This window comes from Ochotona princeps, chromosome 6, assembly GCF_030435755.1.
Source record: "Ochotona princeps isolate mOchPri1 chromosome 6, mOchPri1.hap1, whole genome shotgun sequence".
Classification (NCBI taxonomy): Eukaryota; Metazoa; Chordata; class Mammalia; order Lagomorpha; family Ochotonidae; genus Ochotona; species Ochotona princeps.
The window spans coordinates 18444141-18514535 of NC_080837.1; the positions used below are offsets into that span (position 1 = coordinate 18444141).

A 70395-nucleotide genomic window follows, 5' to 3' on the forward strand; every position below is an offset into this window, starting at 1 on the left:
GTTATATAGAGGGTTGCCAGTTGAGTCAATGCCCCAGCCCCTCACTTTATCTTCTTGTAACTTTTAAAATGGGCATGAATATTCCTCTTTTATAGAAGGAAGAAAAACTTAGGGAGGTTAAATGACTGTTAAAAGTTTCTGTGCTCCACCTAAGAAGCCGTTGAACTTGACTGGACAATAAGATGCTGGACTCTATGTTTGGTATATGCTTGCAATGAGGGAATCTCAATGGAACTTGAACTGTGGTTATGCAACAAGGTGGAGGAATCCACCATGGTGGGAGGGTTTGGGGAGGGGTGGGGAGAACCCAAGTACCTATGAAACTGTGTCACATAATACAATGTAATTAATGAATTAAAAAAAAAGTTTCTGTGCTCCGGCAAAGAGGGTTTACAATGCCCAAAGCTGTGTATACAGGAGACATTCCTTTCAGTGTTTCTCGGTGTGAGTAAGCAGGGCACCATTCTTCCCAAGGCTTTGTGCCCTTCTACCCCTTGGCCTCGCACCAGCTTCTGTCTAAGGGAGAAGATGCGATGTGTTCAGTCGTGTTGCCTCTACGCATGTGCTGCGGCAGGAGAAAGCAGCACTCACTAGTTTCTCAACACCCGATCAAGACTTCAGCTGATCTTCCCAGCTTTAGGAGCGAGTTAACAGAGACATAGGCAGCATCCTGCAGTCTTTTTCATTTTATCATATCAAACTAAAGTAACAGGGCTGATGGAAGAAGCTAGAATGGTGAGTATCGTGGCACAGCAAGTCAAGGCGCTATTTGGGTCACCCACATCCCAGGAGAGAGTGCCAATTCCAATGCTAGCCACTCCCTTTTTGATCCAGCATTCCTGCTAATGTACTTGGGAAGGCAGTGGATGAGATGGATTTGGGTCCCTGCCATCCACTGGGGAGAGGATGGAGTTCCTGGTTCTTGGCTTGGCCTGGCCCAGTCCTGGCTGTCAAAAGCATCTGTGGAGTCAATCTTGCTCCGTCTCTGTCACTCTGCCTTTACAATAAATAAATAAATAAATCTTAGGAAACATACACACGAGCCTGGCACAATACCCTAGTGACTAAATCCTCACCTTGCATGTACCAGGATTCCATATGAACACCGGTTCATGTCCCGGCTGCTCCACTTCCCTTCCAGCTCCGTTTGTGGCCTGGGAAAGCAGTCGAGGACGGCCCAAAGCCTTGGGACCCTGAACCCGCGTGGGAGACCTAGAGGGGCTCCGGGCTCCTGGCTTTGGATCAGATTGGCTCAATTCCAGCCATATGGCCACTTGGGGGGTGAATTAGCAGATGGAAGATCTTTCTCTGTCTCTCCTTCTCTCTGAAAAAGACTTTCCAATAAAAACAAGTAAATCTAAAACACACACAGACACACACATAACAAGGCCTAGTAAAGGTGTAACTGGAAGATAAGATATTTGGATGAACCCAATGGATGTTCCAGGCATGACCACTGAGTCAGGTACGTAGAGTGCGGCACCCAGCTGACACACTCTAAAATGCCTCTTATGCCCTTTACCAAGTATTCGGGAGAAGAGATCAAATCCCAGTCATCAAGAAGACTAGAGGAGTTTAGGGAGAAGGCGACATATACAGGGGAAAGTGACACAGCACACAGGAGCATAGAACAGTAAGTCCACGGGCAACAGCAGGGTTCTCCAGAAGTAGTGAATACAGGCACCTGTGCTGACCTGAGCTGCTTCATAAAACACTTGACGTGAGGCACAGACAGGCATGTGAGGGCTAAGAGAACGTCTTGCCTCTAAGGAGGTCTTTAAAAAAATTTTTTTAATTAAAAAAATTAAATTTTAAATTAAATCTTTAAGATTTTTTTTAAAATTTTTGTTGTGAAAGTCAGGTATGCAGAGAGGAGAGACAGGGAGGAAGGTCTTCTGTCTGATGAGTCACTCTCCAAGTGGCCCAATGGCCAGAGCTAAGCTGATCCAAAGCCAGGAGCCAGGAGCTTCTTTTGGGTTTCCCACATGGGTACAGGGTCCCAAGGCCTTGGGCCACCCTTGATTGTCTTCCCAGACCACGAGCAGGGAGCTGGATGGGAAGTGAGGCTGCTGGGATTAGAACCAGCACCCATATAGGATCCTGGCAAGTGCAAGGTGAGGATTTTAGCCGCTAGGCTACTGTGCCAGGCCCACAAATTAAAAAAAATTTTTTTTTAATTATTTGTAAAAGAGAGAGAGAAATCTTCCATCTGCTGGTTTACTCTCCAAATGCCTGGAACAGGCAGGGCTGGGCCAGGCAGAAGCCAGGAGCCAGTGACTCCATCTGGGATGCCCACGTGGGTGAGGGACTCAAGTAGTGAAGCGGTCACCTGCTGCCTCCCATAATGGACACTAGGAGACTCAAACCCTGACATCAGCTTAACCGACTCTGCATAGTGGGGCTTGAACCCAGGCATCTCAAGTGGCAGCTTCATGCACTGTGAAACAGTGCCCCCACATGCTTTTATAAATCTTAAGACCTTCAGAGAACTGTAGCAGAGGTTCTCAACCCTGCTTACAGGATCACCAAAAGTATTAAAAATTACTGTGACATGCATCCCTTCCCCAAGTTTTCCTCTTCTCTCCCCCTCCTCCCTGCCTTCCCCCTCCCCTCCCTTGCTCAGCAGTGGGAAGGAGCCTGTAGATGGAAGATTCTCACGCTCTCTGCATTTCAGATAAAATAAAAATTCATAAGTAAAGCAAAAGAGGAAGTTCTGGCAGATGACATTTCATTTTGAAAGGGGTTTTCTGAAGAAAATTTCAAGAAAGGACTATTTTCAATGTCAAGACATGCAGAGAAGAACTCAGTAAAGGAAGCCGAGTCCCAGGTCCCATCAGCCCGCGGGGCCAAAAGGGGAGGACAGGCTTCAGTGAAGCCTTTAAGAGCCACCAGAAGGGGACGTTTGATGCCGGGAGAGAGAGCGGCCTGTCCAGCCTAGGCTCTGGGCAGCCGGCGGCCCAAGGCGGCTCTGCTCCCCTCTCTGCCTGCACACTGCTGCCTCCTAGTGGTCAGTGCAGCTAGAGGCTGGAGAGTAAGGCAGTGAGTGCAGCCCATCTGAATTCAGTCTTGTAATAAAGAAATACACATCCATATTTACTTATTTATAGTGGCTGGCTCAAGTCCCAGCTACTCCACTTTCAATCCTATTTCCTGCCAATGGGCATCCTTGGGGCATCCCATAATAGCCCAAGTATTTGGGTCTCAACTACCTTCTTGGGAGACCTGGATGAGTTCCTGACTCCTGGCTTCTACCTGGTCTAGCCCTAGTTGTGGTGGGCATTTGGGGATGAACCACTAGATGGAAGATCTCAGAGCTCTCCCAATCTGTGTCTCCATTTTTCTCTTTTCTTAAAAACTTTCTTTTTGGGGGAGGGCCCAGCAAGATGGCCTAGCGTCTAAAATCCTTGCCTTGAATATGCTGGGGTCCCATATGGATGCCAGTTCTAATCCCAGTGGCCCTGCTTCCCATCCAGCTCCCTGCTTGTGACCTGGGAAAGCAGTTGAGGATGGCTCAAAGCCTTGGTAACCTGTACCTGTGTGGGAGACCTGGAGGAAGTTCCTGGATCCTGGCTTCGGATCGGCGCAGCACTGGCTGTTGCGGTCACTTTGGGAGTGAATCATTGGATGGATTTTCCTCTCTGTCTCTTCTCCTCTCCATATGTCTGACTTTGCATTAAAATAAATACTTTTTTAAAGTTTCTTTTCTTTTCTTTCTTTTTTTTTTTTTTTTTAACAAAGTTAGCCTCCTGGCTGGCAAGGGGAAGGGTGTGGAGGGGAAGGAGAAAATCTAGCACAATCCCCAACAATTGGTTTAATGTTCCTGCCAGCCCAAGGGGGCCCAGACTGTGTGTGAGAGTCTTGCCCCTTATCAAGTGGCGCTCGCCTGAGCTGCCTCAGCGTTCTTGTGAACGACAGACAGACAGCAGCTGCTACAGTTGAGGCCGGGACAGTGACCCTGTTGGAGAGCCAGTGTTCCCAGAGAGGTGGCCTCCCAGACAGGGTGGATGATTTCCGGAATGTGCTGAGCACAAGCCACCAGGACTTTGAAAATTGCCAACAGGTGGGTGATAGCAGGAAGGGGAAAGAATACAGTCTTGTTAGAGTTTACATTTGAAACAGACTTCTCAGGGCAGTGCTGTGGTGCAGTGGTCTGAAATGCCAGCATCCCATACTGGCCACAGCTGCATTTATACAAGAATGCAATTGTATTGTATAAATGCAGCTGTATGAAAATATTTAATATGTATTAGTTACTAGTTTTACACATTATTTAAAAACCCAATTCTAATTCCAATTTAGTGTGCAGACGAAATGAGTTTCCATGTTCACAGGATGGATCCTACAAGCTCATCAGTAGTAACTGTAGTAATCTGCAGTAATCCGTAGTAACAAGGAGCCAGGTTTATGATTAAGGGGGAGGAACTCAGCCTACATAAGACCATACACAAGGGCTTGGCGGCGTGGCCCAATGGCTAAGGTCCTCGCCTTGATCCCATGTGGCCGCTGGTTCTAATCCCGGCAGCTCCACTTCCTCTCTATCTCTCCTCTTGTCAGTATGTCTGACTTTGTAATAAAAATAAAATAAATCTTAAAAAAAAAAAAAAAAAAAAGACCATACACAAGATGATTCCAACCACAGAAAACCCAAATCCCAGGGGCAGGTGTCGTGGGGCAGTGAGTTAAGCTAATACCTGCTGGGCACTGGTTCTAGTCCCGGCTGCTCCTCTTCAGATGCAGCTCCCAGGTAAAGGCCTGGGAAAGCAGTGGAGGATGGCCCAAGTTCTTGGGTCCCTGTCACCGCTTGGGAGACTAGGAAGAAGTTTCTCCCAGCTCTAGCCATTCTGGACATTTGGGAGGTGAACCAGCAGATGTAATATCTCTCTCTTCCTTTCTCTATATAAATTTCTTTCAAAACAAACAAATAAAACTAGAAATTTCAAAGAAATCTGTATGCCAAATGAATAAAAAGCACGTGTAAGGATATGCCTGAAAAAGTAATCTATCTCTGGGTACGGTTTTTTCACTTTTCTGTTTCCCAAAAAATGTGTAGTACACACACACCTTTTCGGTGAAGTGATTAAGAACAATTTCCTGGCCCGGAGTCTCCCTAGTTCTCACCCTTTGAACTTCCTAGCGCACACACCCATCCTGCAAGCCAGTCCTCCACAGCAAAACCTTGTCCTGCCTCTCAGGAATGCTAGCCACTAATCCACGCTCCAGCAGAGCTGAGCGCTTCGTCCTGGACGAACCCCGAATCCCCCGAATCCGAGCCCCGCATCCTGCGGGGAGGGGGGGGGATGCACGACGTATTAGGAGTTAACAATGGGAAACAACAACAATAATAAACACAGAGAACAGTCGCGTCGCCCAGCGACCCCAGGGCACAGTTGGCCCTGTTCTGGGTGCCCTCTCTCCGCGACCTCAGCTTGACCCGGTCCCCTAGCCCCGCACACCAGCGCCCCCAGTCCGGCTTGGGGTGTCACGGGTCCAGGTCAGAGCCCGAGCCCTCAGCCCGAGCCCCGCAGGAGGGTCCAGGCCTGAGCCCCGCCGGTCACCCCCGAGCCCGAGCCCTCAGCCCGAGCCCCGCCGGTCACCCCCGAGCCCGAGCCCTCAGCCCGAGCCCCGCCGGTCACCCCCGAGCCCTCAGCCCCGCCGGTCACCCCCGAGCCCGAGCCCTCAGCCCGAGCCCCGCCGGCCACCCTCGCCCCGGTCACCCCCGAGCTCGCAGCCCTCAGCCCGAGCCCCGCAGGAGGGTCCAGGCCTGAGCCCTCAGCCCGAGCCCCGCCGGTCACCCCCGAGCCCTCAGCCCCGCCGGTCACCCCCGAGCCCGAGCCCTCAGCCCGAGCCCCGCCGGCCACCCTCGCCCCGGTCACCCCCGAGCTCGCAGCCCTCAGCCCGAGCCCCGCCAGTCACCCCCGAGCCCTGAGCCCGAGCCCCGCCGGTCACCCCCGAGCCCTGAGCCCGAGCCCTGAGCCCGAGCCCCGCCGGTCACCCCCGAGCCCGAGCCCTCAGCCCGAGCCCCGCCGCCAGTCACCCCCGAGCCCGAGCCCCGCCGGTCACCCCCGAGCCCTCAGCCCGAGCCCCGCTGGTCACCCCCGAGCCCTCAGCCCGAGCCCCGCCAGTCACCCCCGAGCCCCGGTCACCCCCGAGCCCTCAGCCCTCAGCCCCGCCGGTCACACCCGAGCCCTCAGCCCGAGCCCCGCCGGTCACCCCCGAGCCCTGAGCCCGAGCCCCGCCGGTCACCCCCGAGCCCGAGCCCCGCCGGTCACCCCCGAGCCCCGGTCACCCCCCAGCCCTCAGCCCGAGCCCCGCCAGTCACCCCCTAGCCCCGGTCACCCCCGAGCCCTCAGCCCGAGCCCCGCCAGTCACCCCCGAGCCCCGGTCACCCCCGAGCCCTCAGCCCTCAGCCCTCAGCCCCGCCGGTCACACCCGAGCCCTCAGCCCTCAGCCCGAGCCCCGCCAGTCACCCCCGAGCCCCGGTCACCCCCGAGCCCTCAGCCCTCAGCCCTCAGCCCCGCCGGTCACACCCGAGCCCCAGCCCTCAGCCCGAGCCCCGCCGGCCACCCGAGCCCCGGTCACCCCCGAGCTCGCAGCCCTCAGTCCGAGCCCCGCCGCCAGTCACCCCTGAACCGCCCACGCCGCGGGAGTGCCCGCCCCGACTACCGAGAGAAGCGCCTAGAGCGGCCACTCGCCCCGCCCCTGGCCGCCGCCTCGTCCTCCCGGAAGTTACTGCCGAGCGGCCGTTAGCGTGTTATCGCTGAGGAGAACCGCGGGAGCCAGTCGTCCGCGCCGGGCTCGCGGGCCGCCGACATGCCTGTGAGTGCCGGAGTGTCCGCCCGGGGCTGGGCCGGGGAGGCCCGTGGGGTCCGCCGGGGCCGGTCGCGCGACCCCGCGGGCTTGTCGGGACTTGCCCGGGCGGCGCGGCATGGCGGGGCCTGTGCCCGGGCGGCCGTCGGCCGGGGTCCTTCCCCTCCTCGCCGCGGGGCCGGGTGGTAGCGGGCATCTTGGACGCGGCGCCCTGCGGACTTTCCGGAGGTGCTTCACTCACCGCCTCGGTCCAGGGCGGCCTCGGGGCACGGGCTGGACGCTCAGAGGCTTTCGGGGACGCCGTGTGCGCTCCACGTCCGCTTCCGTCTGCCGGCGTGCTGGACTGTGACACTGGCAGTAATCCTGGGCTTGTTTTGCTTTTCTTGTTTTAACTTTTTAACAGCTGGCCAGAGATTTACTACACCCCTCCTTGGAGGAGGAAAAGAAGAAGCATAAAAAGAAACGGCTGGTTCAGAGTCCAAACTCTTACTTTATGGATGTAAAATGTCCAGGTAAAAAAAAAAGTCACGTCTTCATTCTTGTCCGAAGGGCAATTTCTCTAGGAATTTGTTTCGGCGGGCGTGGGTTTTTACACTGTAACTGTTGAGTACTAGTTAGGTGACAGAATTGGGAATGTTACAAGGGCCGGGTTCCCAGTAGACGGTGGGAGAAACTTTGCAGGATTTGTTCGGCAGTCTTGAGGCTGTGAGGCGGCTGACGTTTCTTTTTTCCCTAGTGGAATGACGAGGCTGCTGAGTCTGCAGTCTCAGGTTGCACTGCCCAGTCCTGGTGGCCGTTAGCCGTCTGTGACCACGGAGCGCTTGCCCGGTCACAGTGGAGATGGGCTTGAGGTTCAAACCCTGGCTTTTGAAGAAGTCATAGGAGATAATCGGTTTTATATTGAAATGGTAATGCTTTGGAAATACAAAGTCCAGTGGAATATTTTCCCTTAAATACGTGGCTCCTGGAAAACTTTGTCACGTATGTAACATATGTCACACAGTGCTTTCAGTTCTTCCTCCTTGAGGAAGTGTGTAAGTAATAGCTGTGTATTACCAGCAGTTGGTTGGACAAGGCCGTGCTGTCTTTGCTTTTTAGGTTGCTACAAGATCACCACGGTGTTCAGCCATGCCCAGACGGTGGTTCTCTGTGTGGGCTGCTCCACTGTGCTGTGCCAGCCCACGGGAGGGAAGGCCCGGCTCACAGAAGGTAGGAGTCTCTATAACACTAAATGAATAACAACCACCATAGTTCCTTAAAAGATGTATTAGAAAAGCAGAGCGACAGGGAGAGAGATCCTCCATGCACTGGCTTACTCCTCATACGGCCACAACAGCCACTTGGAGAAACGTGTATTCTTTTGCTAAGTTGCGGATACTGATTCTTTTGTGTTTATTCACTTAGCTTGCTTGAAATAAATTCACCAAAATGAAAAGAGTTAGGACACAGGGATTTCTAAAACCATAGAATTTTGAATTTTGTAAATAATTTTTCCTTTGCATTTGGTATGTAAGAGTTTTTTTTAAACATCCTTGCCAGTTAAGCAACAGTTAACTAATGTATACATTGAAGCGTCAGAAGTTCTATTTTTATGAGCAGCTACTTAATGGTAAATATGTATATATTCTTCTGTGATCATACTGGCACATTTACAGTTTGTTAATGGTGTTTGCAATTTGCTTACGATATTATGGGGAGCTGGGAATTGGATGTTCTCACTGGGGAAGTTAGAACTGGAATAGCAGTGAAGCCAAGATCCACTTGGTGTGGCTTGGTGAGATGTGAATACAAAATCAGTAATACTTCTTACACTTGGCAGATTTTTGACACATGTTGTGCTTGGTCTTTGAATTTCTATGCCTGTCTGCTGACAGATGGTACAGAGTATATTTGTACCAGGGTTTCCCTAACAGATCTGAAAAGAACTGTAATCCAGATTACTTTCTTGAGAAAGTTATTCAGAAGGGTTCCAAAAATTAATAGTTCTTTAACAGCTTGTATAAAATAGTTTTTAACTGTTAAATTAAAAAATGGCAGCTACAGTTATAATCCTATCAGAAGACACTCAGGGGGTGAGCCAGCACTGCCATGGTAAACTGCCTGGGACAGTCTGTTCTCTGCTTCTGATGCAGCTTCTTGCTAAAGCACCGGGGGTGGGGGTGGCAGAGGGGCACTGTGGGGCACTGTGGCCTGGGAGACCCGGCTAGAGCTCGTGGCCTTCGTCTGGCCCAGCCCCTGCTGTTGGCATTTCAGAGTGAACCAGTGGATGAAAGATCAGATTTCTCTCTTTCAAATACATAAAATTTACAAGACCCTCAGATGTATAATAGCAGAAATTGCTGTAAGAGGATAAGTCTGGATCTGACAATTAATTGAGTGAAGGTGTCGTATTCACTGAATTACACCAAGGGCAGAGGGGACTTGAGTCTAATTTCTGCTTGTGATTCCTTTGCAGGCTGTTCCTTTAGAAGAAAGCAGCACTAGTGACCCATGCAAATTCCTGGGTTTGTGTTTTCTCACGGAAAGCCTTATCATAAGTTCAGATATTCTGGTGAATCTACTAAGATAATGTAATTTTGTTTGACTTTATAAGGTATTCAAGTTATCCCCTATTTTGATGTCAGTTTTTCAATAAAGTTTTGATTATGGGCAAACCGGCTTGCTTTTAAAAAGTATGTGTGCTGCTAGGTCAAACATTTAGAGCTGTTCTGATAACAGTTTGCCTACTTAGGAGAGAGAGGAACCTCTGACTATTGGTAGGTCTTCTCCGGGCTGCTGTGGATGGACTGAATGTTTCCTTTTCAGTGTTCACATCTGCACTCCACAACAGAGGGTAGAAGCTGTTAGTAGTAGGCAGTGTTCAACAGATTTGCGCTTAAATTCCATTTGAGTCTTCAGTTGATGCCACAATAGCAAAATGTTCTGAGTTTATTTCTCTCTCTCTTCCTCTTATTTTCTTGCCTCATAATACCTCACCTTAGAAATTAAGAATAGTTTTGTCACATTTAATTACAAGCTTAACATTTAAAGTGTTCTTAGGCAGAGTTTTAGTCTCAGTTACTGTACAGTCACAGACAACCCTCAGCCTCATCCTGCTCAGTGTTTGGTATCCATGAGTGTCTAATTTTCTCACTTTACATTTTATATGTCATGCTGTGCATGTAGACGTGGGACCTGACTGTTGGCTCATCTTTGGCTTTTTTTCCCCATTTTCACTAAAACTATATTGGTAAAATTCCATGCCAAACTTTTATGAACTGGTACATTTTCACACAAGTTTTTTTGATGGGAAAACAGTAGCTGAACAAATTTTCTAGCAGTTTACAGTTTGTGATCTTTGGGAACAGGGTAATTTCTACCTCACAGTTGTTTCAAAGGTAAAATGAGAGGGCCCGGCGCATGGCCTAGCAGCTAAAGTCCTCGCCTTGAACGCCCGGGATCCCATATGGGTGCCGGTTCTAATCCCGGCAGCTCCACTTCCCATCCAGCTCCTTGCTTGTGGCCTGGGAAAGCAGTTGAGGATGGCCCAGAGCCTTGGGACCCTGCACTCGCATGGGAGACCTGGAGGAGGTTCCTGGCTCCTGGCTCAGGATCTGCACAGCACCGGCCATTACGCTCACTTGGGGAGTGAATCATCGAGAAGATCTCGCTCTCTGTCTCTCCTCTTTCTATATCTGACTTTGTAAAAATAAATAAATAAATCTTTAAAAAAAAAAGACCTTGGAAACCATCAGCCATGCACTTTACACCACAGGCAGAGCCAGTCATGCCCCCAGAAACATATATCATGCAGGGGTGTCCTTGGGCCCCTGCACCCACATGAGACCCAGGGGAACCTGGCTTCTGGCTTAAGAGGAGCTCAGCTCTGGCCCTTGCTCCCATTTGGGGAGTGAACTAGTGGGTGGAGGATCTCTGTGTCTCTCTATAACTCTGCCTTTCAAATAAATGTTTTTTAAAAAAGTTACGATAAACATCTAAAATAGAAATTCTTTTTTGGGGGTCTGTATATTGACTTGTTTTCTGGGAAAGCAAACAGCTTTTCTCAGAGCTTCAAGAACTCTTTCTGAACAAGTGCTTTGTTGAAAATATAGTCACTATATTGGCAGGGTTTTCACACTCGGGATCTTCCTCGCCTACAGTGCAGACATGCTTCACTTGCCCTGCTGCCCAGCTCATGTCCCTTTCTTGTCATCTTTCAAATGCCATTGTTTCAGTGGCTCTCAGCATTTACTCTTTCATTCTTTAGAATCTGTGTGAGGTTCCAAAGCTTACATAGACAGCATGTGATCACATTTTAAAAGGTGAATCTCAGCCTCAGAACCATTTAAACAAATCACTGTTAGTTTCATTTGCCTTACAATATGTAATGCATATTTAAGTTAAAAGTCATAGGAAGCCACCATTTATCAAAGACGGCATGGATTGAAGAATTTAACAAAAACCAATGTAAATCCTAGCGAAGTGAGAAGTCAGATGGCATGGATCTGTTTTAGGGAACTGCTGCTCCTATACTTCAACAGACTCAGGGAAAGCCATCAGTTTCTACAGGGAAGAAACAGGCTTCACCATCAAGACGATGGCAAATCCTTCAATCAGGCTAAACACTTTCCTTTGGAGGCTTCCTGAATTCAGAGCACACAAGACATCTGCAGTATGCACCACCTACGGCAACAACACATTTCCCAGTAATGCCAACACTACAGTAAGCCCGGTGTGGAGCCAGTCCCCAGACGGGCTCCCAGGGATCCCCACCCTTGAATGAATATAATCCTCCCCGACAATCAGAGTTGGCCTCTGATAAACGACTTGGCAAATGTGATGACGGCACATGACTTTCAGGGCTTGAATAGAAAAGACACTGTGGCTTTGCCTGGTTCTCCATTCCAATGAAGGAGCCATGTGGTGACAAACTGACATCTCTTCCCTGTACCCTCAGCCAAGCTTTTCAGACAACCAACTTCCCGACACAATTTACCTGCAACCGCATGAGAACCTGAGTTAGAATCACCCCGCTAAGCTGCTCCTACACCTCTGAAACACAGACACTGCAAGACACATAACACTGTATGAGCTTAAAAATGACACAAAGGGGCCCAGCGGCATGACCTAGTGGCTAAAGTCCTCGCCTTGAACGCCCCGGGATCCCATATGGGCGCTGGTTCTAATCCCGGCAGCTCCACTTCCCATCCAGCTCCCTGCTTGTGGCCTGGGAAAGCAGTTGAGGATGGCCCAAAGATTTGGGACCCTGCACCCACATGGGAGACCCGGAGGAGGTTCCAGGTTCCCGGCTTCGTATTGGTGCGCATCGGCCCGTTACGGCTCACTTGGGGAGTGAATCATCGGATGGAAGATCTTCCCCTCTGTCTCTCCTCCTCTCTGTATATCTGACTTTGTAATAAAATAAATAAATCTTCAAGAAAAAAAAAATGACATAAAGGCCACACAGCTTCTGTTTATATAAAATGTCTGTAGTAGGCAAATCTAAAGAAGTAGAAAGTAGATTGCTAGGAGGACCTGGATTGAGAGTGAATGGGGAGTGTGAACAGGTGTTAAGATTTCTTTAGGCAAAAATGTTCTAAAATTAGATAGTGATAATGAGTAACAATCCTGTAAATACACACAGAGGAAAAAAAACGCTAAACAAACAAAAAAACCACACATTGTATATTTTAAAGGTTGAATTCTACGGTATGTTATGTGTGAATTACAACTGAAAGTGCATCTGATAAGTGAGAAAGATGAGTGGATTGGGAATGCAACAGTTGTTAGGTTGAAAGGACTTAGCTGAGTCCTTCAGTGAAATCCCGAAAAACCTTGACAAAACTGTTAAAAAGTGTGATGGTCTATGAGGAGCTGGCAGGTGTGGATTTAAGTAAGAAAAATCTTACTGGAGTTTGGAGAAAAGGGCATTCCTAATACACAGTGGCTGGAAGTTTGAGCAATACCAATGTCTGCAGGAACACGGTAAAAAAGAAATGGGTGAGCAGTCAGAGGGGGATTTCCATACTTCGTGCCGACTGTTCCTCCTAGATTCTTCTGGTTCTTTTTACCAATATGCAAGAGAGAGAAACTGAAGAAAAGATTATTAAACAGTAATAAATAATTGGTGGTTTAACAGTTTTTTCAGGCCCTTAAGATGGCAAATGATCCTAAAATTATGCTGTTAAGGCAAAAATGAAGTCCAGGGTACTTCCAGAAAAACACATGCTAAAGGCAACAATAACAGATTGAGTATAGAAATGCTTTTATCACAACTTCACAAAAGATACCAAATGGCAGCCTAGAGAACCATTTAGACAATAGGACTTACCAGTTTAACTGTTTTTTTAGCAGAATTCCAAGTTAAGGCGAGACATACTTGGAAGGGTTTTTTGGTTGTGGTTATTGTCTGTTGGCATGCATTAAAGTAAGATTGGCAGTGTACTAAAAGATATTTTTTAAAAATTACATTAGCAGAAACACAAATTTGACTAAAAGGAGAGAACATAGATGTTTGAACCCCAAACTTACAAATTGAAAACAGACTCAGAAAATCCCTCAGCGTGATCCCATGCTTCCTTGCCTGACCACAGGAATGTACAGGGCAGAGCCAAGTGGCCGGAGGGCACGGCCAAAGGGCAGCATTGTGCACAAGCTCAGAGTACTCAGCTGGGGCTGCCAAGAAACGCCCAGGCAGACTCCAGAACTGTTACAGACGCTTGTACGTCCTCCATTTCTGCACTGCTGGAGGAGGGGTCTGGAGCATCTATCCTGCATCTTTGTAGCACTGTGTATCGCACATGAGTCAGTAACTCTAGTTCCTAGAGCTTCAGATCAGGGGACCCTCACCTGAGTAGTCCCTAAAGAACTACCAACTATAATCAAGTAACCTCTCTCATGCTTGCAGGGGTGAACCGTTTTCTGCCAATGGCCATTCATACAGTTATAACATCATTTCCAAGCCATATAAAATAGTCAAAAATGTGCCTACTATAGATTTACCAAATTTGTGAGTCTTGTCTGCAGTTACTTTGGTTACCAGACCAAATCACTTCACAGGCCTTATGCAGCCCGTGGGATGGATATTCCACACTCCTGAAAAACACTGGATTTTGAGCTAATGCTGTAAGGGATGAAACTTTGGAAGACCTGGGTGGATACAAATGTATTTCATATGTGAGAGACGTTCTGAACAACCAGGACCAGAAGTCAGACGATGGTAGCCAACCCCATTGCTAAGTGGGACCTCCAAAGATTTCCTTCTGATATTCATGCTCTGTGGCACCCCTCTAATGTCTTTATCAGGTTCTGTACAACATATGGAACATGTCAAATATGATAGCAAAGTGACTTGTGAGGCTGGCTTATACAAGATAGTGACTTCTGCATGGCAGTCACAGTCTCTTACTCAGGGGGATGCCAACTGACGTGACATTAAGACATGTGAGCAGTCCTCCATGTGAGCGAACCACCTTGAAACCCTGCAGACAGAACTAGGGAGTCCTTTGGATGCCTGCAACACCCTTTCTGCAACCTGATGAGCCTGCAGTAGGCCTATCCCACCAGAGTCCTATGATGGTGGTGTGTGCTGAAAAATGCACTGGGCTAGCCCGTCGCTGTGTGCACGTCATCCAGCATGCTTATGCACCAAGACGAACGGCCATGACATCACAGGGCAGCATGACTTTAGAGGAGCACTGTGGAATATGCACTCATTGGCCAAAGCATTGCCAGGTGCCATGTGACTGCACAGGACTCCTCAATTCAGAAGCCTCAGAAACTGAGATGACAAATGTTTATTTTTTTTAAGCTGCAAATACTATGTAATGAGAAACATGTATTTTGTCATAATCTTATTCTTGTTGCCACATTAAAAGTAAAATATATGGAGATTCTTATTGAATGAGACTTTTCTCTGTTACACAGAGTACATATTTTTACCAGAATATTTTATTTCTATAATACTTTTTTCCAAAAGTTAAAAACAATATAGTTACTTCCCTGAGTGTAAAGAATTAATTCTACAGTAAAAAGATGGTTACAAAAGTAAGCAATTACAGGTACATAATTCTGTGCATTCAATTATATATTCTATTACAAATTCATTCTTTAAAAACTTCAAGTATTTTGGAACTTTTATGTTTCCAAAGAAAAATGTTTAAAAAGCCCCAAATAGCTCATTTCTTAAAATACTGTTCTCAGTCTGATCGGTCTTTATCAAATTCCAGGGCAATCTTTAAAGCAGTACTGTTGAGACCAACGGACTGCATGTTACATATGATGGAGACAACTACTCCCCTGGGGGGCACCTTGCCGGCCATTGCCTCTGCATCCAGCTCTTCAGGGAGCACCAGCAGGACACTGCTGGCCCCCACAGCGCCCCCTGTATGTGAGGCATAGTGCCGCTGCTTCCTACAAGAACCATATGTCTGCTTCTTTTCCACAACACCCCACGCCATGGCATATTTACCCTCTCTGTCCCAGGACATTTCAGTGTTAGGGACTGGCGTCCACATCATGACCATAGTTTCCGGTTTGAGATATCCAGGTAGAAGGTTTTCCTGTGAATTCTTAAACTGCCCGACTTGGTAGCCATAGAGCATCGCATTCCCAAACTTCAGAAGGTCACCTACTGTTGACAAAAATCCACCACCAGCCCACTTGTAGGAGTTATCCACGTACGGTGTGTTGACAAGACGTTTCTTTTTATTGTAAACATAAAATCTAAAATGAAATCAGAATGGTATATTAATAGTATATTAATGAAGCTACATATTATAGAAAAATGCATACAATTCAGACTATATTTCAAAGTAGTGATTATATATTCTAATATATGAAACTATGAATTAAGCACTAATTTTTATTATCTTTTTTTTAAAGATTTATTTTTATTGCAAAGTCATATATATACAGAGAGGAGAAGAGACAGAGAGGAAGATCTTCCATCCGATGATTCACTCCCCAAGTGACCGCAACGGCCAGAGCTGAGCCAGTCCAAAGCCAGGAGCCAGGAACTTCTTCCAGGGCTCCCACACAGGTGCAGGGTCCTAAAGCTTTGGGCCGTCCTCCACTGCTTTCCCAGGCCACAAGCAGTGAGCTGGATGGGAAGTGGGCCTGCTGGGATTAGAACTGGCACCCATATGGGATCCTGGTGTGTTCAAGGCGAGGACTTTAACCGTTAGGCCACAGCACCAGGCCCTATGAACGGCGCCAGGCCCTATGATCTGGTTCTTAATGACACACATATAACTGAACAGTCTAATTTTCTTGTGAATTAAAGCATAGAACATGGTTTTGGCTTGTCTGTGACTCTTGCATCAAACTCTTAATACCTATAAAAATGCATTAGTATTATAGGGCTGACACCAAGGCATAGTAGGTTAAGCCCCTGCGTGCAGTGCTGGCATCCTTTATGGGCACCAGTTCATGTCCCAGCTGTTCCACTTCTGATCCTGCTCCTTCCTAATGCAGCTGGGAAAGCAGAAAAAGATGGCCTAATTTCTTGAACTCATGCACCCATGGGGGAGACCCAGAAGAAACTCCTGGCTGTGGATTTGCCCAGCTCTAGCCATTGCAGCCATTTGGGGAGTGAAGCAGCAGATGATAGAGCACACTCTCTCCTCTCTCTGTAAAATCTGCCTTAAATAAATAAATAAACCTTAATTATTCTATACTTGAGTGAAAATAAGTAAACCTTTAAAAAATGTAGTAGTATTATACAATGCCTTGTGTTAGTGTATGGACAAATCCTTCTCAACTGGTAGATATTCTTAGTTCTTGGGCTTAATGTTCAATAATATACCCAAAGTAAATTTTGTCACTGAAAGTCCACTGTGATGTTTAGGAATAAGGTTAACAATTTTTAAGATGACATTTCTTGAGTAAAAACAGCATATAAATACCAGGTATAATGATGGGATACCCTATTGTGGTATAGTGGGAGAAGCTGAAGTTAGTTTGAAGTTTGAATCCCAACTTTTACCCATGCTGATTTCATTGGAAAAACACATAGTCGTAATATCTACCAAGCATTGCTCTATAGATTTTGCAAATACAAACTCATTTATCTTCTGACAGTATCAGGAGACAGATACTGTTACATGTCTCTTCCAACAAAATGGCAGGGCTCCCAGGTAACACATACTGCTGTGCTCAGGGCCTGCCCCTATGCCAACGTGGAGGTGAGGACCTGGGTACTAATGAGAATGTTGCTTCATTGTCAGGTCACAAAACCCCAGCAAAGAAGCTCATTCCAGGTGAAGCAGAGAATCAGAGTGCGTAGGAGACTGGTGGTAAGGCACTCAGCAGCCAGGGCTGGACCAGCTGAAACCAGGAGTCAGGCATCCCATCCAGGTCTCTGCTGTGGGTTGCAGGGATCCAAGTACTTGACCCATCCTCTTTCCCAGGTTGTACTGCTACGGAGATGGATTGGAAATGCAGAAGCTGGTACTCCGATATGGAAACTGAGTATTTTTTTTTAAGATGTATTTATTTTTATTGCAAAGTCAGATATCTATCTATCTATCTATCTATCTATCTATCTATCTAGAGGAGAAAGGACAGAAAAGAAGCTCTTTCATCTGCTGATTCACTCCCCAAGTGGCCTCAATGACCAGAACTGAGCCAATCTGAAGCCAGGAGCCCAGATCCTCTTCCAGGTCTCCCATGCGAGTGCAGGGTTCCAAGGCTTTGGGCCGTCCTCAGCTGCTTTCCCAGGACACAAGCAGGGAGCTGGATGGGAAGCATGGCTGCCAAGATTAGAACCGGTGCCCATATGGCTACTGGGCCAGGCCCAGATTGCAAGCATTTCAAGCAGCAGTTTAACCCACATGCTAAAACACCTACCTCCTGTAAGTTCCTTTTAACAGTAAGGTATTTCAAATTACTTATATTAAGATTGGCTCCTTATTCATTCCTCCTTTAAATATGGCAAATATGAAAATTCTATATTTTAATCTAGAATTATAAATTTTAAATGGGTAAATTTTGACTTTGATCTTGGTTCATCTGAGGATTAACTGCTAACTTCATGAAAGTAATTTTGTTCAGTTCAAAGATAAACCTTAATTATTCTATTTCTCTGCTGAAATTAGAATACAGACATAACTTCTTCAGTAAGTTATTTGGCATTTGTGTAACTGAGTAGCTAAAGTAATGATGCCAAAAGACAGATAGGTTCTTCCTATTTAAGAATGTTTAGATTAGTCATGAGAATAATATAAGGGGACAGAAATCTGCATTCCTAGCTGGAGCTAGTGTTTTAGTGTAGTGGATTTAGCCACTGGGGATGCCCACATCCCAGATCAGAGTGCCACCTGGGGTCCTGGCCCCTCTGCTTCCAGGTCAGCTTGTCAATGCACCTGGGAAGGCAGCAGATGAAGGTGCACAGTGTTTGATTCCTTCACCACCCGGGAGACCTGGCTGGCTTTCCTGAACACGGGCTTTGCCCTGAGCCAGCTCCGCGTATAGGTGGCATTAGGGGACTGAAGCAGCAGATGGAAGGTCTCTCTCCACCCCCTCACCTGTCACTCTGCCTTTCAAGTAAATAAAATCTTCAGTAATTTTACTTATATTTTATTGTTCCAAGCTGTTTAAAAACAAATAGAATTTACAGTGGATATTACAACTACTTTAACAGCAACTTTTGCACTGAACACACTAGTAGAGTTTCTCAACAAGGCACTGAAAAAGAGCTCAATAAAAGAAATGCTAATTTTTCAGGACATTCTGGGTTATAATCTATATTTCAGAGCACAGAGAACATTCACTTCACTCGGTGCTGATCAATCCAATTAAAGAATTACAGACTTCTGTTCAAAATATTATGCCTAAGACAGACACTATGAACAACCGTAACAACAAACTAATGAATTAGTAAGGATTCCCTTATCAACAAACCAGGTATCTTTTAGTGGCAAGAATACTTAATCTACACCTTGCGGATCTCTGTTTAAAGATATAATTAGTTGACTTGTCTATATGGGCATATTTGCTGCAAAGAATCAATACAGTTATTTGCCTACATGGAATCATGTTCCTACAAAGAAAATGCAGGTTTTATCCAGGACAACAATGTACTCAGCTCAAAAAACTTCTTTTCCTCCCCTACAGCTAAGTGTGGCCTTCAGGCTAAGGAAATTCTGCCTGTCCTATTTTAAGATAGAATTCTAGGGACAGATTTTTAAAAGGTGACAAACACTACATAGCTCTGTTTTAAACACACAAAGATACACATAGATTTAAAAAAAAAAAAAAAGATAAATATTTTACTTTTGTGATAAAATAAATCCAAAGGCCAGGGTCGGGATATTATAAACTTCTCTGTGGTTATGTCCAAGAAGTCAGTAGTCTAAATAATAACACTAAACACATTTGGGGGCCGGCAGAGTGGCACAGCAGCTAATCCCCCCCTGTCAGCACCAGCATCCTGCACGGATGCTGATTCCTGTTCCAGCTGCTGCACTTCCAGTCCAGCTCCCGCATATTGCCTAGGAAAGCAGCGGAGGATGGCCCAAGGCCTTGGCCCTCCAACACCGTGTGAGAGATGGGACTGAGGCTTCTGGCTGCTGGTCAGCTGAGCTCTGCTTGTTGTGACCGTTTGGGATTAAACCAGCAGATAAAAGACATCTCTTTCTATCTCTCCCTCACTCTCTGTAACTCTGCCTTTCTAATAAATAAAACAAATCTTTTACGCTTTTGATTGAAAACACACACAGAAGTAACCTAATATTCATTTATCCTTACAGTTTTCCTTTAATATGCAATTACTATTTAATTCAATTTTTAAAAAATATTTATTTATTTTTATTGGAAAGGCAGATTTATAGAGAGAAGGAGAGACAGAAAGATCTTTTATCCCCAAGTGGCTGCAATGACCAGAGCTGAGCTGATCTGAAGCCAGGAGCCAGGAACTTCCTCCAGGTCTCCCACATGGGTACAGTGTCCCAAGGATTTGGGCCATCCTTGACTGCTTTCCCAGGCCACAGGCAGGGAGCTGGATGGGAAGTGCAGCAGCTGGACATAAACAAACGCTATAATTACTATTTTAAAAGATACCAGATTATGACAGTGATAGATTTAAGCTCATTGACTAAGAATTCGCGAGTGCAAAGTGGTATGAATAAATAAATGCCTAAATAAGTAAAAGAAAAGGAAAGTATTTTCTTATATAACAGAATGCCGACTAACAAATACTGAGTGAATGACAGAAACAGAAAAGCACTATTTGGTGACCAATACTGTGATAAGTGATTCTGTCACGAATCATCAATTGATGCTAAAGCTAGTAACAGGTTTGATGAGGAACATGATTTTTACAGATTAAATCTGAAAATATCTCACCAAAAAAACTGGTAATTTCAAAGGGGAAAATAGGAACTTTATGGGGAGAAACCTGATAGGCTCTGCCTCCACAAAGCACTTAAAACATCAACACCGATTACTGGCCAAACTGTTATCATTCCAACTTTAGTATATGTGCTGCCGAAGTGAGCACTGGCCAAACTGTTACCACATACCTTCTGCACCTTCTGAGAGACAAAACAACTAAATGCAACAGGGGCTACTGGACTGGATCCTTCCAAGGAGGCTTTTCTTTGCAAAGAACAACTGGCAAGATTTGAATAAGGCTTGTAGATTTGATCAAGGTGTTTGTAAATGTTAATTTCCTGATTGTCTTTGCTCTTTAGAAGCTACACATGTAAGTATTTATAGATAAAGGATGATCATGTCTGCAAGAGTTCACAAAAAACCATCATACAGAGAATTAATGTAAATGTGGCAAAAAATAGCATTGGGAAAACTAGGTCTGAACAACTGCTGCTAATTTTTTTTTTAAGATTTATTTATTTTTATTTCAAAGTCAGATATACAGAGAAGAGAGACAGAGACAGAGACAATGATTCACTCCCCAAGTAACCGCAACGACCAGTGCTGCACCAATCCGAAGCCAGGAACCTGGAGCTCTTCGAGTCTCCCTCGTGGGTACAGGAACCCAAGGCTTTGTGCCATCCTCGACTGCTTTCCCAGGCCACAAGCAGGAAGCTGGATGGGAAGTAGAGCTGCCGGGATTAGAACCAGCGCCCATATGGGATCCTGGCGTGTTCAAGGCGAGGACTTTAGCCGGTAGGCCACTGCACCAGGCCCTGTTGTTAATTTTCTAATTGGTACTAATTTTGAATTGTTGCTATTTTAAGTAAATTATTTCAAAGTAAACATTAACATAAACAAAGAGGTAAAAACAAAGAATACATTAAAACAGAAGAAAACAGAACTTAGGGCCTGGCACAATAGCATAGTGGTTAAAGTCCTCGTCTTGCAAGTGGCAGGATCCCATATGGGCGCTGGTTCTAATCCCAGCGGCCCTGTTTCCCATCCAGCTCCGCTTGTGGCCTGGGAAAGCAGTTGAGGATGGCCCAAAGCCTTGGGACCCTGCACCTGTGTGGGAGACCTGGAAGAAGTTCCTGGCTCCTGGCTTCGGACCGGCTCAGCTCTGGCCGCTGCGGTCACTTGGGGCATGAATCATCGGATAAATATTCCTGTCTGTCTCTTCTCTGTGTATCAGCCTTTCCAATTAAAATAAAATAAATCGTCAAAACAAAACAAAACAAAAAACCAGAACTTGAAGAGCAGATTCCAGACATCCAGGATAGGTCACCTCTGGTTTAATGATTCACCTACTTGAATTATAATGGCTGTCCTTCACCCAAGAGTTTTAGACATTTTACAAGAATGTTGTATTTCTCTCACTTTATTGATAGGAAAAAGGCGTATATAAAAGCTCCCAAAGTGAGGTGAATAAATTCGGAACAGAGAACAGGAAAATGTTGACTTTCAAGGGATAACCCAAGTGTTCACAGGTGACACAGCTGAACATGCCAGAAGGTATTCATTTACCTTGCTCTGTTGTAAATCACTGGCTCGTTTTCTTCCTGCACAGTCGCCAGCATATCCAAGTCTTGGAATATTTTCTGCATATAGTCTAAATATTTGTATCCTGAAGCTCTTTCTACTATGGCTGCCAGCAGTGTATAGCCAAAAGTTGAATATAAAAACTGACTACCTTGAGAGAGAATTGCAAGGGGAGAAAAAAAGAATGTGATTATTCAAAATACATAAAACATTTTCCTACTGAAAATTGGCATGCCCTTAAAACTAGAATTTACTTCAGTATTTAGAAAATTATCATGGCTGACATATAAACCAAGTGAACTTTCCAATAAGCCTGCTTACTCCATGCCCCTAACATGAAAATACAATAATGACTAGTAAATGTACACTTGCACAGGGCTCTGTTTTTTCACTCGGCAGGAAACTTATTGAAAGATAAAATCCTTAATCATATTTTCTTGGTCCTTAATAAGTATATCTATATAACATTTATTCACAGTAAATAACTTTTAAAATGACAATGGAAAAGTACTTAAGCCTATGGTAAATTGAAAGGTTTATTAAGTGCCTTCTACATTCAAAAACAATGTATTAAAAAAAGCTAATTACCATATAATGGCTTTTTGAGAAATAAAAATAAGTTGATCAACATTCAGTTATTTAAGGAATGAAAGCACAAAATTAGTTGAGTAGTATCAATTCTAACTAAGTACTATACTATTAGCAACACTTTACCATGTGAACTGTGATCCAGGTTTTTATTTGAAGAACTATTCTTCCATGATTTTCCATGAATATCTTGATTCATAGAATCCTCTCAATGAGGCTAAATCTAAACTTCCTGCCTGGAAGCCAGCCTTGCAGAGAGATGGTAGGCAAAAAAGCAGGTGCTGTATTGCCTTTCTCGCAGTTGCAAACCTCTTGGGCTGCACCCAACATGGTATCATTTTGGTGTGCCTAAAAATGAACTGTTCATTGATGACAACTTTGTTAAGAGAAGGAATTAACTAACACTCACCAGGTTTAAAGAACAAAGGATCATTTTTAAATAATCTTAGGGATTCAATAGAATTTTCAAATTTTTCTTTCAAATATAATTCGCCTTGTTCAAAATCATTCTTTTTTTTGCCAGGTTTTGAATTCCGGCTTTTGGCTTCAGGATCTTGCTCTGTTTTAGGCTTTGCAAAATAATTTTTTTCATTATTTTTGTCTCCTTTTTCTTTCAGTTCTCTTTCGTGGTCAGAGATGACTGTTTCCTTGATCATCTTCAAGGCTTTGTAAGCTTTCTCTTCTTTCACCTTTTTCATGTCCTTTTCATAATGACGAATTCCACTTAAATGGGAAATCAGTAATCTTGTTGTGACAGAAACCTAATTGTAAAAACACCATAATTCAATTACAACCATAAATTGTACCACCAAAGTTAGTAATTTTGGGATAATGTCTCAGTAAGTTTCCACTTTGAAATGACGCTGGAGAAAGAATCACATACAGATCCTTGGCCTCAAGTTTCAGAAAAACACCTACGCGATTACCATCTAGATTTAGAAAGTAACCTTATTTATTAACACTAATTAAAAACAAGCCAGATGGGCCCGGCGGTGTGGCCTAGCAGCTAAAGTCCTCGCCTTGAACGCCCCGGGATCCCATATGGGCGCCGGTTCTGGTCCCTCCGGCTCCACTTCCCATCCAGCTCCCTGCTTGTGGCCTGGGAAAGCAGTCGAGGACGGCCCAGTGCTTTGGGTTCCTGCACCTGTGTGGGAGACCTGGAAGAGGTTCACTTGCAGCTCACTTGGGGAGTGAATCATCGGACGGAAGATCTTCCTCTCTGTCTCTCCTCCTCTCTGTATATCTGACTTTGTAATGAAAATAAATAAATCTTTAAAAAAAAAAAAAACAAGCCAGAGAACTCTATGGAGTATATTTTAACTATCACCTCTTGCATAAACCATTTAAAATGCCATTAATAAAATGAACTGTGAATTTTACTACCTTTTCACCTTCATATTCTTTCTCGGGGAATTCGGGAACATAATGTTGCACTGGAATATCAAGATCCAGTTTCCCGGCTTCCCAGAGTTTGGCAAGAGCTACCATGGTGAGGCTTTTGCTGATGCTGGCGATTCTCATGACTGTCTCTGGCTTGCATGGCACACGGTTCTCAACATCGGCATAACCTAAACCTTTGTGGGGAGAAGAGGAAAACCACTCTCAGCCAGCATGGTCCAACGAGTCTTCAAAAACCAAAGCAATACTCTTCAAACACCCTGTTACGTTTATCTACAGAAAAAGATATCCTACTTTTATAATCTACTTAAAAGTGGATATGAAAGGAAGGAGAATGTTAGCAGAACTAACAATAGCAAGCTCAACTTAACCTTGTAACTGAACTGAAATTCTACCCAGCATACAACAGCATTTTTCCATCTGATTCAAATACTAATTCTTCTCAGTTTATCTAAACAATATGGCTTAACATATTTTTAAAGAAATTACATTCTTTAAAGAAAATGATTTTGTTCTTTTTCATATTATATTCTACTGAATTCCTTAAAATAGCTTCTTCCCCCACACAAAATCAACATGAAAACATGTCTTTAAAATGAAATCTTGCTAACCATCAATCTAACTCAGCTGCAAACCAGAAGCAAGACCAATCTAAAGCTCCTTCTAGAACAAAGGTTGGGTCTAGTTTCCATCTTCTACAGAGACTGAACAGACGGAAATTCAAGAGGTATAAAGAACTGATATCTGACCAGAAAGACAAGCGCAAGGGGACGGATGCTTGGTCAAGTGGTGAAGCACTCCATCTGGGAGTGCCTGGATTCAAGAGCTGCCTCCAGTGCACCAGGGCTCCAGTTCCTGCCCCCAAGGGAAGAGGCCTGGATGAAGTCCCCAGCTCCCAAGGCAGCCTCTACCCATCCACTGTGCTCACTCACAGTGAATGCACACAGAGGCGCTCACTTTGTCTTCCTCTCAAATAAACACATAGATATTTTTTAAAAAGCACGATGTTATTAAATGTGTTTTGTATAAATACATAAATGTACATTATTGTGTATATACTTCTATAAAAACAAAGCCCTCACCATAAATGGACACAATTTTTGGTAATCAGAAATAAGATAGAGTGACTTATCAGGATAGTTCAGATAACTTACTTGGGGGAGAATCACTTTTCCTTAAGTTGAAAAGGCCTTTTGCTGTCATCAACTTCTAAAAGTGCTGCTTTCATTTCAAACTGATTTATTTATTTAAAACGCAGAGAGGCACAGATTGATTGCCCATCTCCTGGAAGCCAGACCCGTGAGCTCAACCCAGGTCGCCCAGGTGGGTGGCAAGGACCAAATGGCTGGAGCCATGACCTGCTGCCTCGTAGAGTGTGAAGCAGCATCAAGCTGGAGCAAGCAGTCACTCCTGGAACACGGGTACTAGGACATGGGATGCGGGAGTGCCAGGCAGGGGGTCTTACCCACTATGCCAGATGCCTCCTGCAAAAGTACTGCTATTTGCAAATGTCTGAAATGTCATTTCCTCAGTTGGGTGCCTAAAAACTTGGCCTGAGCAACTAACCTAATATGTGCAATGGAGAAGTCAGCATCATAAAATGAACTTAAATCCTTCTAACAAAGCTTTAGTTTTTGTTTCAAAAATAGTTAACACCTAGGCCAAGTGAAAAAGGGTAGCCTGCAAATTCATTAAGTAGATGTTCCCACCTCCTAGTACAGTGGCTTTGGCTGAATGGGGGGCTCCATAGTTGACTGACCTTTTGAAAATGCAGAAAACCTGTCCATAAGCACTATTTGAGAATATGCAGTCAATGGACTGTTTTACACACGATCTTTTGGCCAATCAATTCAAAAAAGAAGCAAAAAAGAAGGGCTAGAACCAGTAATCTGTAAGATATTGTCATCTCAAGTCTTGCTGCGATTAAAACAAGATCCTAATCTTTATTCTGTTCGACATGTTTTTTTCTGCCATACGTGTCACTTTATACAAACCAAACAGCAAGTATTTCATAGAATTCACTCCCCACAGGTAAAACGTTAACTACTTAATTCACCAAATGGCATCATACAAAGTCACGAAATAAAGCACTTTTCTGAGCCCACCTTCTGACCAGACTTCTTTTCCATCTACCGAAACTCCAATCACTATGCCCGGTGCGCCCACCTCATCCTAAGGGCAAGGGGAAAAAAACCAAGTTCAAAAGACAGATTGGAGGACTCTTGTGCCCCGCCCCCTGGCACTCTCATTGGAGGCCTCCCTAGGCCCCGCCCACCCAAGAGAAGACCCCAGCCCCAGAGAGGGTCCCGCCCCCAGCAGCTGCCCCGCCCATCCCGGAGAGGTCCCGCCCCACCAGAGTCCCTCCCCGCCCCGAAAAGACCCCGCCCCCGAAGAGAGTCCTGCCCACCCCAGGAGAGGACCCCGCCCATCCCGGAGAGGCCCCGCCCCCAGCAGCGACACCGCCCACCCCGGAGAGGTTCCGCCCCCACCAGAGTCCCTTCCCCCCCGAGAAGACCCCGCCCCCGAGGAGAGTCCTGCCCACCCCCGGAGAAGACCCCGCCCACCCCAGGAGAGGTCCCGCCCCCAGCAGCGGCACCGCCCACCCGTTCGGCCTTGCGGGAAGGCTCACCGCGAGGGGCGCGCCCGGTCTAACCACTGAGGGAGACGAGGCGGTCCCCCAGGCAGCCCGTGACCTCCGCCCCGACTTGGGCAACCCTCAAGAGCGTCTGGTCGTGGGCAGGCGGGGAGGAACGGGAAGTCCTTCTCGGAAGCTGAAGCTGTCATCCCACCGCCCCCGATAACCCCCATCCCAGGGAGGACCACCACTCCGGGGTGAGCCCGGTCCCCGGGCCCCTCACCTTGATCCTGTGCAGCAGATCCCGGCTGCTCTCAATGGCTCTGGCGAAGCAACGGGGAGGGGTCGGCGCCGGGGTCTGCGGAGCCCAGAGGGCGAGGGGATGCTCCTGCGGGGCGTCGGCCTGAGGCGACGCGTCGGGGTCCGGGGCCTCGGGGGGCTGCGCGGGGCCCGCGCCCCTCAGCCCGCCCGCCAGCTTCGCCCCGAGCGCCAGCCCGAGCCCCAGCCCCAGGCCGCCGGCCCAGCCGGGGCCCAGCGGGGGCAGCCCGGCCCGCCGGTGGGCCTGCCGCCGCCCGGAGCTCCAGGCTCGGCCGCCGAGGGTCGCGGCTGACAGGAGCCGGTACATGGCGTCGGGGAGCAGCAGCGGCCGCCTCCGCAGCTCGCGCAGGCCGAGCGGGCGGCGCCGCGGGCGGGGCGGGGACACGCGCAGGCCCGCCGTCGACAGCCAATGGCGCGGAGCCCTGGCCCGCCTTCTGCCCGCCTCCTTTCCCATCTTTGTCCTCTTCCTACTTCTCCCCTCACACCCGCTGTCACCTCCTCCGTGAAGCTTTTCCTAATCCGCGTCCCGACACAGTCCTCACCCACACCACCTCGCCGCCGAGACAACACCCGACACTGTGTCAGGAACTCAGCACCTGGAAAGGAGTAGATTGTGATGAACAAGAAACCAAAACTCAAATCGCCACAAAATGTGAAAAGAATAGCAATTTTGCCAATGAAGACTCAGGAAAACCTTAAAGACGCCCTCTTCTAAAGTTGGAAGTACGGATTCAGAAATTTGTTAGGGTTTATTTTTGTAGGCTAAATTTCTGTAGCTACTATAATTATTCTTATTATCTCAAGATTTCTGGGCCCCAAAGTAGATCTAAGACTTGACTCAGAGGCCAGTGTTGTGGCAAAGCATTTTAAGTTCTCTTTGCCACATTAGCTTTGACTATCAGAGTACCACCTGAGTTCTGGCTGTTCTGCTCCCTGCTAATGTGCCAGGAAAGGCAATGGAAAATGCTCCAATTCTCTGGGCTCCTGTCACTCATGTTGGAGTCTAGGCTAGATGTCCCAGCTCCTGGCTTTGGCCTGCTGTAGCCGTTTGGGGAGTAAACCACATCATGAAAGGTTTCTTTCTGTCACTCTTTCTTTCAAAATAAGTAAATCTTTAAAAAAGGAGAACTTTGGCCCGGTGCAATACCCTAGTGGCTAAATCCTTGCCTTGCGTGAACTGAAATCCCATATAGGCGCCGGTTTGCGTCCTGGGTACATTTCCCATCCAGCTTCCTGCTTGTGCTCTGCAAAGCAGTAGATGACGGCCCAAAGCCTGGGGACCCTGCACCGTCGTGGGAGACCTGGGGGAGGCTCCTGGCTCCTGGCTTGGGATCAGCTCAGCTCCAGCTGTTGTGGCTACTTGGGGAGTGAATCAGCAGATGGAAAATCTTTCTCTCTGTCTTTCCTTCTCTCTATAAATCTGCCTTCCCAGTACAAATAAAATGAATCTTTAAAAAAACCCTAACATATATAATGTTTATATATTTTATAATATATATATTTTGAGAACTTAACCCAGCACCTGAGAGTCTACTGACACAGTGGGCCTTTCATTTCCCTTTCGCTGGACAGCTAAGATTGTTTTTCTTGTTTTGTTTTGTTTAAGATTTGTTTTTTTATTACAAAATCAGATATACAGAGAGGAGAGATAGAGAGGAAGATCTTCCGTCCAATGAGTCACCCCTCAAGTGACCACAACAGCTGGAGCTGTGCCGATCCGAAGCCAGGAACCAGGAATCTCTTCCAGGTCTCCCACGTGGGTGCAGGGTCCTAAAGCTTTGGGCCGTCCTCGACTGTTTTCCCAGGCCACAAGTAGGGAGCTGGATGGGAAGTGGAGCTGCCGGGATTAGAACCTGTGCCCCTATGGGATCCCAGCGCGTTCAAGGCAAGGACTTTAGCTGCTAGACCACCCCGCTGGGCCCTAAGATTGTTTTTTAAAGGATTTTTTCTTACTTTTCAAAAGCCAGAGTTACAGAGAGAGGAAGAAGAACACACACACACACACACACACACACACACACACACGCACACACCTTTCAGCCACTGGTTCATTCCCAAATGGCCCCAACAGCAGGACTTAGCCAGACTGAACCCAGCAGTCAGGTGCTTCCTCTGGGTCTCCCACATGGATATAGGGGCCCAAGGACCTCCTGGACCATCTTCCATTGCTTTTCTGAAGCACAGCAGCACGGACCTGGATGGGAAGTGGAACAGCCAGAATTTGAACCACCGCTCATTCACCCAGTATGCCCAACATAGCAATTGAGTCTTAACACTGAGTTATAGTGGCTATGTGGCAGCATCAAGCCCCTGTGCGTTTTTAACATTACAGAGTGAAGCCATTTTTCCTTCTGCATCATATTCTTGCAAGAATGATTTAACCTACAAACAAGTCTTTACAAAGGTTTATATCTCTCTGTTAACCTTTATCTTAATGGACTTGGGTTAGTATTCCCAGTGGTATTATTTTAGATAAAAATTTTGTCATTGATTATATTAATCTTTTGACTTGTCATCTGGAAACAAAGATAGGCCAGTCTTCTGTTTTTGGTCAAAATGCCAGCCACAGAGTGGTCACTTAGAGTAGTGGCTAAGATGCTGGGTGAGAGGCTTGTGTCCTATATCAGAATGCTGGGCTTTAATTCCTGACTCTGCCTCTTGACTCCAGCTTTCTACTGATGGACCAAGTGGTTGGGATCTTGTCACCTGTGTGGGGAAACCTGGATTGAGTTCCCAGCTCCTGGCTTTGACCAGGCCTGGTTCTGGTTGTTGCAAGTGTTTGGGAAATGAGCAGGTAGATGGATGATTTTACCCTACTTGTCTGTTTTAAGGCCTTTAAAATTAAAATTAAAAATTTTTTTTAAAGATTTTATTTTTTATTACAAAGTCAGATATACAGAGAGGAGGAGAGACAGAGAGGAAGATCTTCCGTCCGATGATTCACTCTCCAAGTGAGCCGCAACGGGCCAATGCGCGTCAATCCGAAGCCAGGAGCCAGGAACCTCTTCCAGGTCTTCCAGGTCTCCCACACGGGTGCAGTGTCCCAAAGCTTTGGGCCATCCTCGACTGCTTTCCCAGGCCACAAGCAGGGAGCTGGATGGGAAGTGGAGCTGCCGGGATTAGAACCGGCGCCCATATGGGATCCCGGCGCATCCAAGGCGAGGACTTTAGCCACAAGGCCATGCCGCCAGGCCCTAAAATTTAAATTTAAAAATGTATTTAAGGGGCTAGTGTTGTGACATAAAGATTAGAGCTACCACTTACAGTACCAGCATCCTTTATGGGTGCTGGGTGGAGTCCTGGCTGCTCCACCTTCAATCCAGCTCTCTGCTAATAGCCTGAGCAAAGCAGCAGCAGATGGCCCAAATGTGTGGGCCCCTGCCACCCATGTGGGAGATCTGGATGAAGTACCAGGCTCCTGTCTTTTACTAGGCTTAGCCCCAGTCGCTGAGACATCTGGGGAGTGAACCAGCAGGTGGAAGATCTTGATCTCTCTCTCTCTCTCCCTCTCTCCTTGTAACTCTTTAAATAAAAATAAAAAAACTTTAAAAATTTATTTAAAAAAATCTCAGTTTAAGTGCCCGCTGTGGTAGCCTAGCAGCAAAAGTCCTTTCCTTGCTGTTGTGGCCGCTTGAGGAGTGAATCAACAGATAAAAGATCTTCCTCTCTGTCTCTCCTCTTCTCTGTGTATCTGACTTTCCAATAAAAATAAAACAAATCAGGCCTGGCATGATAGTGTAGTGGTTAAAGTCCTTGCCTTGAACACACTGGGATCCCATATGGGCGCTGGTTCTAATCCTGGCGGCCCTGCTTCCCATCCAGCTCCCTGCTTGTGGCCTGGGAAAGTAGTTGAGGACGGCCCAAAGCCTTGGGACCCTGCACCCGCGTGGGAGACCTGGAAGAGCTCCTGGCTCCTGGCTTCGGACTAGTTCAGCTCCAGCCGTTGCAGACGCTTGGGGAGTGAACCATCAGACAGTAGATCTTCCTCTCTGTCTCTCCTCCTCGTTATATATCTGACTTCGCAATACAAATAAAATAAATCTTAAAAAAATAAAAACAAATCTCAAAAAAAATTTAGTTTAAAAAATAGATTAAAACACATCTATAGAGATTTAGACTAGACCACAGACAGAACCCACCAGTACACCTGTAGAGACTTCTCTGCAGGAGGGTAGTGCCCAGTGGCCAGTGGCCAGGACTCTGGGATAGAGCTGGTCAAATGGCCATGCTCCCATTGCTATGATCCTGCCATCTGCTGTGGATTCATGTCTTGTCACTGATTTCTTCTGCTTTCTTTCCTGAAAGCTTCTCACTGAACTTCTGATCTCAGGCTCATTGAAAGTTTTTTTTTTTTTTGGCCAGGCTCCATTCCTAATCATGTGACACCTATTCCTTGGATTTCTGCTCTCCACCAGAGTTGGTACCAAGCAAGCAGCCCTAGCCCAGCCCTCCGGGAACTTATTGGATACAAACAGATGGTCAACAGTCACAGAAATGGACAGAGAAAGGTAAAAGTGTTGACAAGTGCCATGCAGAATGTTGAAACAGTGTGATGGCAAGTTCTTCCATCGTGGAAGATTCCCTCACTTTGGTTTGTGTCTGCACATGTTTTTGGGGGACCCAGACATCTCAGGAAAACATCTCTTCGTGTCTTTCACCACCTTGGTTTATTTATTTACTTACTTACTGTTTTTAAGTTTTGAGAATTCTTTTTTTTAAATTATTTTGACAATCTTTAATTAGGGCACAAAGGGTCAAGGGCTACAGGAAAGTGGGTAAGACTATTGTTTCCACATTATTATTATTATTAATTTTCTGTATCTGCGGTAAACGGGGAGATAAAGGGAGAAGCCCCACCCAGCCTCTCACCCATCCCAGGTCCCTGATATGGGGCATGCAATGTGACTGGTGTAGCGAAAGTCACTTTATTGTGATAAAATAAAAATGTTATAAACTGAACATTAAGTGTATGATTTGGCAAGTTTACTAAGTTTGGTAAGTATGAAATCATTAACACAATCAAAATAGTGAGCATATCTCTCTCCTTCTTAAACCTTTCTTCTGTCCTTCCAGTCTCCCCGAGGAACCATTTATCTGTTTTTCTAACACTATATCTTAGCTTGCATTTTCTAAAATTTTACATACATGTATATTCACTTAGCATGTATTCTCTTAAAAATTATTTTTATTTAAGAGGCAGAAAGAAAGTGACAGACGGCCACAACAGAGAGCTCGCATCTGCTGGTTCACTCCCCAGATGCTCACATACGTTTGATGGGAGTGAAAGTTGGCAGTCAAGAACACAATCTAGGCCTCCCATACCCAGTGCTCCATCATCATGGCCTTCCAGGAACCTGGAGTCAGGATCCAGAATGGGGATCAAATCCAGGTACCTAAATATAGGATGCCATTGTCTTAACCATCATCTTTACTGCTAGGCCAAATGCTGGAGTCTATATACTTAACAACAAAACAAATCAAAACCCAAAAACCTGACTTCTTTCCCTCAGCATAGTTAATTGAAAGTGAATACACATACACATCAGTTAATTTGTTCTATTTCATGGACGAGTCGCTTTGCATGATATAGATACAGCACAACTTGTTTATATATTTACCTCTTCATCGGTAATCCGATTTTCCTTGGCTTCTTGGTTATTACAAATAAAGCTGCGATTAGCATCTGTATTCAAACTTAGTGTGAACACCTGTTTTCACTTTTCCTGGATACATATCTAGGAGTAGAACTGCTGGGTTATTTCAACTCTATGTTGAATCGTTCTTGAAGATTCAGACTGTGTTTCCAAACAGCTAATCATTTTATTTTCCCACTAGTATTATATAAAAGGTTTTAGTTTCCCCACATTCTTGCCATAATAGCACTTTTATTTTGTTTTCAAAGATATATTTATGTGAAAGACAGAGTTACAGAGAGAGAGAGAGAACAGAGGAGAGCAAAATCTCCCATCTGCTAGTATTCATTTCCCAAATGGCTGCAAAGGCCAAGGGCAGGACCAGACCCAAGCCAGGAGCCTAGAATTCTATCCAGATCTACCATGCCAGTGGCAGGGGCCCAAACACTTGGACCATTGCCTATTGTTTTTCCCAGGTACATTAGTAGGGAGTCGGATCAGAAGCAGAACTAAGGATTTGAATCAGTGTTCACATGGGATGCTGCCCTGGAGGTGGTGGCTTACCCATGGTACCACAACGCCATCCCCATCACTGCCTTTTTGTTAATAGCTATTGTATGAATTAGTTATGGTTGCTATAAAGAAATACTTAGGAAGGGGACAGATGTATTTTGGCTTACGGTTTTGAAGGCTCTTAGTCCAAGAGTGGTCAGGTTCCAGTGACTCAGCCTTTCGGTGAGGGCAGAGGTTAACAATCGCAGAATGTGCTCTTGTGCTATACGAAGGAGGGATCACTTGGCAGGTGGGGAAGCATAGCTGGAATGGCTGGACCTGACTCAGGCTTCAATAAGCAACCGTCTCACAAGAACTACCTTCCCAGGGCCACCCTCAGGGGTCTGCAGACTTTCCATGAGACCTGCCTCCTAAGCACCACACTTGGCACTAAACCTTCCTCCCTCCCAGTACCATCAATTTATGAATTCAGGAATTAAATATATGATGCGGCAGGAAGTCAAATCTTACTCAAATCACAGCGGCCATCCTAGAGCAGGGGTGAAACAGTGTCTCATTAGGGCCTTTTTTTTTTTTAATTTTCCTGATTAGGCTGATGATATTGAATTTACTAGCCATTTACACTCATCATTGGAAAAATGCTTACTCAGCTCTCTTGTCCCACTTACGTAACATTCTTGAAATGAGATAATTATTGAAATGAAGAAGAGACTTGTGGATTACATGGAGTTAGGGACTAGAGTTGGGAGAAGAGGGAGTGTGTTCATGAAAGGCCAGCTTGAGGGGGGTCCTGCTGGCGAGGGATTGAGCCTCATCCTGAATGTGATGTTTGGACACATTAAGTCACAAGTGATAGGATAAAGCACACATTTTGGTTTGTAGTCATGGCTCCTGGCTTATAACTGTCTCCCCTATCAGGTCATAGACCCTCAGTAGAGCATAAGCCCTCCCTTATTCTGGAAGAATCCTGTCCCATCCCATTGTGGGAGGTGGGGATACTGAAGGAAATAAGCACATATGGAGCTGGTGCAGTGGCTAAACAGGTTGCTAATTCTTCACTTTGCACTGTCAGCATCCAATATGGGCACCATTCTAGTCCCAGCAGCTCCACTTCCTCTCTAGTATTCTGCTTATGGCCTGGGAAAGCAGGGGAGGATGAGCTAAGGATTTGGGATTCTGTATCCATGTGGGAGACCCAGAAGAAGCTCCTGGCTCCCAGCTTCGGATCAGCTCAGCTCAGCTCTGGCCATCTGGGGAGTGAATTGGTAGATGGAAGATTTTCTCTCTCAATCTCTCCTTCTCTCTGTAAAACCTTCCTTTCAAATAAAAAGAAATAAAGAGAAGAAAATGAACAGATAGGCCTTGCTGGGGCTCCCCACCCAGACGATTGGCAAACGTGCCTATGCAACCAAGTCACTGCACAGAGACCAGACTCAGATGAGTTTCTGCAGAGCTGCACACAAGAAGGCTCCTGGGAGTGGGGCACCCAAAGAAAACTTGGAAGTTCCCCGCCTTTTCTCCCATATCTTGTGTGTCTGTCTCCTCATCGGTATCCTGTTTAAATCCTTCACAATGGGCCCGGCGGTGTGGCCTGGTGGCTAAAGTCCTCGCCTTGGACGTGCCGGGATCCCATATGGGCGCCGGTTCTAATCCCGGCAGCTCCACTTCCCATCCAGCTCCCTGCTTGTGGCCTGGGAAAGCAGTCGAGGATGACCCAAAGCTTTGGAACCCTGCACCTGTGTGGGAGACCTGGAAGAGGTTCCTGGTTCCCGGCTTCGGATTGGCACAGCACCGGCCTTTGCAGTCACTTGGGGAGTGAATCATCAGACGGAGGATCTTCCTCTCTGTCTCTCCTCCTCTCTGTATATCTGACTTTGTAATAGAATAAATAAATCTTAAAAAAAAAATCCTTCACAAAAAGCCAGGAATTCTAAGTAAGTGATTCCTCAAGTTCTGTGAGCTGCTCAAAATAGCTGAACCAGTGGAGGAGGAGGTAGGAGTCAAGCGACTGGGCAAAAGCATAGGAAAATGGCCTGGGACTTGGCAATTGGCAATCCCAAAGAGGAGAGGCAGTCCTGGGGACTGAGCCCTCACCCTGTGGAATATGACACTACCTCCAGATAGATGCTGTCAGAACTAAATTAAAGAACTTTTTAGTCTACTGAAGAAATGATTACTTGCTTGCTGGCAGGGAGAACACCCTGCAGCTCTTGGAGCACCAACAACGATCATACAGTGAGAAACTGAGTTTGAGTTGGTTTTCTCTTCTTTATTATCAGATTCTACATGTCATTATGTTTCTCTCTCCCTCCCTCCCTCCCTCCTTCTCTCTCTCTCTCTCTCACTCACACACACACACACACACACACACACACACACACACACGAGTACAAGTGAAACTGGGTAAACCAGAATTGGATTGACACATTGTATTTATATCGCCAAGGTTTTGTTGATGCTATTATCCTATACTTGGCTAAAGCTTTAGCCTTCATTGGAGGAAGTGGGTGAAGGATACACAAGATCTCTGTATTACTGACCAATGCATAAGAATCTATAATTGGGCTCGGCAGCATGGCCTAGTGGCTAAGGTCCTTGCCTTGATCCCATATGGCTGCTGGTTCTAATCCCGGCAGCTCCACTTCCTCTCTGTCTCTTCTCTCAGTATATCTGACTTTGTAATAAAAATAAAATAAATCTTAAAAAAAATGGCTAAAAAAAGAGAATCTATAATTATCTCAATATAAGAAGCTTAATTGAAGATGCAATTAAACGCACCCTTATCAGCCTGAGGATGCTTTCATGTCTCTTCCTGATCCTGGCAGGTACACAACTTCCAAAGCCCAAGACTGGTCCCTTCCTATCAATTTCTGTGATCACTACCAGCCCTAAATACTCTCCTCTGCCTTGATCTTTTGTTTTCTGATTTGCTTGTGTTATTCTTCTGGTTTAGATCAAAAGCTTTTGAGGGTGCGGCTTTGTCTCACATGCACTGGTGTCAGATACAGGGTATGTCTGATGGTCTGAACTTGCCTGATCAGCTCAATTACTTGGAGCTAACAATGACTAAAGGGAGGGTTCCTGGAAGGACTAAATGTGTTCCTTTCTGTGTAAAGGTAGACTGTAGGGAGTAGGCTGCTCAGCGAGGATAGAGATACTGCTTAGTACCCAGATTCTTATTTTTAGTGAAAAAGTTATTTAAAAAAAAGGAACCCAAGATATCAACCTCTGAAATTCCTAGCCCTTTTTTTTCCTGCTACCTATGAGGTAATATTCCAATGAAAACCCATACAGCTGGTTTTTCTCCCTATGTCTCCTGCAACTTGCCAACTTAATTGCTTAGTCACCACATTTGTGATTAAAAATAAGCTAGGGATTGAATTCCAATCATACAAAGAGTCAACCTATGTTGCTGCTGAGTTAGGATTACTGGAAAGTTAGTTAACAGCCTTTGTGGGAAATGTCACAATGACCTTTCAGTAGAAAGCCATCAAGTCATCTGCAAATACATTCTGGCTGAAATAGTGGGCATCTTCAACTCTTGGGATCAGGGACCATGCACACTCTGCACACCCCTCCATGTTCTGTCCTTGCCATCAACAGAGGGTCTGGAATAGCGCCCAGGGGCCCTGGGGCTCCAGCTGACTGTGTTCTTGGCATTCTCCACCTCAGAGCAGCAGAAGGAATGCAAAGAGGGTCTTACGGTGGTGATGATTTTTACCATGGGCTTCATCATAACTAGCCCCAAGCAGATGTATTTTCTGGTAAAAAGTAGGAAGTAGCTTACATCTATTTCAGTCTCATAGCTCTGAATAATTTCCAAGTGCAGGTTAACAATCTGGAATTCATGGCAAGCAGATTACCTTAGTCATCAGGTCACTCTGGTTCCTGGACCTTCTACAGTTTCCAGCTTTTCATGCCCTGTTCGTATGGGGAGCAACCACCAGCCACTGCTCCCAGGCTGCTGCAAATTAACTATCACTTGCAAAACCTTTAACAGAGTCACTACAGCATCTTCTATGCTGGAACAAAGAATGAAGAAGACCAGCAAAGAGATCAGGGGCTCAGGGTGAGCAGAAGACAGGTAGAGAGCCTTTGAACTTGGTCAAGCAGGCTGTGCCTGGCAAGGGGAAAGGGCAGTTTGTGCTCCAATTGCCAAACCACATGTCTAGCTCAAGGGGAAGAGACACCTTTTGTAAGAAGCACAAAAGGAACATTGTGTGTTCCTGGCAGCCCCAGGCTCCACAGGGCTCAGGGCTCATTAATACAATAAGATAAGTGCTAGACTAGAGGGAGGCATCAATAGCAATGGGGAAGGAGGAGAGAGCATGCAAATCTCCCCAGGGGAGGAAGCTAAGGAGAGTGACAGAGAAGAAGAGATGTTCCAAAACGGTTTTGGAAGGGGAACAGGAATTCACCAGGTAGAACTGGTCAAAGTAAGACAAACGAGGCTGGGAAACAGAGGGAGCCAAGATGCAGAGGCAAGACAAGGCAGGGGCTGTTTCTAGAACAGCAATGATTCACCCCCAGAGACGGAAGTGAGGTCAGAAGGCAGGCAAAGCTGGATGGTGCAAGCCTTGTGAGCCATTCTGAGGATTCTGTTCTTTAGCCTAGCAGCTGTGGGTTCTCAAATATTGATAGCATTTAAATGCATGGAGGATTCATTTTAAGTATGGTTTCCCTAGCTCAAGTTCTGGAGATGGGCTGATTCCATAGATCTGGGGACAGACCTGAGTATGGACATTGCCAGTGATTTTTCCCATAGAGTTTTTTTTTTTTAAAGATTTATTTTATTTTTATTACAAAGTCAGATATACTGAGAGGAGGAGAGATAGAGAGGAAGTGGAGCTGCCGGGATTAGAACCAGCGGCCATATGGGATCAAGGCGAGGACCTTTAGCCACTAGGCCACGCTGCCGAGCCCTCCCATAGAGTTTTGCAACAGTGGGTAGGGCAGATGACATGCTGGTAAGAGTGTAAGAACTCCCCTGAGCCAAGTTCATTGGTTGCAGGGTGGATGTTGAGTGACAGCTGCTAGAACTCAGTTTTCCAGGGCCCTGCCCTTTGCTGCCATCTCTGGATCTCATGAGCTGAGGTTTACTCAACCTCAACCTCTGGTTTACTCCCCAAATCACTGCAACACAACAGGTCTGGGACAGATCTAATGCAGGAGCTTCTTCGAGATCTCCCATGTGGGTGCAGGAGCTCAAGCACTTGGGCCATTCTTTGCAGCTTTCCTAGATGCATTGTCAGGGATCTGGATGGGAAGTGGAGAAGCTGGGACTCAAATGGATGCCCATATGGGAAGGTGGTGCCGCAGGTGATGGCTTAACCCACTGTGCCACAGAGCTGGCCTCTCTACTTATTTTTAAAAAGATACTCTTTGGGGCCAGTGCTGTAGCAAACTAGCTACTTCACTTCCCATCCAGCATCTTGTTAATGGTCTGGGGAAAAGGGGAGGAGTACTTTACATGGGATTTCAAGGTAGAGTAAAGTTGACAGAACAATCTAGAATACAGAAAGCATTTATTCTGAAAAAACTAACAAAGTCCTGTAACAAACCATAGCTATTTAGCTCTTCCAAGAAAAGTATGAGGCAGTATTGGCATCATAACTAAATGTACTGCAGCTTGGAGTTTAGATTTTTTTAATGCTAATTTTTCAAAATTACTTGGTGGCTTAGAACTACTTATGGGATCCAGACTATCTAGTTATCTATCTATCTATCTATCTATCTATCTATCTATCTATCTATCTATCTTTAATGCTTACCATGGTAGGGAATACATTTTTTCTAAAATGATGTGATTTTATTTATTTTATTTTTTTGCTTGAGGTCTTTGCTGTATCACCTTAAAATACTTTCTCACACTCAGGATTATTGAAGTCAGCAGTCTTGACCCACAGCTGGGTCTCCCTCCTGGGTGGAGATTCATTTACCTGAACCCCCACCTACTGCCTCTCAGGTTCTTCAACAAGAAGCCGGATCAGAAGTGGAATAGCCGAATCTCAAACCAAGCACTTGGCTATGATACAGGAGCAGTGGCTTAACCTCTTGCACTGCAGCACCCATCACTCCATTTTGAGTTAAAGAACAGTTACAGTTGACAGTGTCCACCCTGCTGGGCCATAACATACCAGAGCTTATTCCTCCATTACAACATGGCACCCACTTATCAACATCCCCTGCCCTGCCCTCCCCCACATTCTCCCCAGCCTCTGGTCATTACTAGTCTACCCTCAACTTCTGTGCCACACAGGAATGATGTTATGCAATGCCTTTCTGTACCTGTCTCACTTCAGCATCTTTGAGCCCAGACCTTACCTAGCGCCTCATGTTCCTTGCCTTTTACTTCCCACTTCTCTGACTTTGAGCCACGAACCCCAGGTTTCAGATCTATTCTACTCTTGGCCTATGATTTCTGACAATCTGCTAGGACTTTTTCTTCTAGATTCAGTTCACCGACAACTTCCCCCATGAAGTATTTGGTTTCATGAGCAATCTTGAAGTTTTGGGAATAGTTGACCTGGCTTTATCTATTACTGACCGTTTCTGAAACATACTCCCATGATCAGTGCTCAGGGTTTCTCACATCCCACCTGCCTGAAGAACATTCCATCCATGTTCCACATGACCCTGATTACAGTGTTAGACAGCTGAGAGAGCTCAGGAAATTCCATGCTGAGCCAACAAGTCACCTCTGCTGGCAGGAAGCTCAGTGCACAGGGCCACAGGAGGCTCTTTCTCCCATAGTTACACTCAGGGATGTGTAATTACAAAAGGAGGTAATTGCTGTGAAGGGAAACATGATTAATCAAAGTTTAAAAGAAAGAGCTCTGCCCCAGATTGGGGGCCCTGAAGGGAAGCCTCCCTAAGGAAGTGCCATTGGAACCTCAATTGACAAGTGGGAATGTGGGGAGCTGGGAGGTGATTGTGGTTGCCAGAGAAGGAGGAGGGCAGGAGGGCAGGGGTCAAGGTAGGGCTGCATAGGCAGGCAGAGACCAAAGAAAGGGTGGGGAGTTTTAGCCAAAGACTAGAAAATCCACATGAAGGCCAGGGAGGTGCTTCAGTGAAACATATTTGTGTGCTGAGACCACCTTCTGAGTTGGAGCCTGGAGAAGAACGGAGGGAGAGAGGGCAGCAGTAGGAGATGCTGATGGCCGTCGAGAAGGGGAGTAGGAGTTGTTTTCTTAGGCAGTCATTTGGAGGAAAAGCATCAATGGGACATGGTCAAAGTTCAACTAGGGGGCAAGCAAGTGGAACATTTCATAGATGGAGCTTCTCTTCACGGCCAACACAAGTTACTATTAACTGGGCTGCTGCTTACGTTGAATCGCAATGAGGCATGTTTTAAAGGAGGGATTGCCTTGAGTGTTTGGTGAGAGGCTTGATGAGAAGAGCTGCCTTCAGTGCTGGTACTTTTGGGGGGAAGTTTACATACTCAAGGTCTAGTCCATGGGTGGCTTTTACCATCAGAATTCCCCTGGCGCCCTTCGTGGTAGGCAGAGTGACTGTTTCTAAAGCCAAGCCACCACCAAAACGAAGCTGACCTTAGAGTGACAGGCTTGCTTATTGTAAGGGCAGAATTCTGGGAATCCAACCCCAAGAATGCTGGCCCTGTTCCCCACTTGAGACTGTCTTTTGAACTTTAGGACTTGGCAGTCAGCCAAACCAAATAACTGCGAGGTACAAGAGTCAGCGGCATCCAGAATAATCTCTCTTGCACTATTACAGGTGCAATGGCTCTAATCTCACCGGCACGCATGGAGCCTTTGCACCTTTCCCTTCTCAGATCCTCTGCTACCATCAGGTTCTGCATGGACAATTTTTTACCTCAACAGCCTAACAAATGCTGTTAGGAAGAGGATTTCTAAGATTTTAGATGTCTATTTTCTTAACATTCAGCCAGATTTTGCTACCTAAGGGTTAGATTTGTGAGCTCCCAGCTCAGCTGAGGAAGAATGAGGCAGAGGAGTGTGGGCCTTTGGATGAAGCTGAAGGTTCCCAAACAGGGAGTCCTGTAGGTGTGCTCTGAATTCAACCATCACTGTCATTCAGTAATCCATTATGAGAAACGGCAGGTATAAGGAAAACAAAGGTATAAGAAACGGTAATTCACATTCAGTGCACCTTTAAGGCAGGCCTCAGAGCCAGAGCTAACAGGGGCTTACACCTGGATGTGACTCCCTGCTACTCTGACTTTATCATCGATATCTATGACCAGCAACTTTGGCTGCACTTTGGATCACTAAAAGGTGAGAGTAGGGGGTTGACAGTGATTCTGTTCATTAGTATAGGCATAATCACCTCAATCACACGTAGCCTATTGGTCTACAAGGCAAGAAGGCTCACTTCAGGGGCCAGTATTGTGGCAGGCTAAGCTGTTGCCTACCTATGCCGGCATCCCATCTCAGAGACAGCTCCAGTCCTGGTTGCTCTGCTTCCAGTCCAGCTGCCTGTTACTGTGCCCTGAAAGACAGTAAGGATGCCCAAGAGCCCCCTGGGGCTCCTGGCCTTAGTCTTACCCAGTCCTTATTGTTGTGGCTGTTCAGGGAATGAACCCACAGATGAAATCTCTCTCTCTGCTATTCTGACTCTCTCTCTCTCTGTCACTCTGACTTTCAAATAAATGACATAAACCTTACATAAAATAAAATAAAATATAAAATAAAATGGGTGGCCACTTGAATTCCATCCTGTTTTCAACACACAGCTTCCTCCTTTCTGCCTCAAGACACAGATTGGTACCTCCTGTTTGAGCTTGGTGCCTGGACTCGGTGTTAGCTCTGAAACTGTAATGTTGTTAAAGAACATGGATATTTGGACCCGGTTCATGGCCTAGCAGCTAAAGTCCTCGCCTTGAATGCACCGGGATCTCATATGGGCGCCGGTTCTAATCCCAGCAGCTCCACTTCCCATCCAGCTCCCTGCTTGTGGCCTGGGTAAGCAGTCGAGGACAGCCCACAGCCTTGGGACCCTGCACTCACATGGGAGACCCAGAAGAGCTCCTCGCTCCTGGCTTCAGATCGGCTCAGCACTGGCCATTGCTGTCACTTGGGGAGTGAATAATTGGACAGACAGAAGATCTTTTCCTCTGTCTCTCCCTCTGTATATTTGACTTTCCAATGAAAATAAAATAAATCTTAAAAAAAAAAAAAAAAAAAAAAAGAACATGGATACTTGCCTCCTTGTCTCCTTACTGACCTTCCTTAATTCTAGGCTCCGGGAGCCAGATGCTGCCTCTGGGCTTCTTGGTAGGTGCCTGTACCTCCTTCAGGTGGTTGTGGGCTGTTCTGAGATTCTCCAAAGCAATCCAATGAAGAGAAGCAAGTGCCATTCCCACTTCACTGCAGATGCAAATGGCTGATAAGGTCACGTGAATCCTCGAGGATGCTCAGCTTGGGACTTTCCTGCTTTTGACTCTGGAATCTAAAGAGTGTATGATGCTATCTTTAACATTAATGCAGCAACAGGACTACAGAGATATGTGTGTAGAGTTAGTGAGGCCAGCTTAGATCAGACTCGGGTCATGGGAAGCCAGCTGTAGGCATGAGTGCCTGATGGCATCATGTGTTTAGTACTCAGCATCTTGAGTTACCATGATAGCACACAGAGGTGGGGAGCCTGAGACAGTGGCCACGCATTTGCTCACAGTTATGGAGGCTTGAAGTCTGCGAGCAGGGGAGGAGGGCCCCCTTCCTCCACAGACTCAGGCTGGCTGTGTCCTCACAGAGGTGAGGAAGAGAAGGGCCCATCGAGGCACGACTTCTAAGAACGCTAATGCAGCCTGACGCTTCTGACCTCAGTGAGCCACAACCAGCGCCTGCTTTATGTCCCAGTGTAATCACAGCAGAAATTGGGGCTTGACCACCACGGGAGGGCCACCATGTTTCCATAGAAATTGCAAATCTCAGAGTTGGCAAAGAATACACACGTCGTCTCCTGATTGCACATTCCTTCCCAAGAACTCATGTCTCCGCTCAGCCTCCTTTCCTGAAGGGAGGGGGCCTTCTCTGTCTAGATCCTACCCGCAGGCTCTGGGAAAGGTTATCCAAACAGGCACTAATTGTTCTTTTCACAGATCTTTCCTCCCTTGGGTTGGCACCCACACACAGATTCCATCATTTATTCCTAAAGAAAGCCCTCCGGAGGCATGGAGCTGGCTTCCACTCTGGCTTCTAAGCCTTGCTCAGTCCTGATCTGCTCCGTTAAGCTTTCTGTCTCAGGGGAAAAGAAAAATTGAACCCAGAGGCCAGGTCACATTTTAGGTAAAAAGGATGTTGGAAACAATCTCAAGGGCTGGCCTAAAGGATTCTTCCCAGGATAGGAAATAACCTCCCAAAGCCTCCTCCATGACCTCAAATAAGGTCAATGGCTTAGCTTCTCGCTGTGAGATCCTAACTTCCTATTTTGTCCTAAGAGGCTTTTTCTTAAAAGTTGTCAGAAGCAGCTTCTCTGAGAACAATCCTACTAGACCTTTATGGCCATCTTGCTACAACAGTCAAGTGCAGCTGCATCGACAGAGAACTTCTGTGAAAGAAAAGCCAGAACATTTCACTATGGCTTTGAATCAGTCGGGGGAATCACCGTGAGGAACTTTCTAGAACAGGGTAGGCCCTCTGTGGTCTCTAAGGACTGGAGAGGAGGGGTGAAGAGTCATAGGGAGAAAGTTCTGTGGTCTTTTCCATTTTAGGGTACACCACAGGGTGACCCCGTTTCTGTTGCTCATCATGGCACTGACAAGTTCCCCTCGCCGGAATCCCGTTTGCCTCAGTGTGACCCTAAGAGTGAGAGCCTCCTCCAGTTGTGTGTGTACGCCCTTCATTCTGTACCCCAGACCCCCACTTCCACTCACTGCAGCTCTGCCTTGGACACTAGTGACCTCCTCACAGGAGATATGAATATTAAATTACCTAATACATGAAAAATACCTGGTATAGAACACGTACTCAATATATAGTTTTCTTTCCTCTTCTCCTAAGAACATAATTTTAGGAGGGACTATATACCCTTAGCTATCACTTGAAATCTGAGTGACAGCAGACATTATTTATTTATTGTAGATGTACTTGAAAGAGTGGCAGAAAGACAAGAACATACACACACACACGGATCAATTTTCCACTTTCCATTTCACTCCCCAAGTGCCTGCAGTAGCCAAGGCTGGGCCAGATTAAAGCCGGGAGCTAGGAACTCCCTTTGGTTCTCCCAGATGAGCGGCAGGGAACCAAGTACTTGGTCCATCCTCTACTTCCTTTGTAGGTGCATTAGAAGGCGCTGGATTTGAAGAGGCGCAGCTGGGCCTGAATGGCACTCTAATATGGGATGCCAGTTTTGCACCACAACATTAGCATCCCCAACTCTGATTTAACTCTTAGGTGCTGAGTTAATAGTGATCACTTATTGCATGTGATCATGTATGTTGTATGTATTATTCTACATTATCCAGCCCACAATTAGATAATGTGGATGGAACTTTACCATTCAAGTGACAGTGAAGAATTAAGTGAGAGATCAAACAGCTGATCTAAAACCATACAGAATTCAAGTTGGCTCCAGAGTTAGACCAGAGAACACAGTAGGGAATAAAGCAGGTCCTGAAAGGGGAGAAGGAGGAACAAAAGCTGACATGCCTTGCTGCCTTCACCAAATAATACTTGCACATGCTTTCCCCTGTTTTCTAAGTGAATCAGTGCAGTCAGTAGGTGTATTCTTACTTTACAGAGAGGCCCTCATCTTAGGACACCTAGAAGGCCTCAGCAGGTGGCCACATGCACCTATTAAGTTTTCTAAGCTGGCAACAGTACCATCTGGGTATGGGGGCACCTGTATACTATTATGCTCCCAGCCACAGTCCAGGACTGATTCTGCTCATTCTTACTTTCTCTGGCCAAGATTTGTCCATGGCACCTGATCTTCAGGTTTGTATAATTTTGTGTAATGATCGAAGATGGCTTGTTTTTACAGTTGTAAAACAATTATAAGCTGATGTACAGTTTCATGCTGGCATATGTATAAACAGCATTCAAATAAAATTAATGAACATATTTACTAATTGATTCATGTATATGTCAACCAAAACAATATACCAAGACAAGTTGGATACAAAACCAGATGCAAGAAATCTGGGGGCTGGCATGGTGGTGTAGCATAATAACCTTCTGCCTGTGGTACTGGAGTCTCATATGGCCACCAGTTCTAGTCTGACTACTCCATTCTGAAGCAGCTCCCCGCTAACAGCCTGAGAGACAACCGAGGATGACTCAAGGCCTTGGTACCTACAACCAGATGGGAGACCTGGACTGCACAGCTCTGGCCATTGTGACCATTCGGGGAATGAACCAGTGGATGGCAGATCTCTCTCTCTCTTTCTGTAACTCTGATTCAAGTAAACTAAAAATTTTAAAAAGAGAAGCCAAGCTCTCCTGTTTTTCCAAGCGTTAAAATGGACTTGCAAAATGTGAAATAATTCCATTCTTCTAAGTTTTCTTTTCTTCTCCTTTTTTTTCCTTTTCTTCTCCCTTTCCTTCTTTTTTAAAAGGCAGGGTTAGAGAGACAGAGATCGACCACCTGCTGATTCACTCCCCAAATGGCCACGATAGCCAGGCTGGGCAACTGAAGCCAGGAGCTCAGAACTCTGTATAGGTCTTTGACATGGCTGCAGGGGCCCAAGTACTTGGATCATCTTCCATTGCTTTCTCAGAAACATCAGCAGGGAGCTGAATCAGCAGTAGAGCCGCGGGCACTCAAAGCAGTACCCCATGGGATGCTGACACTGTAGGAAGGGGCTTTACCTGGTACACTGTGGCACTCACCCCTGGGAAAACACACTTTCATTAAGAACATTATTTGTGGGCCCGGTGCAATAGTGTAGTGGTTAAAGTCCTCGCCTTGAACACGCCGGGATTCCAAATGGGCGCTGGTTCTAATCCCAGCAGCTCCACTTCCCATCCAGCTCCCTGCTTGTGGCCTAAGAAAGCAGTCAAGGATGGTCCAAATCCTTGGGACCCTGTACCCACCTGGGAGGCCTGGAAGAGCTCCCGGCTCCTGGCTTTGGACTGGCTCAGCTCCGGCCGTTGCGGCCATTTAGGGAGTGAATCATCAGACAGAAGATCTTCCTCTCTGTTGCTCCTCCTCTCTGTATATCTCCCTTTTCAATAAAAATAAATAAATCTTTAAAAAAAAGGAACATTATTTGTGGGGCAGACACTATGGTGTAGGAATTTAAGCCACCACTTAGGGCACCTGTATCCCACATCAACGTACCTGGGACTGAGTGCCCTGGGAGGCAGCAGGTGATGCCTGGAGTGCTTGGACTTTTGTCACTCATGTGGACCACCCAGATGGAGTTCGAGGCTCCTGGGTTTAGCCTGGCTATTGTGGGCATTTGGAGAGAGAACCAGTGAACAGAAGATTCTCTCTGTTATTCTGCTTTTCATATAGATAACAATAAACTTTTAAAAAGCAAACTATAAGAGCATCATTTATGTTATTACTGGGCATATTACTGTTCTTGTAGAATGAATTAGTGAATATATTTCTCAATTTTAACTTTTAACATATAAGTATTGATAGACCCTGTACAAAAGCAGGCCTTTGAGGCTTTCAATAATTTTTAGAATGTGAAGGAATCCTGGGAGGTCTACAGCCACCTGTACAGGGCATCATTCCTGGGCAACAACAAAGGACATGCTTCTGACCTCTGTGGATGCTGGTTCTTGGTAGGGCTTTTCCACACTTGGCATGCATACACCCCGGACTCTGTGATAATTCTGCAGCCCTACCAGCTTTCTGTGGAGCAACTGGAACAGTTTTCTGATATCCTTTGGCCTCTATTTGTTTACATACTAGTCTACCTAATTTTTTTGTCCTGTAGCCAGTGACGATTCCAATATTACTATTTGGGTCCCATCCCATCTAAACAATGCCAATGTGGATACTGAAACCATAGGATGGCATTCAGTGGCTGTCTGAATGACCTGGAGTTTGACAATGTCAGTCCTATTCACAGTTTAAAAAATGTATATTATTTTCATTTTATGTGAAAGGCAGAAGAGAATGAGAGAAATGATGCTATGGTAGCCCTAATTGGGTGGTTACTCAGTAGTATGTTAAAAGCTATACCAAAAAGAAATATCTCAAGAATTAGTCCTTTTGTTTCTATACCTGGGTCTAAGTTTGAAAAGTTTTCCTTACAGATAGCATTGTGATGCAGCAAATTAAGCTACCACCTGCATCACCAGCATCCCACACTGGAGCTCTGGTTTGGGTTCCAGCCGCTCTGCTTCTGAGCCAGCTCCTTGCTAATACATCTGGAAGCAGATGATGGCCCAAGTACCTGGGCTGCGGCACTCACACAGGAGATCAGGATAGAGTTCCAGGCTCCTGACTTCCGCCTGAACTAGCCTCAGCCATTGTAGTCATTTTGGGAGTGAACGAACAGATGGAAGATCACCCCCACTTCCTCTCTGTAACTCTCCCTTTTAAGTATTCTTTTAAAAAGGCTTTCTCTCAGTTTCTTGATCACTCAAGGATTGGCACTATAAGTTCATGTCCATTTTGAAGTCTTTCAGCCCAATACTCCTTACAGCTCTTCTTGTCTTATACCATCCCCTTTTTTTGGCCCCCTAGCTCCTATACCAATGGCAGGACCTGAGCTCTTGGGCCATTATCCATTGCCTCCCAGGTGCATTAACAGGAAGATGAAATGGAAACAAAGGATAACCAGACACTACAAAATGGGATGGGAGAGAACCAAGTGGTGGGTAACCACCATACCTCAATGTCTACCCCAACAACTTCTTAAATATAGGTTTTTAACATTGAGAAAACACAAAGGGTGTTTGAAAAGTTCACAGAAAATGCATGTTAAGATAAACTATGCCTGTGTTTAGAAGACTTTTTGTACCAAAATTAACTTGTTTTCAAAGATTTTTTTGAAGTCCCTCATATACAGTCTCAGTGGTAGACTTACTACTTCGAAGGGCATGAAAAATCTCCAGGATCCTTGCAAATATATTTCCGTGGTTTTCTAAGAGGATCTCACAAATTGCAAAGTCTCTAGGCATGTGTGATGTATGATTTATTATGATAATAAAATTATATGATTTTACTAGTGTTAGTATTATTTTTCAAAGATTTTTTTATTGGAAAGACAGATTTACAGAGAGAAGCAGAGATAGAGAAGAAAGGTCTTCCATCTGCTGGTTCACTCCCCAAATGTCCACAATGTTCGGAGCTGAGCCAAGCCAAAGCCACGAGCGAGGAGCTTCTTCTGGGTCTCCCACGAGTCCCAAGGCTTTGGGTCATCCTTCTCTGCTTTCCCAGGCCTTAGACAGGGAGTTATATGAGAAGCAGAGCAGCTGGGACATAAACATATGGAATGCTGGCACTTGCAGGAGAAGGATTAGCCAGTTGAGCCATCACACCAGCCCCTATTAGTATTGCTCTTATTGTCCCAAAGTAAAGACAACTTTCAAGGGATACTTCTACATTTTGAGTTGTTCACTTTCACTTTAAGGCAGGGAGAGAGAGGGAGAGAGGGTGATAGAGATAGAGAGATCTGTTTACTCTCCAAATGCTGACAACATCCAGGGCTGGGCAGGTCAAGACTAGGAGGTCAGAACTCAGTCTGAGTCTCCTGGTGGCAGAGACCCGTCTACTGGCGGAATCGCCTGCTGCCTTCCAGGATGCAAATTAGCAGGAAGCTGAATCAGATCGAGAGGATCTGGGACTGAACCAGGCACCCCAAATGGGATGTAGACATCCAAAATGGCAACCAAACCACCAAACAAATCCTTCTTGGAGAAACTTCTGGTACCAAAAAGAGAATCGTAGGTAGCAGACAAACATTTCATCTAGCCCCTTGTCTACACCAAGGAGATGGGAGCATGAGCCCGTACCCAGTTCCTCTTTCAGAGGATAAATGGAGCCAGACTGTCCCTGCCCCACAACACACCTAGGCCTGCAGTACTGAGCAGAGTAGACACTCCTGTGACAGCTTTCAGAGACACACTGGAACTCACCAAGAGACAGGGCCAGCTTTTGCTGAACTTGCAAACCACTGACATTACTAAGGAGCCAGGAAGGAATATTAGATTTGTAATATTAAATTGGTTATGTTCCAATGTCTGCCACCCAGATTCGATCAGAAGGAATTTCCAGGCAAACAGATGTTGGGATGATGTTTACAGTGGCTTAGAGGCAGCCTGACCTCTTAAACTCTACTGTTTGCACTGGTTTCCAAGGGAACATGAATGGAAAAAGCCCTCTCTAGTGTTCTCAGGCTGAGGCTGCCTGTTTGACTTTAAACAGCTGATGTAAAACCTACAAAGCAGAATCTTGGAAATACCTGAATAGCTTCAGATGGAAGAAAAGATAGTTTCCATTGTTAAAATGCTTATGTTAACAACAACAACAACAACAAAAAAAACCCTTTTCACCATTTCATAGTCTGGTTCAGATACTTGTAACAAAATGCTAGGAAATTCAAAACCAATAGCTAACTATACAGGGAAATACTTTATTCAAAGGAAATTCCTTTATTCAAAGGAAATTGTTAAAAATGGAAATGTAGGCAGAGGTGATCTCAGGTAATTAGGTATTTTAAATGTTCACCCCTCCTGGCTGCCCTTTACATATTGATTTATTCATTTCCTGGGTAGAAAGGTAGAATGCAGAGAGGAAAATCAATGTTATTTCATCTTGATGACAGTCCTTGAAACAGGTGTTATTATTTTCAGTCTACCTCTTGCAAACGGGGAAACAAGCACCCCAAAGCTCAAGGCCTCTCCGCTGTCTGTGTCAGCACTTCTACTTGTGCTAACCGCTTACTCCTCCTGCATTGGTACTTGAGTGAAGATGGGAGCTTCTTATCCAGGCTCTTGAATGGGTCTGGGAAAGACACCAGAGGATCTTGAGGTGTTGGAGTGAACAGTAGGGGGCAGCAGCGTCCTTGGAGTGAGAAAGCCAGGTCACTAGGTACCATATAAGGTGTGGATGACTTCTCCGTTTCCCGATCCCATACACTTCCTGTTGGGCTAAGCGGATTATGTGCCACCTTACTAGGTGCGACTAGGTAAGAAGAATGGAAAGCATTTCAGAACTCATTAACAGAGGCTCCCCATTCAGATACTGACTCTAAGGCAGAGTTGTATGGCCTTGGAACGCGCTCCAACAGCCTACAAAACGGGACTAGTAGTCGCCACCTGCCTCACAAGCGCATGAAGAGGTTTAAAGGAATATGATGTAGTAGAGTACATAAAAAGGTTTAAAGAAAAATGGAATTAAAATCTACATTTTTGTACCGAAGAATTTTGAAACCCATGCCTAATTTTTTTTTTCTCTTTATTCTTTTAGATTTATTTTTGAAAGGCAGAAGCTCCCACATGATTGCAGGGGCCTAAGTACTTGGAGCTGCCTGCCACTATTCCCTGGTACATTAGCAGGGAGCTGGACTGGGGTGGAGCAGTGGGAACTCAATGTAGCTCCACATGGGCTGTTAGCACTGCAGAATTGGCCCACTCTGACTACAGCGCCAGCCCCATAGCTTTTTTTCATAACATGCTTTTGTCATCATCTTTTTGAAGAGACACTCATGTGCTTGAATTTCAACATTTTTTTTACACTAAAATAAACTTGCTGTTTAATTGCATTTCCATGAACTTTCTGAAACTCCCTTGCATAGATGCGAAGCCCTTGGAACAGCAGTTCCTGGTGTATACTACACATACAGCGTATGCTGCTCATTATTATTCTCTTGTGTAGGGGGATTTGATATCCACAGGAGACTTGCAGGCCTGCCATCTCATTTTATCCTCCCATTATTTAAGATACCAAAGGAAATAAAAGTTAGTCTGAATGTTAAAATACAACAAATGAGGGCCCAGCATGGTGGCCTAGTCTAAAATTCTCATCTTGAATGTGCCAGGATCCCATATGGGCGCTGATTCTAATCCTGGCAGCTCCACTTTCCATCCAGCTCTCCCTGCCTGTGGCCTAGGAAAGCAGTTGAGAATGGTCCAAAGCCTTGGGACCCTGCACCCATGTGGGAGACCCGGAAGAAGCTCCTGGCTTCTGGCTTTGGATTGGCTCAGCTCTGGCTGTTGCAGCCACGTGAGGAATGAATAATCGGACGTAAGATCTTCCTCTCTGTCTCTCCTGTGTGTATATCTGATTTTCTAATAAAAACAAATAAATCTTTTTTAAAAAACCTGACAGATGGGAGGTCAGACCTCTTCAAATTGTAGAATTTTTACACATTGCTTAATTTCTGGAAACCTATTTTTTGGTTAGTAAAATGGTAACAATATCACTCATCTTACTGGTTTATTATGATAATGAGATGAAAAAATGTATGAACTCATCTTTTTTTATTTAATTTATTTTCATTGGAAATCCAGATATACACAGAGAAGGAGATAAAGAGAGAAAGATCTTCCATCTGCTAGTTCACTCCCCAAGTGGCTGCAATGTCTGGAGCCAAGCCAAGCTGTTCCAAAGCCAGAAAGCAGGAGCTTTTTCCAGATCTCTCACAGCAGTCCAAAGTCCCAAATCTTTGGGCCATCCTCCAATGCTTTCCCAGGCCAGAAGCAGGGAACGGGATGGGAAGTGGAGCAGCTGGGACACAAACCAGTGTCCACACGGGATCCCAGTAGATGCAAGGTGAGGACTTTAACCACTAAGCTACTGCATTGGGCCCACATGAACGCATCTTGCATAGCTCCTCTTACATAACAGACACTTAAAACTATTTTTCTAAAGATTATTTTAGTGATTTGAAAGGCAGAGTGACAGAAGAAGACACACACATACACATTGAAAGAGAGAGAAAGAGAGAGTCTTCCATTTGTTCCAAATGGCTGCAATAGCTGGGGCTGAGCCAGGCTTAAGGAAGAAGCCAGGAAGCTACTTTGGTTTCCCATGTGGGTGGCAGGGGCCTAAGTCCTCATACCATCAACTGCTGTTCTCCCAGGTGGATTAGCAGGGAGCTGAACAGGAAGTAGAATATTTGGGACACAAACTGGTACTCTGATATGGGATCCGGTATTGCAAGCAGTGTCTTAATTGCCTAGAACACAACACTTGTTGATCATTTAAAATAGTTAAAAGGATGCCTTAAAAAACATAGAAAAGTTACAGGAAAGGCAGGTCTAGCCTTAATCCCAGCACCACTAAACACCCTGTTATGTATGTGTCTTTTTCACTACATTTGTAAGTAACATGGCTGGGATCCCATCACAGAGGTGGAAGTAACTGGCCACGTGCCGCATCTAGGATTCTGGCAGAGCTGGGCTGACTCACCAGGCAGGCTGCCCCGAGTCTGGGCTCTGGTGTGCAACTGCTTCTCCGTGCTGCCGCTATACAATTAAGCTTACATGCCTTTTGAGAAACTGATGAAAAAATTTCAAATATTTCAAGCTTGAAAAAACACATTCAAAGGCATGTAAAGAAGCCAGAAGTAGCCACAACAATCTTATCATAGAACTGAAGACTGGAATTTTGCCCGGAAAAGGATTTCATGTGGGAACAATACTAATTTCCACATATTTCTGTTCAGTCACCATTTTTTTAAAGCTTCCTTATTTATTTGAAAGACTGACTGACAAAAAAGAGAGAGTGAGAGAGAGACCTACCCTGATTTGTTTTGTCCAATGTCTGCCTGCAGTCTCTGGGGCTGCAGCAACCTGACGCCAGGAGCCAGATCCTGCATCTGAATCTCCCACCATGGGTGGTAGGGACCCATGTGCTTGAATCATGGACTGTTGCCTGCTAGGGTGTGTGTTAGCAGGAAGCTAGCAATGGAAGCAGGCCTGGAACCCAGCACTCCAACATGGCAGGGGGTGTCTCAGATGGTTTCTTAATCACCATGCCAACTGCCTGTCTCTAGTCAGTCAACTTCTCGGAACTATCAGAAACCTTCAGAATACTATTTGCTGCGTAAGTCTCTAGGGTGGTATTAAAGGACGACTCTCTTCCCCAGCAGACACAGGCCAAAAAAAAAAAACCGAAGCATATGGCCCACCCACCTTTCTCCATGCCTGCCCCCCCCCAACCTTAATCAGATACCAGCATGGGAATGCATTCCTCTCAATTATATAAATAATGTTAAAAATAAAATTAAAAAAAAAATTTAAATTATTTAAACCTTACTATCGGGCCTGGCATGGTAGTCTCGGGGCTAAAGTCCTTGCCTTGCATGCACCAGGATCCCATGTGGATGCTGGTTCGTATCCTGGTTACTCTACTTCCCTTCCAGCTCCCTGTTTGTGGCCTGGGAGGACAGTGGAGAATGGTCCAAAGCTTTGGGACCCTGCACCCACGTGGGAGACTCAGAAGAGGCTTGTGGCTCCTAGCTTCAGATCAGCTCAGCTCCGGCCATTGCGGCCACTTGGCGAGTGAACCAACAGATGGAAGATCTTTCTTTCTGTAAATCTGACTTTCCAATAAAAATAAATAAATCTTTAAAAAAAGAAAAACCTCACTATCCAAGCTGTTATAACTACAAGGGGCACATTTTGTGACATCAGTGACTTACTTGATGAATTGATCAAACAGATGATTCAGTGGGTTGAGTTTTTAGGTGCACTCGTTTTTTGGTCCATTGACTTGCATCCATTGGTCGTGGGATAGTGTTCAATGTGTAGATGTGTTGAGTTAATTAATACACGAATGAATAACTTCACTGAATGTTGCCATGAATGCAATGATCTTTTCCTTTAAAAAGTCAATGGTGTCAGCATTGTAACAGCCCTGAAAGCTTCCCAAGACAGAAATTCTGCTTCTAGGGTCATGAGCACTCACTACCTGTGTGTCCCTACTTCAAGTCCACTCATTGGGAATGGCTGGGAGTCAGAGGGCTCAAGCTTGGCTCATCTACTCAGTAGCCACAAACACCAGCCAAGACACGGGGATAATTTTGATGTGTGGGTTACCTCATTCCGGGCCTAACTGCTAACATCACATGCAGTAAGTCCATGTTCCTTGCAAACAAGAAAGTGCTAGATGAACATGAGGTCATTGAGCCGAAAACCAGAGAGGGCCTGCATGCTCTGTGTGGTGGAAGGAGGCATGGGAGTGGGCAGGGGTGTGGGTCTCAGGGAAGGAGAGCCAGGGCTGCTGTCTGAAGGAGACTCACTTGTCCTTTCTCCTCTTAGGGCTCTGCCTTTCTGGGTTACTGACACCCACAGCAGAGGCACAGGCAGTTCCCCAGGCCATCTGCAAACAGCAGCAGCCCTGCAGAGGTCCCCTCACTGACCAGTGAGGTTCACCCTGAGGGAGGGGAGAGGAAAGGAAGCCTGGGTTGTCCGGGGGTCAGGATGAGAGCATACCCTCTCCATCACCCACAGCTCTGATCCCAGCCCAAAAGGAGTCTGGAGAGGGGCATCTATTGGCCACCTTTGTGGCCTCCCAGAGAGGAACCTGCAGTTCAACAACCTGGCTGGGGAGGATGGGAGAAGGGAGGGACCATGACCACTTGAGAAGGAGGGCATGTGTGGTAGAAGCCTGCAAACAGCATTAGAGACAATAAATGAAAGAGAGAGAGACATTTGCTTTTTCCTTCCTTTCTCCAGCCTAAAAGTGAGGTCACTAAGCAAAAATTCAGATGCCTCTAAGAGTTGACTGTGAGTGCTTGAGTGGGTGAGACAGCACATTCCAGCCACAGGCTAGAGACCTACCGCAGTGAAGGGGCGTTGCCAGTCAGCTGGGCCAGGCCCCTGCTCTCACACCCAGGCCACCTGACCACCAGACAAGTCATAGTTTACTACCCACACGTTCTGGCTCCTATTTTCCTCTTGGCAGAACCCTAATCTGTCGGTTACACTTCATTCCAGACAACTCCGCCTTGGCCATCTGAAGCTCACCCACCTGATCAGCTCTCCAAGCTCGAGAGCATCTGTGTATAGAAGAGCTCTGAACTGGACGGTTCTGCGATTCACCCAATTCGGTCACCACCCAGACGCAGACCTCAGTCTCACCCCTCTGAGCTTTGGTTCTGTGGAGCCTGAACTTGGATTCCAGGGCTGATGAGTAGGGATGGTGTAAGACCATTATAAGCCCTGGGGTGTTTTGTTTATGAAATCCATATCACAACAAGCATACTAGAACATGAGAGGTCTTTAAATGCTCAATGGAAAAAGCTTTTTCTGAAAAAAAAAAGCACAGATTTCAAATCTTTTTGGATCAAAAATACGACTTTCAAAAATTCTACTCTCCACAAACTTTACAAATTTATTTATCCATCTCAAATGGAGGGAGGGATGTGTGACACACACACACACAGAGAATCTTGAGATCTTCCATCTGTTGGTCATTCCCCAAAGATCAACATCCAGGGCTGAGTCAGGCTGTATCTATCTAGGAGCTGGGGACATAATCCTGATCTCCGAGGTGGACAGCAGAGACCCAACTACTGGCATTTTAAAATAAGACAAATCAGGGGCTGGTGCTGTGGCACAGTGGGTAAAACCACCACAAGTAGCACCTCATCCCATATGGGTACTGGTTCCAGTCCAAGCTATCCACTTCTGATCCAACTCCCTGCTAATGTGCCTGGGAAAGCACTGGAGGATGGCTGAGTGCTTGGCCCCTGCAGTCATGTGGGAGAACTGGAGGAAGCCCCTGTGTCCGGGCTTCAGGTTAGCCAAGCTCTAGCTGTTGTAGCCATCTGGTGAATGAACCAGTGTGTAGATGAATGATCTCTCTCTCCTTCAAACAAATAAATAAGGAAAATAAAAGTCCTAGGGAAAATAATGAATAGAGGAATTTCCAAAGAGTGAAGGAAGATATTTTGAAGAAGGTCTGCCACTTGACTTCTTGTAAATAATTAATAGCTTTATCTTCCAGCAGAATGAGTTTCACCTCTATCAAATTCATTTGACTTTCATCAACTTATCTTATTTCAAGAACATGCCAAGGTTAGTGATGAAAAACCAGTCCCCACTCCTGGGGCCAGAGCAACTGCTGTTAAGAATAAGTCTTTCCATTGCATGATAGGATGCACTCAGCTGTTGAACAAGCATCTACTGAGTACCTGCTGCACGCAGAGCCCTTGGTTAGATGTTGCACACTCCAAGGTAAATACGTTCAGAGGAAGCTTACAGTCATTTCTCCTTGGCACTTTGTTCTTATTTACTCAAGAGGAATCTGAGGTACAAATGGTGGATGTGGCTGCCCAAGATGAAATGGCAGAGAGGGAGACTGCAGCATGGGTCCATCTGCCTTAGAGGAGCTGGGGACAGGATGAAGTGAGTGAGGTGCAGGCCCTTTGGTGTTGAGGCAGACAGCCACTGCCTACACCTGGTGACTTGGGAGCGAGCATCTCCTTGCCTTTTGCGCTCTAGTGCCTCACTTGCTGTCCCTCACTTGGGGTCTGTGTGTCAGCTCTGCTTAAGCACTGCTGTGATCCTGGGAGGTCTCACTGCAGAATCTCTCTCCCTGCTGGACCTCCTTTCCCCTCCCCCAGCAACCTTCCTACCCTCAGTTCCTCCTCCCTTCAGCTGGAGGTGGAGAGGAGGGGGACAAAGATGAGCTCCCGGGCCCATTAGGAGCTGCAGGATCCCCTCTGCATACTTAACAGGAGTTGAGGGTTTTACCCTCCCAGAGCCAGGGAAGGAGGCAGGCCCTTGCACATTAGGCATGCCCTTCCAAGACCAGAAATCCTGAGCTGGAAGAGCTGGTTTCTATTTCTTGCACCAACCAATCATCTCAGCATGTAATGGTATATTATCCATGTGACACACCAAGTCATACCCCAGAAGTAGCTGGGTAGATTGACTTGCCCCAAGGGACCTGTGAAGTTTATCTGCAGCCCTCAAACACTGACAGCACCCCATCCGGGAACACTGTCATAGCCATTTCCCTGGTAACACTCAATCACTCCCAGGCATCTTGCCTTACCCTGCTACCTAGCATGATGCACCACACCCACCTGGACCCACAGTGGTGACCCCAAACTCAGATGACCTAGGGAAACTGATGGGAGCTTTACACTCATCATCAGGCACTCCATATCCCTCAGAGCTGCCTGTGAACCTGTCCTAATGAAGGAGTGGATTGCTGGTGGTGCAATCCTACAACCCCAGAGTCCAGGTCACCAAGACATCCTAGACATGCCCAATGTTGAAGTTAAAAAGACACTGCACTAAAGTGGATACTTGGAACCAAATCCCACCTGGTAGAGCCAACCAACACCTTAGGACACATCACCAGCACACACTTCTTTAATATGAAAGTCACCCTAAAAATCAGTAGAAGCAACTAACCTATCAGAAATGTGGTTTGTATGGAGTTGCAAAAGATAAACGAGAAAACAAGGTATTATGGCACCTCTGAAGGAAGAAAATAATTCTAGCATCAGACAGATAGCAAAGAAAATGGCAATTGGTAAGAATTGACAAAGAATTCAAGAGAATACTTTTTAAAGGAAGCTTAATGAGCTACAACAGAGTACAGACAATTTCGGGATATTGGTAAGACAAATCAAGATATAAATGAGAAAATTAGCAAAGACATAAAGATTATGTTAAAAAATCAGACATCTTGCAGCTATAGAATAAAACAGATTAAACTGGAAATATAGCTAAAGCCTAATCATCAGCACCAGACAGACAAAATACAGGATTTCTGAGTTTGAAGATTCTTAATTTTTTTTTAATTTGAGAGGCACATGGAACTGTTCACTGGTTTACTTCTTTAATGCCTGCAAATGGCCAACTGGGGCTGAAACCAGGAGTGGGAACTCAATCTAGATCTCTCATGTGGGGAGCAGAAACTGAATTACTTGAATCTTTACTTCTCTTTTTATTTTTTAAAGAAGATTCATTTATTTTTATTTGAAAGGCAGAGTTACAGAGAGAGATGCCTGTACCACATCTATGCCATGGCATTGGCTCTTGAATCATTACTCTGCCTTGTTGGAGTCACATTAACAAGAAGAATTAGGAGCTGAAGTTAGGAACTGAGTTAATGTATGGGATATGTGCATCCTAACCAGCATCTTAACAAATCCCTAAACACCTCAATCAATATCAGTTTTTTTAAATAATCCAGTTGAGACAAAAAAAATTTTTTTAAATAACCCTTTAAGGACCTGGCACGGTAGCTCAATTGGCTGATCTTCCAACTCCAAGTGCTGGGATCCCATATGGTCTTTCATTCATGTCCCAGCTGCTCCACTTCCCAACCAGCTCCCTGCTTGTGGCCTGGGAAAGCAGCAGAGGATGGCCCAAGTCCTTGGGACCCTGCACCCATGTGAAAGACCCGGAAGAAGCTCCTGGCTCCTGATCAGCTCATGATCAGCTCCTGACCAGCTCCAGCCATTGCTGCCACTTGGGAGCAAATCAGCAGATGGAAGATCTTTGTCTCTGTCGCTCCTTCTCCCCGTAAACCTACCTTTCAATAAACACAGAAAGCTTTTTTTTTTCTTGAATAACCTTTTAGACATGGGAGACACCATTATACAATCATACAAGTAAATGTTCCCATCATAGGCATTCCAGAAGAAAAGAGAAGGGGAAAAAAGGCATAGAAGATCTAATCAATGAAATAATGGTTGAAAAATTTCCAAATCTCGTGAAAGACATGGACATTCAGGTCCAGACAGTCCAAGGGAACCTTACCATATCCAATCAAAAAAGATGCTCCCCAATGCCTATTTTAAACAAATCGTAAAATACAAAACAAAACAACACAACAGATTTTAAAATAGCAAGAGAAAAGCATCAAATCACTTATAGAATAGTTCCAACCAGATTAACAGTAGGTTCTTACACAAAACTTCCCAGATCAGGAAAAAATGAGACGAAATAATAAAAATCCTGCTAGTTAAGAATGCTATACCCAGAAAATCCATCTTTCAGAAATGAAGGAGAGATCAAACAGTTCATTCCCAGCAGACCAGTTCTACAGCAAACGCTAAGGGAGCCCAGCATTAGGAGTGATGTGATAACTCCATGATGAGAACACACAACAGTACAGATCTCAGCTGCAAGGCAGATCCACAAAGAGAAAAGAGAAGAAAAATAGAATCATTCATATTTTATACTTAATTTTTCTGGGTTTAGTTTGTTACACATTTAAAGCTTTTTTGTAAACTATGCTAATCAGGATTACAATTCAGTGATTGTTTCCTTTACACTTAATAGGCTGTGGTTTTTTTTAAAGATTTATTTTATTTTTTATTTGAAAGTCAGATATATATAGAGGAGGAGAGACAGAGGAAGATTTTCCATCTGTTGATTTAGTCCTCACATGGCTCAATGGCTGGAGCTGAGCCTATCTGAAGCCAGGAGCCAGGAACCTCTTCTGGGTCTCCAACCTAGGTGCAGGGTCCAAAGGCCTTCAGCTGTTTTGCTGCTTTCCCGAGCCACAAACAGGGAGCTGAAGGGGAAGTGGGGCTGCCAGGATTGGAACTGGCACCCATATGGGATCCTGGCACATTCGAGGCAAGGACTTTAGCCACTAGGTTACTGTGATGGGTCCCACTTATTAGGTTTTAACATAAAGGTTATGTTGTTCTCCTAAATAGCAGTGAACTCACTTTCTGAACTCACACATTCTTGTGCTATTATTTCTTCTTTTAATTTCTAGTGGAATTTACCAGTGAGATTACTTTGGCCCTTAGTTATCTCTGCAGGAAAATTTTATAATGCATTTAAGTTTTTAAATACATATAAGGCTCTTTATAGCTCTTTCCACGTTAACTTTTTTTAATTCAATTTTTGAAGAATTACATGCATTTTACTTAAGCTGTCAAGAACTATCTAGCATTCTTTAAATATTATAAAAACAGAGCTATGTTATGGTGCCTCAGTCCTCTTACTGTGTATACATATCCAAAGGAAATGAAATCTGTCTTGAAGAGACATCTGCACTCCCATGTTTATTCTAGCCCTATTCACAATGGTCAAGATATGGAATCAACCTAAGTGTCCCTAGGCAGAAAACTGGAAAAAGGAAATGCAATATACACATACATAATAAAATACCTCTCAGCCAGAAGAAGGCTGAAATACTGTCATTTGGGACAATGTAAATTAGTCCGGGGGCCTTTTGTTAGGTGAAACAAGCCAGGCACAGAGTGACAAATAATGCATGAGATCATCTTAATGTGGATTCTAAAAAAAGGCTGACCTCATAGAAGCTGGGAGTAGAAGAGTGCTTGCCAGGGGTGGGACATGGAGAGAGGTCAATCAGTAGGTTCGTGTTATTAGTTAGGAGGACTCAATCCTAGTATTCGATTGCAACATGTTTAAAAACAGCTGCAGGGGGTGGAGAGAATTTTTAATGCTTTCACCACAAGGAAATGAGAAATGTTTAAGGTAATGGGGTATACTAATGACTATAATTTGATCATTGTACAATGTATACATGTATCAAAACATGTAACCTGTAAATTCATCTGTATAATTATATATCAATCAAAAAATTAGATAACCAAAAAATATTTAGGAAAAATATATAGGGAGTACAACTCTACATATATATTTTTAAAGATACATTTTACTTTATTTAAAAGAGTTACAGAGAGGAAGATAATCATCTACCTGCTGGCTCACTGCCCAAATGGCTGCAACTGCCTGGGCTGGGCTGGGCCCGGTAGAATCCAGGAGTCAGGAATGTGGGTGGCAGCTTGGGCCACCTCCCCCTGCTGGGACTGGAACCAAAGCTCATATGAAATGCTGGCACCTAGGTGGCAGCTTAATCTGTTCCACCTCAATGCCAGTCTCAGCAGTACGAGTTGCCCTCATTCTTCCTGGAATGATTCACTGCCTCCCCTGGGACTCATGTCTTTGCTGAAACCCAGTGAGTTCAGGGCTGCAGCTGCCTCTGCTAAGGGCATTTCAGACACACCCAGCGGTGCTTAGCTAACGACTGACTCCAAAAGAAAAAAAAAATGTTGGTATTGATTGTGGACAGTCATGATCTCTGAACAATCTTCTCAACGGAAAAGTCCTCCCATTCAAAGGTTTGGGACAATGAAGGGGCAGGTGGTTCCTCCTAAGGACACCATGGGATGTTGGGGACTGGTGGTTCCTTCACAGGAAGGGGACCTGCCCTGCCTTCCAGATTAGCCCAGGCATTAAGAAGGGGCACATGTTTCCCAAGCTGCAGGCACATCTTATCTCTTAAACACAAACACGAGGGTCAGGCTTTGACAGTGGAAGACACTGCAGCTCAGAGAAGTTGAGGGACCTGCCTCCAAGGCCCTAGGGGTTAACTGGGAAGAACTTGGCATTGACCAGGGTTGCAGAGTCACCTTAGGGCAGTAAACACAGAATCTGAGGCCTTTTGGCTGACTGGCTGGTGATAGTGAGGAGAGTAGAGATGACCACAGCTCTGTGGGGCAGATGTGCACAGAGGTGCTGGGTGGCAGGTGAGTCTGGAGAGGCAGCCCAGCTCTCCATGGTTGTGAACTGTGGCACTGATGAGCCATGTGTTCAGCTTAAGATACCTTTGGTACCAAAACAACAATAAGTGCCAATAAGACTAAGGAAATTCACATTTTCCCCAAAGATGAGTCTATCAGAACTTGTTTTGGAAATAAAATACCAGGGGGCTGGCATTATGGCACAATGTGTTAAGCCACTGGCTATGACACAGGTATCCTGTATCCAAATACCGATTTCAAGTCCTGGCTGCTCTGCTTCCAACCCAACTCTCTGAAAATGCACTTGGGAAAGTAGCTGAAATGACCCAAATGCTTGGACCCCTTCCACCTACATGTACTTGGCTGCTGGGTTTGGGTTTGGTCTGGCTCAGCCCCGATCATTGTAATTATTTGGGGTGTGATCCAATGGATGGAAGATCTTTTCTCTGTCTCTGCCTTTTTCTCTGTCACTCTTTCAATATCTTTAATTAAGAAGAAATATAAAATGTGTAGAAAACTACAATAATAGAAAAATTGTTCATTTTTTGGACTGCCTTTCTGCAGACGCATTCAGGATAAACTCCTGGAGTGATCCAGCTCTGACGAGGGATGAACTCCTCCTGCCTCTATGAGCATCAGATCTGTGGCTGGGAGATGTTCACCAAGCTGACTGGGGGTGATAGTGGTCCCTTCCCCATCACCCGGAAGGGCCATCCTGGTGCACTGCTGGGCCAGCCAGAAGGCTGGAGCACAGCAAGCCCCACTCCTGGGCTCTCAGTCAAGAATGTCTTTGAAGCCCCAGGACAATAGAGTGTGAAAGGAAAGACATTCCTGGGTGTCCAATATCCTGGCCAGCCAGACCCCAAGCACAGAGCAGATGCTTGGCTTCTGCTCCTGCTGCTGGCTGCGTCCCCTGTGTCCTGTCCCGCTCTTAGAAATCCAACTCAGAAGCTCTCATCATCCCTGGCACATGCAGACCTGCTCCAGCTAACAGCATGCTTTGTCCTGCCAACATCCTGGTTAAAGGCTGCTGGCAGGAGGCAGGAATGGCAAGTCCCCCAGGCAGAGATGCAACATCTGAGCTGCTAATGATGTCAGCAAAGGAGGGTTCATGAAGGCAACTCTCAAGTGCCTAGGTCACCTCCGAAAGTCTGCTCAACAAGCAGGGGAACCAGGTTGGCAGTGCCACTGACAAGTCCCTAGGAAAACCTGAGCCTTCTGGTGCCTATGGGAGACTCAGGACCCCGGCCTTGGGGTACCACCGCTGGAGGGTCAGTCATTTGGAGCCCGTCCTCTCCCTCCTTACTTCCACCCACACTGGCTTTTGGTCCTGTCACAGGATGGTGTTTTACTTTCCTCAAAGTGATTCTAGGGCCAAGACCCAATTAGGCAACAAAGCTAAATGCCCCCTGCCCTCTATTCCTTCCTATAACTCGTCCTGAAGAGATGAACACCAGAGGCAAAGCTGAAGGAGAAAAAACAGCTCAGTGTGAGCGGGGAAGAGGCCACAGCAGGCTCCTTTCAGAGGGCAGAATGCAGGCGGAGCTGCATGAGCAGCAGGCAGCAGAGCGGTCCATGGCAGAGCCGGCCGCGTCTGGCCCTGTACTAAAATGTCATTCCAGCACCTGATTGTATCACAGCCGGGGTTTTGAGATGCATTGCTTTTCCCATCCTGTAGATAGGGAAACCACCACAGAGAAGTGAAGTGGCTCAATTCACACAAGCAGGAAGTATCAGCGGTAGTTTTCAAATTCTGGTATTATTTAAAAGCCTGGAATTTTACCTATGTCTCAGCTGCCCCCCTCCTCTATCACTGCCTGCAAGAGCTGGCTCTTCTAAGGGTCTTTCCAAAACAGCCCACACAATGATGTGTCACTCCCCAGACAAGGGGCACAGAGAAGAACTGGGGAACACAAGTCTTATAATCCAAGTTTGTGTTTTTGTTCAGGTGTAGGGGTGTGTGTGTGTGGTGGGGGATTAATGGGGAAGTTAGGGAGAAGCAAAGATGACAGATTTTTAATAATTATTTATTTAAGAGATAGAGTTAGTTCTAGTGTGCTGAATGCTCCCTAAATTCCAACAATAGCCCCAGCTGATGCCAGGAGTCAGTTCAAATGTACCTGAGCCCTCACCACTGCTGCCCAGGGCCTGCATTAGCAGGAATCTAGCCAGGAGTCAAAGCAGGCTGTGTGGGAAATTCACCATGGTTCAATGTCTGCCCCAGGGCTAGATTACTGAAATGCCTCCAACTCAACTGATTTAGGAAGTGTTTGTTTATTTATTTATCTATTTTTAAGAACTCAGAACCTGCAAATAAAAATGGGCTTTCTAGCACAGGCTGAATCATTATGTGGTTAAAAAATAGCTGGTTGCAGGTTTTTGTGGCGCAGCAGGTAAGGCCACTGCCTATATCCAGCAAGGCACCAGTTTGTGCCCAAGCTGCTCCACTGAGGATCCCAATCCCTGACAGTGGCATGGGAAAAGCAGCAGCAGATGGCCCTGCCACCCGTGCAGGAGACCTGGAAGAAAGTCCTACATTGCCTGGCAGAGCCCTGCCCACTGTGACCACCAAGGAATAAATCAGTGGGTGGAGGATCCCTCTCTCTCTCTCTGACAAATGAATAAACAAATCTTTTAAAAAGAAAAACAACTACAAGATCTTGGGGATATCTGCCCTTAAAAGAAAGAGCTATGAAAAAAAATACTTCCATTTCCAATGAATCATAAGATACCTATTTTACAAAGCATCTCCTATCTTAGTCACAAGAACACAAAATAACCTAAAAATTAAAAAGAATTTACAGCACATTAATCAGATAGAATATCATACAGTTTTGGGAAGATTAGGTTAGCAATACAGGAAGATGCCTGTGAAAAATACCTTGAACAAAAAATAATTTTGAATAAAAGTCTTACATAAGGGAATTTTTTTTTATGGCGGTGAGACTATGGGGCGACCTCTCCTTACAGATTTCTGCTTTTATATGCTTTGTGACAAATGTGAAACTTAAAATGCATGCAATTACATGGCAGTTTTTATATTCTATATACATTTTGACTTACTTTTGAACCCTCTATTCAACTGTGACAGCTTTTCATAAATTGAACTTGCAAACTGCTACATGTCATTTACCTATTCCTTTGAATACATTACACCCCTCTGCTGTTATACAAATTTAATTTCCACATTGATCAGCAATGCTTAGTCTTAGGTAGGAATGAAAACTAGATAGTAAAAGGGAAAGACCCTAATCCTTGTCTGCTGCCCACAGCAGTTCACATTAATACAGCAGTGATATTAAATTCTCTCACCCTACTTTTTGTTTCCTACAAGGCTGCATTATCTGGAGGTGCCCAAGGATCATAACCTATTAGGGAGGCTCTGAACTTGGTTGAGGCCTCTGACCAGACAGCCTAGGTCACTCTCTTCACTGACAATTACAGGAAGCAGCTTCTCCCTTTCTTCTTCCTTCCAAGGAGGAGCCATTCCTTGGAAGCATTGAATTAAAGTGGTGAGTCTCATCCATTTGATTTTCCAGAAACCATGAGCATCTTCCAGATCTTCAGAGTGCTGCCAAAAGCTGATTTTACAGTTTTGCCAGGTCCTAACCTCTAACAACCTTGTAGGCTTTTTCCAGGCGTCTGGTTTTCTTCCTTAATTTGCCTTCCTCTGTAAACATGAATTCATTAAGGTAGGAGAATGACAGACACCCGAGGAAAGCCAGCACCAAGACCCTGAATCATAAAGACTGCAAGAGCAGTGAGCACCTCAGGACAAGTGTTTATTCTGAGAACTCTGCAGGAATTACAGGCCATGATTAAACAAAGTTGCTTCCATCCCAGCCTGGGACCCAGACAGCCTGGAGTCCACCTTTTGTTGTGTTCCAAAGGAAGCACCCTGACCACTATCACTGATCACTCAAAAGCACTGTGGACCAACCAGTGGCCCACACAGAAGCTGCTCACCCCATCGGGGGTCTGGGAATTCAGTATTAGCTATCTGACTCTGCACATTGCAAATAAACTCCCCCCTCCCCGCCACCAGTCAATAACCAGCTTGTACTGGAATGGGCTAGCAAACCTAGTCTGGAGGCTGTATAGCAACTTCTTCAGTTTTGGGGGTGTTCTATGGCAGTCTCCTGGAGTTTATGCAATTACTTATTTATATATCACTCTTAGCTCTAAAAATTAAGAAATGCCCTAGGATAAAATCAAAGGTAATGGAAAAACAACAAAATGTTTTAAAAAATTAAATGGCATATGCCAAGAATGTGGGTAAGAGGAAGTTTTCAGCCACATTGGCTATAGAAGGCCACAATAATGAACAAAAAACTTAGGTGGCCAGAGTGTATAGAGTAAAAGCAAATTATGTTGGGCCCAGTGTGGTAGCCTAGTGGCTAAATTCTTGCCTTGTACATGTTGGGATCCCACATAGGTACAGGTTTGTGTCCTGGCTGCTCCACTTCCCATTCAACTCCCTGCTTGTGACATGGGAAAACAGGAGGGGATGGTCCAAAGCCTTAGGACCCTGCACTGGCGTGGGAGACCTGGAAGAAGCTCCTGGCTCCTGGCTTCAGATCAGCTCAGCTCCAGCTGTTGTAGCCTCTTGGGGATTGAACCAGCAGATGGAAGACCTTTCTTTCTAAGTCTCCTTCTCTCTGTAAATCTACCTTTCCAATAAAAAAATAAATCAATCTTAAAAAAGCAAAACGTGTCTACACTAGTGGAGTTCTTATGTCTAAGATGTGAGAGGTAAGGGTGAGATGCAACCTGCCTGTGCCTGGAGAACACTTGAGAAAATTAAAGAGCAGGACCCAGAGAGCCTCCTCTGTTGGTTTTTGTGGCTAGAAATCTCCCAGGGAGGAACACGGGGTCTGTTCTTCACATACTTCTGTATCATTTCCTCTCAACTTGCCATGTGACCATATTCCATGATTACTTTTTAATATGGGCACACATATTCAGCTGCTGCCTCCACGGCAAGAGCTCTGTTTTACATGTTTTCTGTATTGCCCGACAAACTTCTAACCTACAGTCCTAAAAAAATAATACTTCTCACTCTCAAAGGGAAACAGAATTTTATTTTTAGGATTGTAGGTCAAATTACGGATCTTAATTTCCATATATTCTCTAGTTAAGAGAAGCCCTTTCTTTGCCTGAAAGTGGGCAGAAAAGTAATTAGAGTTGTCAAAAATCGTAAGGAAGAAGGAACTGAAGTTTCAGATAGTTTTCAAGGTAGGAGAAGAGAGAGAAGCAGTTTTTCCAGGGTTTGAGGAGATAAGCAAACGTTTTGCCGTGACATAGACTTTTGATTTATCACATTTCTATTTTTAGACAAACTGTCCTGCCTTTGTTCCTGTTTTGTTCCTTGAGAAGGTGCTAGGCAGACAGCCCTGGTGTGTTCTGGAAGAGCATTTTGCGTAGGGACGCAGCAGGAAAACACATCATGGCAATGGCAGTCTTCAGGCTGAGCTACCGAGTAAGTACTGACTTCTGGTTGGCCATGTGCCCAGAAGGTAGACAGGCTAGCCACCCCCACGAAGCCAGTACAGCCCTTCAGCTTCATCCTTTTGGAGAGTGTGAGGGAGGCCTACTTCAGGTAATAGCGGTGTTGGTCACAGTGTGACTCAACTAGTTTCATGAAGATTGCTTTATTAGCAACTGTAGTTTTCCCAGAGGGAGCAGAGTTGGGATTGGGTGGGGCAGCAGGGGTGCCAGTGCTGTATTCTTCCAGGGCAGGTACCTTAGTTAAATACTCAATTTGTGAGTTGAGAATTCCACTGGAAAGGCTGCATTCCAAATGTTCTTCCAAGTGTATCCTGAGTTGAAAACACACAGGACTCACCATCAAAAGTTGTGCTGGCCCATTCGGCTCATCTTCTATGCTGCACCTGCCAAGGGGAGCCAACTCTTCTGATCCCTTGGCCCATCACATGGCCAGGCAGCATCCTGGGAGACAATCTGAGCTGCTCCTCTTTGACTTAGCTGGTCATTAGCTTTCTCCAGGTGACAGTGGATTCCAGAGCAGTCCTGCCTGTTGACTTCTCTAGAATGAATGAAGGCTGAGGGAGCGTTGAGGCACAGCAGGTTAAGCTGCCACTTGGGATGGTCATATCCAATGTTAGAGTGCTTGGGATTGAGTCCTCCCTCTGATTCAGCTTCTTGCTAATGTGCCTGGGATGTAGCAGACAGATGGACCAAGTACTGAGTCCCTATTGCCCACCAGGGAGACCCAGATGGAGATCCTAGCTCCTGGCTTTGGCCTGACCCAGCCCTGGCTATTGTGGGCAGTAGATGGAAGATCACTCTCAGTCTCTCAGTTGCTCTGCCTTCCAAATTAATACAAATGAAGGAATAAAAGAGGGTCCCACATTATAGGCTAGCGGCTAAAGTCCTCACGTTGCACGTGCTGGGATCCCACATGGGTACCAGTTCTAAACCTGCAGCTCCATTTCCCATTCAGCTCCCAGCTTGTGGCTTGGGAAAGCAGTCAAGGACGGCCTAAAGTCTTGGGAGACCCAGAAGAAGCTCCGGATCAGCGCAGCTTTGGCTGTTGCAGCCACTTGGGGAGTGAATCATCGGACGGGAAAATCCTTCTGTCTGTCCTCCTCTCTGTATATCTGACTTTCCAATAAAAATAAATAAACTTTTAAAAAATAAATAAACCTTTAAAAGAATGAGTGAGGGTGGAACTGCCTTTTTAAAAAGATTTATTTATTTTTATTACAAAGGCAGATATAGAGAGGAGACACAGAGAGGAAGATCTTCTGTCTGATGGTTCACTCCCCAAGTGATTGCAATGGCTGGAGCTAAGCCAATCTGAAGCCAGGAGCCAGGAGCTTCTTCCGGGTCTCCCACATGTGTCCTGGGTCCCAGGGCTTTCGGCCGTTCTCGACTGCTTTCCTAGGCCACAGGCAGGGAGAGCTGGCTGGGAAGTGGAGCTGCCAGGATTAGAACCGGTGACCAGATGGGATCCTGGCATGTTCAAGGCGAGGACTTTAACCACTACGCTATCGCACCAGGCCGTGGAACTGCCTTTCTTTAAATCAGCAACCAGGCTTAGGGGTAGCAGTCTGTGGTATTCATTTTCAGAGCAATAAATCCAAGCACAGTTTAAGAATGGAATAACAGAAGTCGACTCCCGAAGGTCAATATTTTGCTTGAGTGAAATCTGAATCTGTTACTTGGAAACACCTTGTACCCCCTATGCACAGAAGATCAACTACTGGAGATTTGAGAACTCTCCCTCTGGCTTTGCAGCACTGGTCCAATCAACAAACATATTTGCCTGGAGTGCCTTGGTTATTTAACACATGACCTGCAGGGTAAAGGAGCCACAGGGCTTTCTTCTTCAATTTCTAGAAGGTCCCAATGCAAGAGGAACAAAGTCTTAGAGCTGAGCAGCACCCAAGGGACTGTGATGGGTGGCACATATCACACATCATTCATGGGGTTTGAAGCCGTTGGGAGTTGCACCAAGTAGAGAAAACACATCTCCTTTTAAGAGGAAGAAATTACTGTTCAAATCGTGATGCCACCCCAGGCTCATGCGGGGAGCCTGGAGCAGGCTGTAAAGCTCCTTCTTCAGTCTCAGCCTCAGCTTTCAGCGCCTCCTCTGTGATAGGCAGCTGAACAGCCTTGAGCCAGCCACAGGATGCTTTCAGGTTGCACTGGCCTCTGGCCTCGAAGGCCAGAAGGGCCAGCATTTTGTAGACCTGGTGTCTGTATGTAGGGCACCAGCCACGGTGGGGCTATGACTTGATGCTTTGTTCCCATGGCCTTGTAACACATGAAAACAGAACTCTCACAGGCAGCAGGAACCAGCCTTATCCTCTGGGTCGATGCCCATTTGTCACAAAGTTGGCAAGAGTGACCTTCCTATTAGTGAACTTTCAACATAGCTTCATTCATCGTTTGACAAGCAAAATTTATGACATCTGTGGGAGGAATGTAGCTCTGAAACTTCTCAATGTCAGAAAGTATCATGGAAAGAACAGTTCTTGCACTGCTTGACATTTCCAATTTCTTTCCAAATCTCTGCCTCCAGTTCTGGAAATGACGGCTCCCTCAACACCTCGTGCTTTTTTGTTTTGGTTGGAGGCTTTTTCTTCCCCCTGTGTGCACATCTGACTGTAGCTTTTAAAAAGTGGTATCTACAAGTAGTACCAACACGTTATAAAAGTGGTTAACAACACACTGAAATGTTTGTTCAAGCTTAAAGTGATTTTTTTCTTGGAGAAAATCAGGCCTCAAGTTATGACCTCTGGAGGATACACACTAGCATATACGAAGAGTAGATTTAGTTTTTTGCTAATGGCATCTCTAGAAGTAGGAAGAATGTTCTCTTCGATGCCAGCTTCAAAGAGTTCAGAATGTATTCACAAGTGCTTTTTTCCCTCTTAACAGACGGTAGAATTTTTACAAGTGTATTTTTTCTTTTCCTACATTATATACTTTTCTATACATGTTCATATTCTTACCATGTCCTGTCTTTAGGAAGTCCTGCAACATTTTAGATATGACAATTCCAATGGTTCATTCCACAAAGTGGGCCTGCTAAGTTCCAGCAATGAAATTTGGAATGTGACTCTTGCATTCTCTCTTGTACTTTCTGGGCCTCTAACCTTGGCCTTTCCATGCTGAAGTCCTAATCTCTTCCCTCTGACCTCACAGGGTGGCACGTTCAGAGGTTATCACACTGGGTCAGATGCAAGGCGTGTACCACATGGAGACAGGGTTGCTCTCCCTTTTAATCAGAATGATTCTTTGAATTGGCATGATGCTTCATAATTGATGGACCACCTCTAATCCCTGGAACCCAGCGAGCAAGCTCAGTGCTAGGACTCGTACTGGTGACCCCACTGGCTGCTGAACCTGCATCTTCTTAGCCTGCTCCTCTCCTAATGCCACCTGTTGCTTCAGCTATTTCCACCCATGTCAAAGTGCTGCTTTTTTTTCTGCTGCAAAATCTCCCCAAACAGTGGAAGAATCCAGAGCTTTAGAGTGATACAGGCCAGAGTTTGAAGCTTGAGCCCATTACTTGTAAAGTATGGAACTACAAGGTTTCCTTGGCTTTTCTGAACCTGTTAGTAAACACATGGCTGGAGCCTACACAATACTTCAGGGCACAGTCTTCAGGGAATGTATTTCTCCAGATCAATAACCACTGCCAAAGACAGTTTTATTATTATCACTTTGAGAGCACAGATAGGCTGAGGCATCAGAGTATTTAATTTTTATCTGAAAAATTAGACAAGTAACTCCCACCTGCCATCTCACTTCAAGTGTCCACACTAGCTGGG

At 45.6% G+C, this 70395-nt stretch overlaps 2 protein-coding genes across 5 annotated transcripts; one reads left to right on the plus strand and one right to left on the minus strand.

The window, feature by feature from the left end:
* The first annotated feature begins 6661 nt into the window (after positions 1-6661).
* Positions 6662-9461, plus strand: LOC101525235 (small ribosomal subunit protein eS27-like). Its single transcript, XM_012928842.2, has 4 exons — positions 6662-6816; positions 7211-7319; positions 7906-8016; positions 9263-9461. Exons 1-4 carry the CDS (start codon positions 6811-6813, stop codon positions 9289-9291), a joined length of 255 nt encoding a protein of 84 aa, XP_012784296.1. The 5' UTR covers positions 6662-6810; the 3' UTR covers positions 9292-9461.
* Positions 9462-12556: 3095 nt separating this feature from the next.
* On the minus strand, positions 12557-33020 carry LACTB (lactamase beta). 4 transcript variants are annotated; one of them, XM_058665732.1, is made up of 7 exons: positions 26544-27283; positions 25791-25857; positions 23671-23861; positions 22697-23048; positions 21685-21850; positions 15257-15510; positions 12557-12758 (listed from the first exon to the last, which is right to left on the minus strand). In XM_058665732.1, the coding sequence occupies exons 1-7, from the start codon at positions 27030-27032 to the stop codon at positions 12676-12678; spliced, it is 1602 nt and encodes a 533-aa protein (XP_058521715.1). In that variant the 5' UTR covers positions 27033-27283; the 3' UTR covers positions 12557-12675. The 4 variants fall into 4 exon arrangements, with proteins under 4 accessions (XP_058521715.1, XP_058521718.1, XP_058521716.1 ...); XM_058665735.1 differs by lacking the exon at positions 12557-12758 and adding an exon at positions 12769-12877; XM_058665733.1 differs by lacking the exon at positions 12557-12758 and adding an exon at positions 12898-13195.
* Positions 33021-70395: the final 37375 nt, after the last annotated feature.

What these genes read in the sequence shown, in the direction of transcription:
- LACTB (XM_058665731.1), bottom strand. Translation starts at nt 27,032, where the DNA reads ATGGGAAAGGAGGCGGGCAGAAGGCGGGCCAGGGCTCCGCGCCATTGG. An exon ending in AAGAATATGAAGGTGAAAAG is followed by an intron (nt 23,049 to 23,670) that starts GTAGTAAAATTC and finishes TTTTACAATTAG; the next exon opens with GTTTCTGTCACAACAAGATT. An exon ending in GTGATTTACAACAGAGCAAG is followed by an intron (nt 15,511 to 21,684) that starts GTAAATGAATAC and finishes ATTTCATTTTAG; the next exon opens with ATTTTATGTTTACAATAAAA.
- LOC101525235 (XM_012928842.2), top strand. An exon ending in TATGGATGTAAAATGTCCAG is followed by an intron (nt 7,320 to 7,905) that starts GTAAAAAAAAAA and finishes TTTGCTTTTTAG; the next exon opens with GTTGCTACAAGATCACCACG. An exon ending in GAAGGCCCGGCTCACAGAAG is followed by an intron (nt 8,017 to 9,262) that starts GTAGGAGTCTCT and finishes ATTCCTTTGCAG; the next exon opens with GCTGTTCCTTTAGAAGAAAG.